This window comes from Polyodon spathula, chromosome 31 (genome assembly GCF_017654505.1).
Source record: "Polyodon spathula isolate WHYD16114869_AA chromosome 31, ASM1765450v1, whole genome shotgun sequence".
Classification (NCBI taxonomy): Eukaryota; Metazoa; Chordata; class Actinopteri; order Acipenseriformes; family Polyodontidae; genus Polyodon; species Polyodon spathula.
Genome location: NC_054564.1, coordinates 7,894,245 through 7,966,053, shown reverse-complemented (window position 1 = coordinate 7,966,053; position 71,809 = coordinate 7,894,245). Strand labels below are relative to the sequence as shown.

The window sequence follows — 71,809 nt, the reverse complement described above, 5'->3', positions numbered from 1 at the left end:
GCGCTTTCATAAGAGAGCCGTGTCGAGATTTACTGCCCTGACGTCGGGGACCCAGCTTTGAGATACCGTGTTTATAAGAATGAACCGGCACAGTGCTTGACATTCATCTCGAGAGCTGTAAATCTGGTTCAATGGGTTTAGACAGCTTAGCTGTTATCTCAATGGGCTTCTGCTTGTGCGAGTCTGGAAGGGGTGGGGAATACCTCATGCCGCGTGACAGCTTAGCTAAAGATGTTATCTAATATAAGTGTTGCTAAGCACTCGTTAGATTAGCAGGAGGGTTGTTTTAATGTTATTTGTTTTACATTCGTGGGAAAGAGAAAAATGGCAATGGATGTGAACTTTGACTTGCAAGACTGGGATATTTCAAGAAATCACTACAACGGAAATGAAGAGAGAATCACGACATCAGACAATACTCTTCCCCCTTTAACCATGTCGATCAATGAGAACCCGGGTCAAAGCGGGGCCCGAACTGGTGCAAACGAGCACCTCAACCACTGTGCAAACGAGCACCTCAACCACTGTGCAAACGAGCACCTCAACCACTGTGCAAACGAGCACCTCAACCACTGTGCAATAGATCCGGGCTCCTTCTGTGAAACTATTTTTTGTATTTGTTTCTTCCTCAACTTCACCTCATCAGTGAAATCTCTCGGTGGTTGCTAGGCTACAGTTAATCACAACGACTGCAAAATATATTAAAACATTTTTTATATCTATAAATTGCAGTATAAATAGGGTCGCTAATTGCAGGGTAAAAGGTACAATACTTATCCAATTCGTTCCTTCATTAGTGGATATCCACGCTTCATGCTGTGCTTGTCCTAAGGATTCTGCACTAATGTCTCTTATTAGAGACCAATCTAATAGCCAGGAATCAGCTATCCTTTATATGCAAGACAAACAGACAAGAAATGCAATGCCATTGCTAGCTCTCAGCTTTTTGGTTTTTTACTTTCTAGTTTTTTGTAGTTTTACCTAAAATAAGAGAGAAAACCTGTTTAAAAAAAGCCGGTATTTAATCTGAATTCAATTGTTTTATTTGTTCATTGGCCAATAATAACCACGCTGTTACCTGACAGCAAACGTCCTTCGTGTTGTTATGTTATTTATTTATTTAATTGCTCACAACGCAATCCTTTGAGAAGCTTTCAGCTGAGAAGCAGCGCTGTTAATCATTGTTCACAGAGTAGGCAGTAATGAAATCATCATTAACATCGCCCTAGCTAACATTATAATTGCATGAATCTTACCTGCTGTGCACATGGACTCTTTATATGGTGCTGCGTGATATCTGGTAAGTGTAAACAGGGTAATAGTGTGATCACAGGACTGGCATTCACCCTGTTTCCACTGTCTGGCTGCATTAGCCACGATAGTCATTTTTTTCCTAAACGCCAGTAGCATTACTGCGTGGAATGGAATCATCTATCTGTTGATGGAGAACAGTACAGGGGGTGTGCGTTATACAAGGGCTGCATGTTACACTCTGATCATGAATGGGAGCTAAACAGTGTCGCACTTGGATCAAGCAGAGTGCAAAGCAGCCTACAGCAGAATATAGCAAAGAGGCATCAATGAAGTATATCCAGTAGAGTATGTATTGGAATGCTCCTGTAGTCAAACTGAATGGGATTGTGAGAAGCTTTAAGAAGGGATGCCTGTGGGAATGGCTGAGGCCTGGGATTGTGGTCCCTAGAGGTGTCTAGTACAATTCCCCCCCCCTAGCTGGATTGATCAGGTGTCCCACTTAGGACTAAAAGCTCACTTATCTTCTCTTGTAACATGTAACACAGGAGGCTAACTTTTCTTCTGCGGTTAGGTTAACTGGGGCCGTACAGAACTGCAGAAAGAAAGTGTTGCCACTGCTTCAGCACCATTTCTTCTTTTCCAGAACTGTTACCTTCAGACGCACTGAATGCAGTTTATTAAGCTGAGCAACAAACAGATTAGAAGAGTCTTTCTCTGCGTCTTCAAGAGAGCTCCACTGAGAATGACTTCTTGTCAAAAACGTTCGCATCGAACTTAGAAACTGACTCGATACTTGAGCCGGATTGATTAGCGCCCCTCTCCCTGCCATCGATAAGTTGCGGGAGGTTCTCATGAAAGTAACCTGGCAGGGGTCAGGGCTCTTTGAAGTTATTGATCGCTTACCATGGGAATTCCTCGCAAGTTGACGAGGCAGTTCTCCAGACCCCCTTGATTATCAATGCGGTTCTCCGTAACATTTCCCAACTTATTAAGAAGGATCCTATTACGATGCACATTTGCAAGCTAGTTCGCCTTTTTCTTCAAATAAAAATGCAAAGCTATTGTTGGCCCCTCCTGGTAAAAGCACGGCTGTGTGGTGTTCTGGGTGAGTCACACAGCCAGGGGAGCGCAGGTCCACACCCTGGCTGTGCGAAGGCCCTGTGGCTTTGTCTCCCATTCGCCTTCGTCGAGGGAAGGGTCCAACACATCTGCCGTGAGCCGATACACGTTGTCTATGGGATTGCTGACGGGTTGGTTTCAAGAGTTGCTTTTCGTGAAACATATTTAAAAACAGCACCATGAAATGATCCACTGCTCCAGACTGCAATCACAACAGCCTGCTGGAATCTCACGCTTACTTGACACTCGCCAAAGACTGGCAAGAAAAAAGTAGACAGGACCCTTGACAACGGGTCTGGAAAAAAGGAAGTGATGACACACTAGCCCTCACGTTACTTCCTGTCATGGTCAAGGCGGCTCTCATCAGTCAAAATAGCATGCATTTAAAACATTAATTCATGAAGCGTTTCATTATTTAATCATAAAAATACAAAACTGAAGCATGTTCTCCTATTAAGACTACAAGCAGGATATGAGAAACTGTAGCCTCTAAACAGTTTTCTGTCTCCCTCATATCTTTGCTCACAAGCGTTTGCCTGGCTATACAGCAAAACAAATAAACACGATTATATAAATTAGCAAAGCAAAAAAAAAAAAAAAATATAATATATATATATATATATATATATATATATATATATATAGAGAGAGAGAGAGAGAGAGAGAGAGAGAGAGAGAGAGAGAGAGAGAGAGAGAGAGAGAGAGAGAGAGAGGAGAGAGAGAGAGCCGGTCCCTGGAGCCTGTCTGCAGTGCACGGATGATGTTGGTTGTAATTACTGTGCGCTGTGACAGATGGCCATTGGAAGAGCGGCTGTGTGAGAGAATGTGTGAAGAGGAGCTCTCCGTCTTCGCTGTGGAGAGACTCACCAGCTGGGATGCCAGCACGGAACAGGCAGGAGCGATGCACAGCTGTCAATCAGAACTCCTGCAAACTAATCAGCTGAATTCCTGAGCGTTGGGAAGTTGGCTCTTTTGAGCAAAAACTATATCTATCTATCTATCTATCTATCTATCTATCTATCTATCTATCTATCTATCTATCTATCTATCTATCTATCTATCTAGCTATCTATCTATCTGTCTGTCTGTCTATCTATAGCTATCTATTCATCTACGTATCTATCTATATTTACAGTATCCATCTATCTATTTATGATATCTATCTATCTATCTATCTATCTATCTATCTATCTATCTATCTATCTATATAGTTAGATAGTTAGATAGACAGACAGCAGTCCGTCTGACAGTCAGCATGTCTGTCTGTCTGTCTGTCTGTCTGTCTATCTATAGCTATCTATTCATCTACGTATCTATCTATATTTACAGTACCTATCTATCTATCTATTTATCTATCTTTCTGTTTATCTATCCATCTATCTATCCATCTATCTATCTATAGTATTGAAGATGATAAATACATTTTACACATGGCTTGGAAAATAATCATTCGAAAAATCTAGTCTTGAGAGAGGAAATTGTTTTGTACAAAACTATCAATATAAAAAACTAGGCTACAGTTTTTTATACTTAGGGAGATCGATTTTGTTTATAGTGCAGTTCCCGTCATACAGCACCCATACATGCTTCTGGTTCTCATCTGCTTGTGGGTCTCACGTCTTGTCATGTCCGTGGCTACATTCTAAGCTTTGCCTGGCCGTGTTTTTACAGTTCTTACTCATAGACTTTGCATCTTTAAATCGTTACAGTACACTTTTGTCATTAAATTCATGGAATAAGAAACTGTTTTTTTCTTTAATTGTACATGTTATGTATTGAGTTCATTTCCAATGCTGTATAATTCCCACCTCAGAGAAAACGGTCCCGGATCTGGGTCTGGGTCAAAACTTGTTACTGGCTGAAAGCATGTCAGTCAATAGGGGAAGCAGCTGATTGGTTACTGACAGGAAAGGGGTTGTGACAATTTCGTCCCGCAGGTGAAACGACCCAGCAAGGTTAAATGCGGTCTAAACGCATGGCTCTTTAACCTGGTCTAGTACAAAGGTTTAAAATGAAAGACATCTTTTCAAAACGGCTCATCTGAGACTTGCATATGGAATGGGTGTGCATGGATATAGTTTGTTAGGGTTGAGCAGTGATTAACTCAGATGCTCCAGTGCTCTTGGCCCCTCACGCCATCCTGTTGAATCCTCAGTGTTGTGGACACACCAGCCCTCCAGTACAGGCTGTACACATCTCACATAAAGACTCCACACAAAGGCTGACCACGCCAAGTCTGCCCTGCATGGCTGTGTGCGTGATGTCCCTGTGCCTTCGCTTCACTGGGAATGTGTAAAATAAGAAAGGCATCATATGGTCTGGCAGATTTCAGGCAGCGCGCCAGCGACAGGGGAGAGAATCTACACTCACACTGCTTCAATCTGCTCATGTAATATTGCAGACTGGGAGAAATGTATTCCCATCTGTCAAAGTGCCAATTATTGTGCCAGCAAGGACTGCGCTCTTGTGTGCTTCCCAGGCGCAGGGCTGCTTTCTTTACCTGTATATACCGCCACACCACCCTTATAAAAGTTGAGCACAATAAAAGCCCAGCAAAGTGTAATAAAGCACGGTGAAAGAAAGCATAAGCAAGCAATGTATGGTACAGCATATTCAATACTGAGTTCTCTACACTAGACTGTATTGAATTAGCTGCTCTCAGATCCCCAGTACAGCACTGAGTTCTCTACACTAGACTGTATTGAATTAGCTGCTCTCAGCTCCCCAGTACAGCGCTGAGTTCTCTATACTAGACTGTATTGAATTAGCTGCTCTCAGATCCCCAGTACAGCACTGAGTTCTCTATACTAGACTGTATTGAATTAGCTGCTCTCAGATCCCCAGTACAGCGCTGAGTTCTCTACACTAGACTGTATTGAATTAGCTGCTCTCAGATCCCCAGTACAGCACTGAGTTCTCTACACTAGACTGTATTGAATTAGCTGCTCTCAGATCCCCAGTACAGCGCTGAGTTCTCTATACTAGACTGTATTGAATTAGCTGCTCTCAGATCCCCAGTACAGCACTGAGTTCTCTATACTAGACTGTATTGAATTAGCTGCTCTCAGATCCCCAGTACTGAGTTCTCTATACTAGACTGTATTGAATTAGCTGCTCTCAGATCCCCAGTACAGCTGAGTTCTCTACACTAGACTGTATTGAATTAGCTGCTCTCAGATCCCCATTGAGTTCTCTATACTAGACTGTATTGAATTAGCTGCTCTCAGATCCCCAGTACAGCGCTGAGTTCTCTATACTAGACTGTATTGAATAGCTGCTCTCAATCCCCAGTAGCTGAGCTAGACTAGCTGCTCTCAGATCCCCAGTACAGCACTGAGTTCTCTACACTAGACTGTATTGAATTAGCTGCTCTCAGATCCCCAGTACAGCACTGAGTTCTCTATACTAGACTGTATTGAATTAGCTGCTCTCAGATCCCCAGTACAGCACTGAGTTCTCTATACTAGACTGTATTGAATTAGCTGCTCTCAGATCCCCAGTACAGCACTGAGTTCTCTATACTAGACTGTATTGAATTAGCTGCTCTCAGATCCCCAGTACAGCACTGAGTTCTCTATACTAGACTGTATTGAATTAGCTGCTCTCAGATCCCCAGTACAGCACTGAGTTCTCTACACTAGACTGTATTGAATTAGCTGGCTCTCAGATCAACAGAACAGAAGAGTTTCCTGTCTGAAAGTTGCATAGCTTCACATTCCAGTGGCAAAGAAGAACTCATCTGAAATAGTTACAGCAATGTATAGAGACAGGGTTAATAGCATGAAGGATGCACAGGGGCTGTGTCTGGCTAGAGAAGGAATTGCCTCTATCCCAGCAGCACTGCGTGCTTTCACACATTCACACGCAGATCAGTTAGCTGTTGAGCAGCATATTTGTTCTGCAAAGTGATGCAGGGTTTTGATTGGCTGACTGCAACGGTTTCCATGACAAAATGGACTCTGATAGCAGAGACGGTTGGAACATGGAACGGGGCCTGGAAATGTACTAATTAATGCATTCCAAACAGTTCAAAAATAACATTCGAATTACTGACTGATTTTGGGGGAGTAATTTGACTTGATGGCTGCATAAACGTTATGGAGTTACTGTCATTTTGTAACATCTGTAGGGAATCATGTAGGGAAAAAAAATCATAACGCATAGCAAACCTGGCAAAGGGTTTTGAAATATTTCTTAATCAGCTTCTATAATTCTGTATCCCCAGTTTGGGATGTATTGCTAAGCTCCGTAAAGCCCAGAGAGGAATGATAAAGCATATTAAAAACATAGCAAGCTAAGGTAAATGCATAGGACAGCTTTTATATCATGTAATGCTTAGAGATTTACATTTCCACATTAAGCACATTGTAACTATGCACAACCACATTGTAATGATCTGTAAACCCACATGCATTTACTAAGTAACTACTCTGTAAACACACAGTTATTAGAGACTATTCGTGGAAAGGGTTACCTAGTTTCCTTTCAGAAACACCAACAGGTTTAGCTGCGATGAAGTCTTGCCGTTGATAAATAAAAAAGTCTTGCCGTTCTACTGGAACAGGAAGGGCTGCTGATGAGACAGCTGAAGCAAAAATGATTGTTTTATCACACAGCTTCTTCACAAACGACGAGGACCGCTTGTGCGAAGAGCTGCTTTTTTTTTATCTCAGACTTTTCTGCTGTTCCCACTGTCTCTATAAAGACGTTTATTCAGGGTTATTAATTGTGGATCTGTATTAGGGGGAGCTACAGGGCTGCAGTTCTATCATTGTGGATCTGTATTAGGGGGAGCTACAGGGCTGCAGTTCTATCATTGTGGATCTGTATTAGGGGGAGCTACAGGGCTGCAGTTCTATCATTGTGGATCTGTATTAGGGGGAGCTACAGGGATGCAGAACTTTTGGCCGTAGTTATCAGTAAGACTGATCACTTGTTAAATATTCCCTCTCTGTGTGGGCATTCCTGATAAAGGAGATGTAGCGTCTGAGCTCTGATTGGCTGCGTTTGGGGCGTCTGAGGTAGCTGGTTGGTGATAGAGGTTAATGATGGTTCTGAATGATAGCTAGGTGCAGTGGGAGGTGTTTAATGGCTGGGTTTGTTTCAGCTACCTTCTGTGACCCATCTAGGCACTGGATCTGCGTGTGAAAATGAACTAGGCTTTGAATTATTCCTTATTTCCTCAGGGAATTTGTATTCCTTGATTTTTTTTTTTTTTAACTCTTTAACAAATGTTAGATTTTCGGGGTTTTTTTTCTCTGTGCTCAAGCTTTCATTTTCTCATCTGTTGTTGAGTCCTTTTGTCCCAGCCTTCACTTGAAAGCTGCAGATCCTTACAGAATTTCCTTAATTGTCACGGGGAGCTGAAATTGAATATACAAAAGCCTTTTCCACTGGGAACATTATGAAGGTCGTTTTTGCAACCATTGAACACTGCAAAACTCGAGTTTGTGTGAGGCTTTTGAAATCTTAACAGAACACACCACTTTTATGAATACTAGGAAACTAAAATTCAATGGCAAACGTTTCAACTTCAAAACTGGAAAAGGACTTCTAGTCGTTTGTTTAGTTTTGTGTGTTTCTTTTATCAGCATGCCGCATAATTCAGCAGGCCGTGTACTTAAAAAAAAAAAAACCTAACCCTAACCCTAACCCTAACCCTAACGCTAACCCTAACCCTAACCCTAACCCTAACCCTAACCCTAACCCTAACCCTAACCCTAACCCTAACCCTAACCCTAACCCTAACCCTAACCCTAACCCTAACCCTAACCCTAACCCTAACCCTAACCCTAACCCTAACCCTAACCCTAACCCTAACCCTAACCCTAACCCTAACCCTAACCCTAACCCTAACCCTAACCCTAACCCTAACCCTAACCCTAACCCTAACCCTAAACTAACCCTAACCCTAACCCTAACCCTAACCCTAACCCTAACCCTAACCCTAACCCTAACCCTAAACCCTAACCCTAACCCTAACCCTAACCCTAACCCTAACCCTAACCCTAACCCTAACCCTAACCCTAACCCAAACCCTAACCCTAACCCTAACCCTAACCCTAACCCTAACCCTAACCCTAACCCTAACCCTAACCCTAACCCTAACCCTAACCCTAACCCTATACATTAAGGGTATGATGTAAGGATAGGCGCAGTGCAAACAACTGCGGCTGCAAAACCCAAATTGCGTAGCGGCCAGGCAATCATTTTACACTGCGGCCTGTGTAATCTTAAGAGCAATGCCAATCACCAAAGTCCTCTTGGCGCTAGAAAGTAAAGTTTTCTGAGGAGGAGCGGACAGCCCTTACTGCTGAGGTTATATGATAATGCCACCACATCCTCCAGCATCCCAAACAAAGTGGCCCTGGGTTTGAACATGCACGGTCTTCTGCGTCTTGCCCTTCACCTCCAAAAGTTGGACTACAGCAGCCACCTTGAGCCCAGTGACAGGCCTCTGCAGGTGTTGCTTTCACACAGTTCTTTATTACTCACTTCTGTAATGGTTTGCACCTTGCAAGAGCAGGTGCAATGTTTTTGGAAGGGTCAGCAATCGTTCAAGTGCAAGAGTATTGTTTTGTTCGCTGCAATCGCTTCACGCTCATTCCCAGGGCTTTGATTTCGACAGCTAGGGATTGACTGTATCCCTCCTCCCTCTCTCCACCCCTCCTCCCTCTCTCCACCTCGGCAGTTGAGGCAATTAGTGAAATAAACTGATCAGCTTGTGCTGCCGGTGCTAAATGGAGCCCCCGGACCGGCCCTGCTTTTTCTTTTCTTCCTCTTTAGAGATGCAGATGTTCCTGTTTGCAATCCATGGTGATAATTAACCGGCAAACAGCAAGATTTTAACAAGAGCAGCCTGCTAATGTAAATAACCTGCCAGGTAAACAAATCTGCAGCCTGCAGCCCCTTCCAGCATGCAGCGCTGGGGATTAACCCTTTCTCTGGGCTGCATTACACTGGCAGCTGGAATGGTTTTAACCATCGAAGGACAGGTTATATATATATATATAATCTATATATAATATAAATATATATATATATATATATTATATGATATATATATATATGGGTTGGCTGGGTGGCCTTTGTGCTGGAATTTGCATATATCCCAATTACCCATGATTCTAAAGCTACTGAAGTTCTTCCCTTCACTCAAAAGCATTTATACAGTACTATCTCCTGGAGAGGAGGCTCCTAACGGGAAACTATATCCCCCCCGAGGGAGCAACCTGTGTGTGTGATTGTGTGCGTGTGTGTGTGTGTGTGTGAGTGTGTGTGTGTGTGTCAGTGTGTGTGTGTGTGTGTGTGTGTGTGTGTGTGTGTGTGTGTGTGTGTGTGTGTGTGTGTGTGTGTGTGTGTGTGTGTGTGTGTGTGTGTGTGTGTGTGTGTGTGTGTGTGTGTGTGTGTGTGTGTGTGTGTGTGTGTGTGTGTGTGTGTGTGTGTGTGTGTGTGTGTGTGTGTGTGTGTGTGTGTGTGTGTGTGTGTGTGTGTGTGTGTGTGTGTGTGTGTGTGTGTCAGTGTGTGTGTGTGTGTCAGTGTGTGTGTGTGTGTGCGTGACAGAGTGTGGGTCTTTCCTCTGTGCTGTTGCTCATATTCCCTTCAGCTGCTGCTAGGCAGGCAGTAAGCAGATTACAATGCATGTGAGCAGCTAGGCCTTATTGTCACCTCAGTTCCCAGCAGAGTCTCACAGTGTGGGTTGCTGTTTCACCTGAAGGGAGAATCACACAAGCAGGGGTGTTGAGGCCAGATAGTGGCCCCCATACTGCTCCTCGTACAGCTGCCATTACCCATGCTGCATCTTTCACAGCCATCGCCATAACAACCACACTGAAAAGATGCGTATCTCACTGCTACTTCGTTAACACGTTTCATTGCTCATTAAGGTAGAGCATGAAGCAAAGCAGTGGTTCAGGAAGGGAACTCACTTCAACCTCAGATCAAATCATCGACACATCAAGCAGATTTTAGCTGCTTCCAGATCAAATCATCAGCTGAACAGCTAATATCCTATTTGTCCGTAGATAAACGATACAGCCAGTGATCAGCAAGGAAGGGATTTCTAAGTTAGCTCAACCCATCATGCCCCCGCTGCTCCACAGCCTGCACCTGTTTTTTTTTTGGCTTTGTCTAACAGGGGAGGGCAGCTATCCTGCCCCCTGCCCAGGGCTTCCTTACCATCAGCCTCTCCACTTATCTATGAGCTCATTTAGCCCAAAGAACGCAGCGTAAAATCTGTGCAACGCAGTAAAGCTGTCTCTTCTGTTTCATACATCATCTGTTGCATGAGTTAGACTGAATTGCTGTCCAGCATCTTTGGGGTTCATTCTAGGAAAGCTGGTTATAGCAATGGGGGATCATTGTGCCTGCGAAGAGAGTGAATTGCGCACCAGCGTGTCTATACTTGAGGGGTTTGTATGAGTCTGGGGGGATCTCTCGTTGGGCTAGGCGGCTGGACTAGGGATTTAAACAGTGAGCTGCCTGAAGATTTGAAAAGGGGGCATGTGCTGCTCACGTCCCCTGAACCACACAGTGGGGACACCCACATACACCCCTGGAAAATGACGCCAACACGACAGTGATGTAAACAGCGATACTGTGACAGTGTTGACAACAGACATTGACAGAGTCTGTTGTTTTTTTAATACATGAACACCTCTGGTGTTTAATAAGAGAGTGCCTCGTTCATGCACAACTTGCTAGTTTCCAAACTCGCTGCTTCACAATTAGGCCAGGTTGACAGAAACCTGTATACATACATATGTACTGTAATAAACTGGACTGTGTAAGAGCCTTACTAATGCATTGTCCTCAACTCAGATAAACCAGATAGTGAAGGAGGCCGATAGACAGACAGACAGACAGACAGACAGATAGATAGATAGATACTGTAAATATAGATAGATATAGATAGATAGATAGATAGATAGATAGATAGATAGATAGATAGATAGATAGATAGATAGATAGATAGAGACAGAGATACAGTGTGTTTTGTTTTATAAATGTGTTTATTTTACTGAATTGTATTTATTCTTCTCCTCTTCTTTTAAAGTTAGGTATTTTTAGTTTATCACTGAAAAAAAAAAAAAAAAACTGTTTATGTGAACTCCACAGAGTAGAAGTTGCCCAGCCAAGATTTACTATATATAAATATATCCGGTATAACGCGCACACACACACACACACATATATATATATATATGTGTGTGTGTGTGTGTGTGTGTGTGTGTGTGTGTGTGTGTGTGTGTGTGTGTGTGTGTGTGTGTGTGTGCTGTGCTGCCGGCCGTTTCTTTCAGAAAAGCGCTCGGCTGAATCACAGGCAAAAAAAAAAAATAGAATATATATTAAAAACAAAACAAAATCAGGCTAGTGTGTAACTAACTGCCTTTTATTCCAAACCTTTGGCTCTTTCAGAAGAGCTCTGTCTCTCTGTCAAACGCACGGCTTCACTACAGTTAAAAAAAATAGATTCGGTGACAGACTATATAGTCTTTTAAAATGTCGTGACAGGGTTAAAGAATACGAGTCTGGGACTATCCTAATAAACAAAGGCAGGCCATGATAAACTATATCACGCTGAATGCGCATTATAACCATGGCGACGATGCCGGGGGAAAGTTTAAGAGCAGTGATGGTTTTTGTCAGTTTAATTCTTTCAGCATACCGATGAAAACAAACATCTAATAACGCTGTTAGCCAAAAAAAAACCCTTAAATTAGCCATTAGCACCTAGCTAGTAAGTCTGAAGAGGCAGCTGGACAGTTTGAGGTTTCATCCCTGGGCGCGCAGGTCCTGAAGCAGGGGAGGGAAGCAGCCACCCACCCTCGCCTCTCTCCATCTCCCCTCGGGCTCTCACCAGCATTGACTGACCTTGCGCTTTAAATAAATGCAGTGGGCACTTTAATTAACAGCCTTTTAATTAGAGCTCTTTTCAAACAGGCAGTGTGGGCTGTGTTTGGGGAGTCCCCTGGCCTCCTTCTCCCTCTCTCCCATCGTCAGGCTGACACTGTTGTTTTCAGAATCAATGCAACGGCCTCTATCAGAGCTTTAAAGTCTGCACTATTCCTCCCTCGTTTTCCGTGCTAAAAAAAAAAGCCTGCTCTTTGTAGACTCTGCTATATTTTGTCTGACGTCAATGCCCCCAAGTTTCACCACAATTTATTAAGCAGATTTCCAACTGCTTGGCCAACAGCTTCCAGCATGAAGAATATGTAATGTGTGGAGAATGTTGTATATGCATTGCGAAGAGGTCCAGCAGGCTTTAGAACGAAGGTTGAGAAACTGCTTCCCGCAATCTGAGTGTGATTTTGCGAGAGTGAGCTGTGTGCGTTGTGACACCAGACAGAGCCCCCTGGTTTGGAGTTCATTGCTTAGACCCCCAGATTACACCCCTTTGCTTTGGGAACCCCGGCTTGGGGCTTTCCTCTCAGACTAACACACTTTGATGATAGAAAATCTTTAAAATAAACAGTCTCATTAGTAAACAGGGGGATGCCTGCGAAATAAAATTGCCATTATTGATTTCTTATGCAACTTCATCCCCGTGTGAGAACATGCAACGCTCCTGGAATATTTTGGGCTTCATTTAAGGAGCTGACCTGCTGTTCCAGACTGGAGCTTTTCTGAAGTATCTGTCATGTAATATCTAGAGTTATGACCAAAGGGTTTGCATCACCCGATAGAATTAACTCATGTTGCTTCATGAAGTCCAATGAAACCTGCCCAATAATGTTAAGGTAACATATTGAATTACACACTGCTTTGTAGTTTTCCCAGATACTTAACAAAAAACTGACAAATGTGACATTTCAAAATCAAACTATTATGGCTTCCGGACTTTCACAATCTCATTTTGTAGTTTCTTTCACTGCATGAATGATGTTTATACAACACATGGTGACTGAGTGGGATGGAGATGCTTTTAAAGAGTCAGGGATGACTGATCCCGTCTCGTTTGGATATCTACTCCCCGGCTATGTCTGGCTCAGAAACAAAGAAAAGAAGAACAAAAGTGGCAAAGCCCCTGCCCCTACAACTAGAAGGCGTCTCAAAACAAAAACAAACATGCAACTCTTTTTGTGCAATATATGCAGGTGCACAGTTGCATCAGAAAAGGGTTAGGGTTAGAGTTTGGGGCTATAGCGTGCAAAAAAGATGTACACATTAAATAACTATGCATCATAACAATGTGATAATGTGTAAGCACACCTGTATTTATTAAGTAACTACTATGTAAATCCACAGGGATTAGAAACACAATGGAAAGTGTTACCAAAAAATTTGCAATCGTCCTGGGTAATATATACTAGGTGATATTATATACTGCTAGAACGCTGGTAGCATACACTGCCCTGACACTTCATTAGCACATGTCCGGTTGGGCAGAGGATTGGGAAGCCAGCCATGTTGTTCAAGTTCATCCCACACACACTCTGTTGGATTGAAGTCCGAGGATTGGGGTGGCCTCGGGGGGGTGCCTGAAGAGTTTCTTTAGTCTTAGTTTGTGACAGAGCGTTTTAAACACGCAGCGCATAGAAACTGTAACAAATCTGGAAAGCCGTCCACCGTTGCATATCAAAGGCTTTCAGTGCTAGTAAACACATTTCATAATGTCCTATCTCTCACAAAAATAATTCCGTGGGTGGATTCGCTCTTACATGAACACACGAGAGAGGGAGGGAAATCTTTGGGAACAAATTTGTTTTTTATTTGAAATCCTTTCTGAACGGAAAGCAAGGAGGAGGCTTGATTTGGCTGGGTCATATTCCCTCAGTCAGCAGAACACAGACCACTGGGGCTGGGCAGGGAAACTCCTAAACTCTCCCTCAGAGCAGAGGCGTGACGGGACCTCCACAGACTCACCCAGACAGAGCTGCCTGGAGCATGCAAGGAGTCTTCTTGTAACCAGCACTTCAGTCGGGAAACTCACGTCACAGATCGTCTCTTAAAAACAGTGGGTGAAATTAGCAGCTTGTCTCGATAGTGAGGCAGAAGCTTTGCTGTCTCGACAGCGTCCGCTTTTTGCAAAGACTTGCAGATGATCACAGTGTGTTTGTGTCTCAAGGTTACAGTGCTTTTTAAAAAGCAGTCCTGAAACGGCACTGAAGTGAGTAAGGAAAATGAAAAAGAAACCCCTGGCAATTCAATCAAAGCTGCTGCTTGTAGCGATGGTTTGATTTGAATTCAGGCTGCCGTGGTATAGAGAGTCCAGGCACGGATTGTGGGAGCAATCGCAGAACATGGTTATCCTATTGGTCAAATGCTTTGGAGCAAACATAGCTCAGTTCCACAGGTAACCAACTGGTAAATGATCATTACATTCTGCAGGAAACCCAACATCTAATATAACTGAAAAAGTGACTGATCCCTGCAAAAAAAAAAAAAAAAAAAAAAAAACCTGTCCACAATAACTGTGCAGTTCTCCCATGGATATGATTTACCAGAGCTAGCTTTAGCAGCCCTCTCTGGGCTTCACAATGCTTAGCCATGCTTTGCCATGTTTTCACTGCGCTGTATTACACTTTCCTGAAACTTCTATAAAGCTCTGCTTATGCAGTAGAACTGCCATTGCTTTGAGTGGATGAAAGGAGCAGTTCGGCTGACTAAGGCGTCAGAAAGAGGCAGAGCTGGGGCCATTTTTTTGGCCGCTGTTGTGCACGATCTCAGCTGTATCTGAACGGAGGTTTCCTTTCTCTTTCCTTTCTCTTCCCTCCCTCTCTCTTCCCCTTTCATTTAAACAGCGAGAGAAGCCCTGGTCTCTTTCTTAAAGAGGTGGGCTGCTAATTGATGTAGGTGTCTGGAGAGCGAGAACGAGAGAGAGAGAGAGAGAGAGAGAGAGAGAGAGAGAGAGAGAGTGCTGGTATTTAGTGAGTAAGCCCTGCTGCAGAAGGGAATCACTCTCCCACACACACACAGGCAGGGAGGCAGGGAGAGTGGGTGGAGGGAGGGAGGGAGGGAGGCAGGCAGGGTGGCCGGTGAAAGGGTGGGATGACAGCTTGGCTTTTCTCACACCCACAAGGTGAATCCTTGTCGTGCAGGATTTACAGAGGTGAGGAAATGAAGATGAAGAGAGATCAAGAAAGTTTTATCTGTATTATATCTCGAAGTTGTCCTTTGTGACAGGGGCTACGGTCAGAGGTTGGGTGAGACACAGGAAGCTTGTCAGTGTTTATTTACAAACAACCATGGGACACTGCGAGCGATGGTAGAGCACGGGCGGGCGTACAACAGAATTCCCAAAACCCTGAGGCTAATCCTGGCTCCGGATAACAACGAAAACCCAGACCCCGGCTCCACACACTGTGGCTGGAGGTTTCGCTTTCTTTGGTTTTGTCGTAACAGGTTTGCGGTAATGTGGCCCGCCCTGTCCCTGACCTTTCAACTGCTTTTGGCATCCAATCAAAAATCGAAGTGCATTTGTGCAGCCAAGGGAACGGGACAATATTACACATGTCTGTCACAACTGTGACAAATAAGCTCCATACAGCGTCCCCAAGCTCAGGTCCTCCGACTCTGGCCTGCTTGTTATCCCCAAGCGAAAGAGCGCCACGCTTGGAGAGAGCGCTCATTTAGCTTCGTGGCCCCGTCTCTTTGGAACTCTCTCCCTGCTTTGGTGCGTGATGCTCCCACCGTCACTTGCTTTAAATCAACTCTCAAGACCCGCCTGTTCTCTCTTGCTAATTATAATACTTATTTTAATAAAAAAAATAAATAATTGAAGACACTGTATATATTGAAAATTATTACTTGTGTAACATCTAACAATACTTAAAGAAAAAAAAAACATAAATTCATTTTCGCAGAATGGAGAAATCCATAATAATTTCAAACAATTAAAAGTAATTTATTGGAAAATTAAAATATAAATCCTTTTTTGTTGTCTAGATCCCTTTGCCAGTGTAATTCGGAGGCAGTTGGATATGATTAGTGTCTTCGTGCCGGTAATGCCTGCTAATTGCTTGATATTAATAACAAATTTCAAGCTAATAAATGAAAAAGTAATTTTCAGTAGTTCCATGCAATTCATAGTAATTTACTCATTTATAAAAACAATATCTAAGTGTGAGAGTCGCCTCAGTAAAGATAACGATCTTGTTCCTGATCCGAGAAGAAGCTAAGAGATCTGAGAGACAGCGATCGACACATATTCAGGAATGTTTAATGAGAATGAACAGCATGAACAAAGTTCACTGGGTGAGTGATAATGCTTCCCCAAGCGAAGTGGCAGTCTGTTAATTTGGCATGCGAGACACAACGAAGTGCGAAATTCGGGGACGCTCTCATGATCCAAATGAGCTTTCAGGAGATGCTGCAGAACCAGCCAGACAGAAACAGAAACCAGGACGAGAGGCCCAGAGCTAGCGCGGTTTCCTCCCTCCGAGATGGCTTAATTGGTCTGCCTGTCACCTTATCCTGCTCAGAGTGACAGCAGGGCGCCGCTGATCTGGCCTCCAATTCCATTCCCTCTTCGCAACTCCCACGTTGAGCCGTGCCGCTGGGATTCGCTCTCATTTCTGTGGGGTGAAAATTCCATGTAAATAGGTGTTAGGCTTCAGTCTCCCTGGGAGGTCTTCAAGCCACTGGCCAGCCCCCTCACACTGGTCAGTTGAAAGTTCTATCAAGGCAACGCTGAAAGCAGGTGTGGTGTTGAAACTTTGTGCCTCTTCCAAGGGTTGAGGTGAAACAGAAGTGACTGCAATGTGAGGCAAGCTCCTCGGTATGCCATCCTCATCCCTGTAATGGCCCTGCGCTCAGCTTCTTTATGAGAGTGCCATTGAGCATCGCATGGCTTGAGATGGCTTCAGGAACTGGTCGCGCACTCCACTGGTCTCCAGCAGGCGCGCTTGTGTGACATCACAAACCTTTTCATTTTCAAACCTCTGCTAATGCACGAGGTGAAAGAAAGTGCACGGTTTGATTGCCTTCCCTTCCAGGATATCTATTACACTTTCCGGGCTATTTTACTTCAGCAGTGCCTTTGAGGTGAAAGCATCTTACTGGCTGCAAAATTTCATGATGCGTTAAGAACATTGCAACTGTGCAGAATAACATTGTAACGATGTGTCAGCACACGTGCGTTTTACTAAGTAATTGCAATGCAGAGGCACAGTGGGACTCTTTAGACATGCCTTTGCTTACCGGGGGTTTCTGGTTCCCAATGTGTATCTCCTCTATACTCTTGAGTCTCAGGACTGCAAAGCCAAGGCAAGGATCTTCATAATAAGCGAATCAGGAGGGCATTACATAAACACACAACCTAGCATGTAAAATCGTATCACCCTGCCTTTGCAGAATTATTTGTTCTGGTATGCATGGAGAATGCCCAGCCCCCCCCCCCCCCCCCCCCCCCCCCCCCACACATCCAAGTCAGACAGCCTATTAACCCCGGGACCCCGCTACACGGCTCCTTCAGAAGGTGATAGCGCTGACATGATCGGCAAAGCACACCCTCAATTCCCTTTGCAGCGATGTGAATGAAGGGAGTGAATATTAAAACTACTTCAAAACACGCTCCATTGTGCACTAATTACACACTTCCCTGGAAAGAGAAAGCAGTGAAACTGGCAGTGGAGTCTCAGCTTTACATAGTGCTGCCGACACAGACTGGGAAGCAGCTGATTAACCCCTACAGCAACACAGCCAGCTTGCAAGGGCTTGACGTCTCAGCCCATTGAAGTTCATGGAGAAGCACTGGACACAAACCGCTAACCTCATGGGTCCAAGGTCAAATGTCTCACCATGCAACTCTACCCAGCAGGAGATGAGAGGTAAGTTTATGCCTTATGCTGATGTCAGTAGCAATGCAGTACAAAATACAGTTTGTGATGCTGCAAAACAGACTTCCAGTATAGACTATCCACGGCTTTAAAAAGTGTGACTACATAAGACGCCCCAGACTTGTTTTCTCTGTTTGCAGCAAGAGTGTTTTTTTAACTACCTTGATTCATGGCTGCATTGCAATGTGCCTTTGAAGGCGTGTCGTATTTTCCGGTCTGCTTGACTCTACACACACACGCACGCACGCACGCACGCACACTTCCCAGCCTGGGTGTGATAGCACTCCCTGTTCAATGCTGCTACTCTCTCCTAAGACGTGGACAAGATAATATTAGGCACCATGAAGCTCACACTGTTTCTGCTTTTTGGATTGGTACAGTGGTCTAGAAATTTGATTTGCTGGTTGAAAAGATGGTGGCTTCAGAATTAGAGCTGCTTTAATGCAAAAATGTCCGTTTTAAATCTTGCTTTTGCTGCATGTCAGGGGGTGAGGTTGAAACTGTACATTCACTGCAGTTCTCTCGCCTGCCTGCAGGGGTAGCTGTGTACAGTGAGCGAGCGAGGCTGGTACTGTACAGAAGGCGCAGTTCTCTCGCCTCCCTGCAGGGGTAGCTGAGTACAGTGAGGGAACAAGACTGGTACTGTACATTCACTGCAGTTCTCTCGCCTGCCTGCAGGGGTAGCTGTGTACAGTGAGCGAGCGAGGCTGGTACTGTACAGAAGGCGCAGTTCTCTCGCCTCCCTGCAGGGGTAGCTGAGTACAGTGAGCGAATAAGACTGGTACTGTACATTCACAGCAGTTCTCTCGCCTGCCTGCAGGGGTAGCTGTGTACAGTGAGCAAGAGCGAGACCGGTGCTGTACAGAAGATGCAGTTCCCTGGCCTGCCTGCGGGGGCTGCTGAGTGTGCTGTGAGCAGCTCTGATACAGTAATGGAGAGACCTGGGGACTTCCAGTCTGGTCACAACAGTGGGAGCAGGGCACTTTCGAGGTGAGCTCACACGGAGAGAGATTTCCACATTCGGAAAAAAGTAGCTGAGAAGTTTGGCTGAGTATGTTACTAACTATACAAGAAATAACGAATGTGGACGCGTGTAGAAAGCAGATAATAAGGGAGTGGTTTTTATCAAGGGGTTCTGATGCATTGATAAACCACAAGAGCCTTACTTATGTGTCTTTCGTCAGACTTTTGATTTTTCAGTGTAGCTGCATAATCTGGGGGTAGACGGATGCTGTTTGAATGTCTTTCCAATGAGCTGTCTGTCCATCACTGTTCAATTAGGATGATTACGGCAGAACCTGGGGGTTTTGCGGAGAGCATTTGCTTGCTTGCCTCTCCTTCACGCTGCGTTTTCTACAGAGATCATGAAAAGCACCTATTCACATTTGTTCAGGACGCGATTTGAGCTACAGAGAGAATTACGATCTTGTGTGTCAGAACAGCACCGGGCTACCCCTTTTCAGGCATTCCACGCTTCAAACACACATTTCCAAATTCTACAATGACATCAGAAGTTGCAAAAAACACAAACATGGCTTGAGTGTGCAATGCACATTGCTGGAACATTTCAACGATAACATGCAGCCCCTTCTCACTTTCCTCACTTCTCAGAAACAGTGGTTCGTTAGCATGGCAAGCATGATCGCTGCTCGAAAGAGCCAGCTTCCCAGACGTTTCAGTGTGTTCAAGGGAAAGTGTGTTCGGAAATAAAATACTAGAGGTACTTAGAGGCATTTGATGCCATGGGTTGTACTTGTTTTCCTGTTGAAATGAATTTGTGTGATAGTGGTTTACTTAAACACACTATCACCAAATATGTGTCAATTTACTACATCACTAATGATAAGGAAAGGTGCTCCAGACAAATAGGTAAATATCACAGAATTAAGAAGACGTCCCGTGCAGGCACATTTTAAAAATAAATATATATATATATATATATATATATATATATATATATATATAAATATATAATGGTGCTTATGAATATATTTGAAAAAACTTAGACAGTCCAGTCCTTAAGAACTCTTTTTTGAATCGGTAAGGTTTGACAGCTGTTTCACACTACACTGCCTATCTTCAACCTTTTAAAGATGACGTCTTCATCTCTCTCTCTCTCTCTCTCTGGGACAGTGCAATCTTTTTTAGGTTCATGAGAATTCCCCCTCCTGTTTCTGCAGGAAGTGAAAACTTGTATTTCTTGCAGAAAGATAGCTGTGGCTCTCTTATTGCTGCAGGAATTGCAAACCCGAAGAGACTGAGTCACACATTCACACCTCCCTCGCGCTCAGCTAGACGCTGACCTTCTCGCGCAATAAATTCCCCCAATTTCAATTCTGAAACCAATGAAAATAGCAACAAAAACAAAAAAGCTGTCAGCTGAATTCAAAACCCAACGCCCTAGAATCCAAAAACCCAAGTGAGGTGCCCAGGGGTGGCAACTGAGACAGTTTGGGGCATTTTTCGTTTGGGTGTGGATTCCAAAGGCCTGCATTGAGTCAAACATATGACAAAACTTTCAACCATTTTCCCTCCCGGATGCGGAGATGCTTTGTCGTGCATTTGTCTCCTCCCGACTCGACTACTGCAACTCTCTATATGGTGCTCTCCCATGGCTCCGACTCTGAAACTCTCTCCCAGCCTTGGTGCGTGACGCTCCCACCGTCGCTCGCTTTAAATCAACTCTCATCGCTGCCCTCGTCTCAGGCTCCCATGCCTCCTCTCACCCACACATCATTTGCCTCAATCGGCTGGTTCGTGTGACTGCGTCCAAGCCATCCTTAATGGGCTGTGAGTGTGGGGAGGGGGTTGATGTAGCGAGGAAACCAGTGTCGTTTGTCACCCTGCAGGAGGAGGACACATTATTCTTATTAAAATGTTGACATTTAATCCGTTTTTTAAAATGTCTAACATGTTTTGATATAAGTGGATCAGTGTCCAATGGTCATAATGCACATGGAGGGGTCGGACCACAAAAGCACACAGTTCTGCGCAGCACAGCTGTGATTTCTCATGCAGGCAGTGCCTTCTACTGCCCGCCGTCTGCTTTTCTAGAGGGTAGGGTTAGGGTGGATCCAGGAAGTGTAACAGATTACCTGTGAGTAAGAGAAGCAAATTGAGTTTTCATTAACCAGACAGGACCAGATGTGATGTTTCTGAATGAAAATTGTGATCTCTTAGGCCACATTTTCAGCATCGCTTAATCACTTTTCTCGAATAGGGGCTGAGATCCAATCACAGCATTCATCCTTATGTTAATAATTAAAAGGGGCGTTATCCTCGACATCATCCATCGTAACACACTTGCACTGCACTACACTTACACTCTTTGTACCCGGTGCGTGGCTCACACGTGATATAGTCACGATAAATCCCTGTGGAGTCATTCTTATTTTACCTAACTATTATCAAAGAGAGCCCCCTCAATTTAAACACCCCTGACCTCACTAGAGTACCTTAATATTGCACTTCACCTCAGCTAAGAGCCCTGTAAAGCGTTGTAATGTTTGGAATTGGTTTGGGGTTGGCGCTGGGAGTGGTTTGGGTGGTGTGCAGCTCTCTGCTTGGGTAGACCGCATGCCCCAGTCTGTGCAGAGCCACTTGGGTGCAGGCACTGGTGCTTGTGTATAAATATTAAGAGGAGGCGTAAAACACGCGCGCCGAAGACAGAGCATCTTCCCTGTCGTTCAGGGGGACTTCCCTCCTGCCGTCATCTGCACTGTCATGAAACTGAGTGTCCTGTACGGCACCCAGCCTGGGACAGTCCCGCTGCTGCAAGGAGGGACAGGCAGCCCTCCCTTTTAAATAACTCAAGGCAGCATTAAATAACGTCCCATCGCCAGCTCAAACCAGCCCAAGAGCGGCTAAACTTTTACTTCAGTACATTTGAAATGAACTCCACACAATTTCAAATGCTAGCAGTAATGTGCAGTTATGGCCAGGTGTTTTGCGTCCCCCGATAGGATGAACTCATTCTGCTTCATAAAGTCGAAAGCAACCTGCTGAATGATGCTAACATATTGAGCTCCACACCACTTTGTAGTTTTCCATGGGCTGACAAAGAAACCGGCAAATTGAAACATGGGACATTTCGAAATCTAGCATTTGATGTCATTTTGGAGTTTCTTTGATTACACAGTGTTAAATAAAAGATCTAAATTATGTTCATATAGTTTTTAATTAAATGTCCCAATCCAAAAATTCTAGGTGACGCAAAACTTTTGTCCAGAGCTGTAGAGCGCAGGACAGATAGAAGAGACTGAGAGGGATAATAAATAACGGACACTCGCGGGTAGTTTAACTGAGCTCTCTCTCGCCAGTATATAAGATTTGAAAAGGGATATTGTACAATGTGACGGGCATTAGACCATTAAACTGTGAACAATCTGTTTGAGACCCTGCTAACAGCGGACCTGCCAGAGAGTGACGGTTTCACTCTGCTTCGCTGCCTTGGCTTTGCACTTGCAGGTCTTGTGATGCTTCTCAGAAGTAGGGGATCAACAAGTTGTAGGCTGGCATAGGGGCATGACATTGTGCACAAACCAGATGGCAGATTCACTGATAAGGCAGCAGCTGTGTCCTGCTACTTGATTCAGATGACGGGTGAAAGTAGAAAGAACTGATTGCAATCTAAGGATTGTCTGAGTCACAGTTCAGATTTTAACACATACACAGGAATTTACTCCTTCTGTTATTTGTAAAAAACCGAACTTAAAAACACACAGCTATGGCCAAAAGTTTTGCATCTCCGAGAATATTAGGACTGAGGCTTTCCATGCTGAGGAAAATCTAATGAAACGGGTGTCAGTCACACCTGACGCTTTCCTGTAGTTGACTTTGGATAGCAGTATGTCCGACCCACTTGATCACAGCTCAGCTCGTCAGAAACGCGACTCCCACGCTGTAATTAACAGGCTTCATGTGTTCCAATGAAGAACCGCAGTCAAACGCGTACTCTAAAAGATGAGTGCTATGCTACAGCAGTTTGCTACCCTCCTGAAAAACAAATGCTGCTTAGGAGGAAGGCTACATCGCTGCGCCCTTGAGTTCAACTTTTCATTCCAGGTTCAGCTGCCGAACCGTCTCTGGTGGAGTGATCCTGTTGAGCAATATAAAAAAAAAACTTTCTCTAAATTATATACAGGACAGGCAGACGTCCAGATTCTGCTTATTAATATTACAGGAAGGCCTTTGCAAGCTTCATCACAATTGGTTCTCTGAAAGAAAAAAAAAGGGTGCTATACAGACAGACACCACCGAATCCTGCTTAATATCTTGTTTAAATAACTTGTGGTTCTCTAGATGTCTGCAAAATTCCTATGTGTGACCGACATACGCCCGCCTTCACTGTACCCCCATCGCGTCAACCATGTCAGAGCTCAATCAAGTCAAAGACTGCGCTGATAAACCCTTAGCTGCTGGAAGCGGTCCACTGCGCTCGTAGCTAAAGCACATACCCTCCACCCCCGCTCCCCAGCTCAGCTCCGCAGCATCTTGGCATGGTCTGTAATCTTTGATTTAGAGAGATCCTGAGCCAGGAAGGTAACTTGGCACTTAAAATGATTACTGAACATTAATAGGCTTATAAAAACACGGGTATTACTGAAAGGTTAAAAAAAAAAAAAAAAAAAAGGTTTTAAAATTCTCTAATCTCTCATTAACATTTCCACAGAAAAAAAAAAACTCCTTGTTTTTGATAGACAAACCCATTGGAAGAGTCTAAACTGCCCTATTGATTTCCTGTGTTACGGGCAATAGGACCCCACCTGATCCAGTTTTTAACAGCAGTCTCACTTTTCTGTTCCACCCCTTATCCATTTAAGAACAATGCACACAATCCCAGTGCAAGCCCCCCGTCCTAAATCAAGGTCTTCTTCTTGGTTTGAAATTGAGTATGGATAAGAGCAAAGCAGCACAGATTGGGAAGCGTACTGGTTTGGACAAAGCTATCGTTTGGTACCTCGGCATGTCACAAATGCTTTTCATTGACAAATGATCTGAAATGATCTGAATAAGGGAAACCATCTCCCCCCGTCGGAGATCCTAACTGGGACTGATCAAGTCTCAATTCGGGCAGATCTCGGTCAGCAGTCAATGGAAACAAACGGGACTGGTTTCAAACTCTTTCACCCAACGTGGCATTACTAATAATAATAATAATAATAATAATAATAATAATAATAATAATAATAATAATAATGTAGAGCCTGGGATTAGCACAATCCTTAAATCCTGGAGCCGCTGGGATGGGATTACAAACCCTAGCTCACCCTATTTACCACCTTCCAAAATATACGCGAGATGATCACTCAGAGTTTTCTCTGGTTTGATTTCCCGTGTCTCAGCAGAGCGGGCGGCCCGTGCTAATTGAAGCCATTTGGAATGTCACTGTATCCGCGGCCGTGCTGTAATGACCAGAGACGAGGCTCTCACCTCCCCAGGGCCTCCTCATTAATCACCACACTCGCGGCTCTGGAGCCAAAGTGCTGCCTTAGCATTGCATCAGGGGCTGCTGTGGGGAGAGTGGGAGTCATTGTACAGGCAGCGCTGGGCAAGAGCTTTGAGCTTCAGAAGTTATCACTGCATTGCTATGTCTTTAACCCCAGGGCGGTTATCCTAAAAGGCTCTGCCACCATCTACTTTTTGATTGTCTTGGAATGTTTTTTTCATTATAGGTGCCGGATTGCGTGTTAAAAACTTCGGACGAGAAAAGACCTCAAAGTAATTGCACCTGACGAAACAGGTCCATAAGTCTTCCCCGTTCTGCCCTTATCCAAATAGGTCTGAAATCATGCTACTGGCTGACAGCGTATCAGTCAATAGGGGAGAGCAACCACATTGATCACAGTGCTTATAGGAATGAGCTGTAAAGATGAACGTAGAGCAAATATAATTAGGGGAGTGGAGGGGGGGGGGGGGGCCGGACTGAAGTCTTCAAAATCTTAAAGGAGTGGACACACAGCAAGACTTGAACAGAAAGCAGGACCAGAGGACACACTGTTGGAAAATAAGTGACGATAGTGCAGCACTTAGCACAGGCGAGCCACACTCTGCAAGAACAGCAGAGCTGAACGGAATCCGTTTAATAGAATGGATTATTTTCTTGCCCACGTTCTTGTAAACCCTTTCCATTCTACCTGTTAAGGCTTTGTAATTAAGTGCAAAGGTCATGCGAGGCTTGCAGGGGGCTAGCGGTACAGCCCGAGAGAGAAGCCAACAAGGAGCACCAGATATGGGAAATGCAAACACCCTGCCTGTCCTGCCATCTTCCCAGCTTTAGTGATCAAAAAATGGGGCAAGTCTCCCCCGATTCAGGGCCGTGCTGGGAAGCAGCGTTGGTTCTTTGCATGATTAACAGCTGGCCTATAAATAGCAGAGAGGGGCCGCAGTCAGTGTGTTGTTCAGAGTTATTTTAAAACAAGCATTTCCATTTTCCCATTCTGCCCTCTCACGGAAAGTGCAGTGTGTGTGTGTGTGTGTGTGTGTGTGTGTGTGTGTGTGTGTGTGTGTGTGTGTGTGTGTGTGTGCGTGTGTGTGTGTGTGTGTGTGTGTGTGTGTGTGTGTGTGTGTGTGTGTGTGTGTGTGTGTGTGTGTGTGTGTGTGTGTGTGTGTGTGTGTGTGTGTGTGTGTGTGTGTGTGTGTGTGTGTGTGTGCGTGTGTGCGTGCACGTGTGCGTGTGCGTGTGCGTGTGTTTAATACAGCAGGTATTTTCATCTGCAGTGCTGGAAAGTGCTGATGCCTTTCAGATAGTGACTCATGGTTTATGACAGGTCATGTGCCAGAGCGAGTTCAGATCACTTCCCTATGAGACAGGAAGGAAGGGCCGGGCTTCAGAGACTGTTTCATTGATGGTCTGGAACCCTCTGAGAATTGCATCACAGGAACACATTGACAAAACCTGTGTCAGTTTACAGCTTTTAAAACTTACCTTGATTACCTTGCCTTTTTCTGAGTGGCACTGTTTACACAGCGTTCAGATTGAATCATTTTCCTGAAGCTGAGTTACTGCCCACTATGCCTTTAGCATGGTTTGCCATGCATTTAAATGTGCTTTACATACCTGTCCAGCGCTCAGCGCCCATGCATTCTTGCACTTCACTTTGTTATAGTTTGCAAGGCTTTAAGGAATCTTTCTTAGGGTGAGGGCGAGGTTAAGCACTGTCCTGACAGTGACCCCGGTTCTGTTTGCAGGGGCGGTGTGACCTTTAATAGATGAATCACTCACTTTCATATCACTCATCACAACAGCACACACGCAGCACAGCAGCCTCTAACGCTGAGGGAACACAGAGACACTTCGTGGTTGGAAACTTGGTTTCAGGAGATTAGATTTCAGGCCACTGCGCAGCACACCAGGGGAGACTTGGGGGTTTGATACAGCAAACCTCAAACTAGGTCTCCTGGAACCAGGTTTCAAGCCGTGGTTCCTGAAAAAGTGGCTTCGCGTTACCTCAGCTTTAAAGGGAAGACAGTCCCATTCCAGCCGTGACTCTCCGATCTCTGTATTTCTGACAATCACAGATTGATATACCAAAGATGTGTCAATAGCACAGTCTGCTTTTAAAACTATCTTTCTGGTTACTAAGCTAATACTGACAGGGCTACATATGGGTTTCTTTTCTAGAGATCATTTTAAAAGCCTTTCACCCGAAATAACTGCTTTCACAGACCCTGATCAGCACCCATCTTTGACTGCCCAGTGTTATTTAGAATGAGCGCTAATTGGGATCTGTTCAGCCAGCTGAAATCTAAGTGACTCATTTCTATCAAAAGGAGAAAAATAAAAAGCTTGCTGGTGTTTTATTTGAGGCAGGGGTAAAGTAAGGATTTCTTATTTCTCATTTGTAATACAAAAGGTTGTTTTTTTTTTACTTTTTTTAAAAAAAAAAGAGTGATTTACCCCTTGATATACAACCTCTTTATTTCAACTTTCAGGGGAAGATAACAATTTTCTGCCACTGCACTAAAGATCCACTTCCTGTGCTACAGTTAATAGGGCCTCCACTTCAAGCTTTGATTGCTCCTTTAATGGTTCAGATTATGGTGGCCTCTGACACAGGTCGGGGTGGCAGGGTGAGGGGGAGGACACTGACAGCACCGCGGCTCCTCCACCTGACCCTGTGGTCAGGGAGTCACTGATATCCTGCGGAGGTCAACGAGCCTCGGGCCGGCGCAGATTACCTCTCGCTGTCCGCCTGACAGCCCTCGCTCACCTCGTAATGAAAGGGCGGCCAGGTCAGTCCATTCACTCCACTTTGAGATCCTGCTTCTATCCTTGGATACAGAATGCAATCCTACAAACACTCAGGAGACACAAACAGGGGAACGCTGCTTAAACCAGCTGCCTTCTTACCTGATTGACATGTCCAAGCTGAGCACAGAGCAGAGGGAGGCAGTGCAGAGAGTAGAAGAGCCGCCCTTTCTCTTTCTCTGCTCCGCCAGCACAGAGCAGAGGGAGGCTGTGCAGAGAGTAGAAGAGCCGCCCTTTCTCTTTCTCTGTTCCGCCAGCACAGAGCAGAGGGAGGCTGTGCAGAGAGTAGAAGAGCCGCCCTTTCTCTTTCTCTGCTCCGCCAGCACAGAGCAGAGGGAGGCTGTGCAGAGAGTAGAAGAGCCGCCCTTTCTCTTTCTCTGCTCCGCCAGCACAGAGCAGAGGGAGGCTGTGCAGAGAGTAGAAGAGCCGCCCTTTCTCTTTCTCTGCTCCGCCAGCACAGAGCAGAGGGAGGCAGTGCAGAGAGTATAAGAGCCTCTCTTCTCTGCTCCAGCAGCACTAAGAAGACCCAAACTGTGGAGGAACGGTAGGTTTTGTTACGGGAACAACAATTTTTTTTTCACTGTATGACTGTTTAAATTGTCACCACTCAAAATAGCAAGTACAATATTAAAACCAAATGATTCACAGGGAGTAACATTAAAATTGATTCATAGATTCAGCCACCAAAAATATATTAAATTCCTTTTTCATAAACTGTGATGCACTGAGATATTGTTTTACCCCAACTAAGCCCATGTTAAATATAGGATGGGATCCCTACAGATATAGCTGCATAAAGGTTTATAATCAATCCTATTCCTTCACCCCCTCAGCACTGCTTCCAGGGCTTGGAGCTATGGATTAGCACGCTGGATTGAATCCACAGCACAGAGGGATGTTTCAGAGTGCAGGCTGTACTGCTGGACATCAGGAACGTAACGCTGACTGTTTGTAATACAGTGGAAGCTAGCGTAGACCGGCAGACCCACAGAAACCCAGGTGAAGCGAGCTACATTCAAACTGCTCTGATCTCCTCTTATTCAACTGTGACAAAATGTTCTTCAGCACGTGTGAGTGGGAGTCTAGCAGTACAACGAGGCTCCTGTCAGTCTGTCTTTAGGTACATACACAGGCCACAGTCACATCTGAACTGTTTAAGCAAAATCGAAATTGTAACCAAGGTAATGTGCAATTAAAAAAAAAAAAAATTGCAAAAGAAAATAATTTAGTTTTACAAGTCCTAACAGGCGTTATTAATTTGCGTTGAAGAGCCTGTTGAAACACTGAAAGGATGCAGTGATATTTTGGGAGCAGCCAGCCTCACCTCCTGCTGTTTGAAAGGTGAAAGCGATGCGGGAAAGCGGGTCTCTGCTTGGGTTCAGCAACACGTCTCATTTACAGCGAGTCGGCTCAGAATGCAGTGAGAGCCGGCAGGTTTCACACTGCGAGTCGGCTCAGAATGCAGTGAGAGCCGGCAGGTTTCACACAGCGAGTCGGCTCAGAATGCAGTGAGAGCCGGCAGGTTTCACACAGCGAGTCGGCTCAGAATGCAGTGAGAGCCGGCAGGTTTCACACAGCGAGTCGGCTCAGAATGCAGTGAGAGCCGGCAGGTTTCACACAGCGAGTCGGCTCAGAATGCAGTGAGAGCCGGCAGGTTTCACACAGCGAGTCGGCTCAGAATGCAGTGAGAGCCGGCAGGTTTCACACAGCGAGTCGGCTCAGAATGCAGTGAGAGCCGGCAGGTTTCACACAGCGAGTCGGCTCAGAATGCAGTGAGAGCCGGCAGGTTTCACACAGCGAGTCGGCTCAGAATGCAGTGAGAGCCGGCAGGTTTCACACAGCGAGTCGGCTCAGAATGCAGTGAGAGCCGGCAGGTTTCACACAGCGAGTCGGCTCAGAATGCAGTGAGAGCCGGCAGGTTTCACACAGCGAGTCGGCTCAGAATGCAGTGAGAGCCGGCAGGTTTCACACAGCGAGTCGGCTCAGAATGCAGTGAGAGCCGGCAGGTTTCACACAGCGAGTCGGCTCAGAATGCAGTGAGAGCCGGCAGGTTTCACACAGCGAGTCGGCTCAGAATGCAGTGAGAGCCGGCAGGTTTCACACAGCGAGTCGGCTCAGAATGCAGTGAGAGCCGGCAGGTTTCACACAGCGAGTCGGCTCAGAATGCAGTGAGAGCCGGCAGGTTTCACACAGCGAGTCGGCTCAGAATGCAGTGAGAGCCGGCAGGTTTCACACAGCGAGTCGGCTCAGAATGCAGTGAGAGCCGGCAGGTTTCACACAGCGAGTCGGCTCAGAATGCAGTGAGAGCCGGCAGGTTTCACACAGCGAGTCGGCTCAGAATGCAGTGAGAGCCGGCAGGTTTCACACAGCGAGTCGGCTCAGAATGCAGTGAGAGCCGGCAGGTTTCACACAGCGAGTCGGCTCAGAATGCAGTGAGAGCCGGCAGGTTTCACACAGCGAGTCGGCTCAGAATGCAGTGAGAGCCGGCAGGTTTCACACAGCGAGTCGGCTCAGAATGCAGTGAGAGCCGGCAGGTTTCACACAGCGAGTCGGCTCAGAATGCAGTGAGAGCCGGCAGGTTTCACACAGCGAGTCGGCTCAGAATGCAGTGAGAGCCGGCAGGTTTCACACAGCGAGTCGGCTCAGAATGCAGTGAGAGCCGGCAGGTTTCACACAGCGAGTCGGCTCAGAATGCAGTGAGAGCCGGCAGGTTTCACACAGCGAGTCGGCTCAGAATGCAGTGAGAGCCGGCAGGTTTCACACAGCGAGTCGGCTCAGAATGCAGTGAGAGCCGGCAGGTTTCACACAGCGAGTCGGCTCAGAATGCAGTGAGAGCCGGCAGGTTTCACACAGCGAGTCGGCTCAGAATGCAGTGAGAGCCGGCAGGTTTCACACAGCGAGTCGGCTCAGAATGCAGTGAGAGCCGGCAGGTTTCACACAGCGAGTCGGCTCAGAATGCAGTGAGAGCCGGCAGGTTTCACACAGCGAGTCGGCTCAGAATGCAGTGAGAGCCGGCAGGTTTCACACAGCGAGTCGGCTCAGAATGCAGTGAGAGCCGGCAGGTTTCACACAGCGAGTCGGCCACCACTGCATAAAGCTTGCATCAACTTTCCACCATCCCTTCATTTACAGCAGAAACACACCTGAATCATTTACTGAATCTACCGCTTAGTGTTAGAAGACTAGCAGATTTCAATTCTCCCACTTGCACCTACAAACTGCCCTGCTGTCTTTCACACTAATGTTGTTTTTGTGCCCTGTGCCATTGGCTGGAAAGGGGTTTGGCTAGAATCCAGTGTTGTCAAGCTCTGGTCACCCCAGTCTACCACAGCCAGATTTTTATGACTGTTTCAACCTGTTTGCGATGCTTCTCTGACTCACAGCAGTAGAAGACTCTTGCGCAGTGGCCGTAGAGATAGTTCAGAAAAGGGTAAGAAGCGAGACAGGGCGTGAGAGCCAGACAGTGGGTGAAGGGAAGCTGGGTGGAGCGCAGCTCACAGCACTAGAAACATATTCATGAAACTGCACCCACCCAGATAGAAGCATTCTCTTAAAATCGCTGTTAAACCATTTTGCAAGAATATATATAAAATATTAACTGCTGTGTACATTATTTATTTATTTGACAGAGTTGCAGGTGTTACAGGGCAGTACAGGGTTGCAATGCAAGCTTAATCTATGACACAGTATAATTTACAGCAAGTGCAAATAATACTACCAAAACCCAATATGAACTAGGATGCAACAAATTATATCTACAACATAGTGCATGCTGAAAATCTCCTAGTAAATGCAGTTCCAATATACGTATTTCTACACTTACATTGTTGATATTTTTATATTTACAAATAAATTGTAAATCTGCTGCAGCATATCACAGTACATCTGCGAGGAACACAGTGCATGTTTGCAACCCTAGATCTGCTCTCCCTTGACACTGAAAGCTCTTTAAAAAAGAGAGGATGCAACCCCGAGCAGGCCTGGTCGAGACTAACCCGAGACGAAGTGTTGGTTCCTGGGGGTGCTGGAGAATCTGAGTCAAATAATAATAACAATAATAATAATAATAATAATAATAATAATAATAATAATAATAATAATAATAATAATAATAATACACCCTTTGCACTCAGTGGAAAGTGCAGTGTGTCTGGCTTGTCTCGACTGCGTCTGGCTCCTGTTGAACTGCTTTGACTTCTAGTTTTTGATTTTTCACATTGGTTTCCTAGAACTAAACATGCGAGAGGGAAGAGGGCAGAAGATCACGGGGCTAAACGTGGAAAGAGTTGCAGATAATTCTGCTCTCCAGTGGAGGAAATAAGTCAAGGCCTGGAGAGGAAGTGGGCGTCCCTGAGCGAGACCACAACACAGCAGGAAGCCACACGTCACTCTGCAATGGAACACGCCGAGACCAAAACGCTCCGCTGTGATGTCTGCAGGGGGGGGGGGGAAGGGGGGGGGGGGTTAATTGAGGGGAAAATTCTATTTTTATTTGTGTGTTTCTGGTTTTATTTCCATTGTAAGCTGTTTACTGATTTGAGGTATTTCTGTAAACCAATTCTGCGCTCTAGTAAAAGGTAAAATGCTAACTTAGTTTGACTTTCAGGGATGTCTGAATCACTGAGAGAAAAAGAAGAAAGGCTTCCTGGATCCCTGAAGGGATGACAGACAGCGGTGTTGTGGGATGTCTGGGAATTGCAGAACGATAACTGTCCTCCCTGTGAAGGTGGTAGTGTCTACCTGTGATTCCAAAGTTTTTCCATCTTCTTTCTCATCACACTGACAGCTCTAATTCTGACCTGACAGCACGGATGTTACCAATATACTTGCTTTAAAGTGCATTGAGACATTGCTGGCGTCCCCTTCCTGTCCTTCATGTCAGTACTCTACCCCCCCCCCCCCCCCCCCCACAACATAGCTGTGAATTCCAGCTTGGAAGCAGCAGTGTGATGAGGCTGACCACCAACACTTATCAACAGACATTGTACAGAATAAGGACTAGCAATACAATGTTTAATGATTCAACAGATAAACGCCCCACGCGTGCCATGCAGTCGGGTGGGTGAACGGACAGACCGACACCTCCACGCATGCCCACGATCCTGCATTCTAATCCTCAGAGCCAAAACAATACACTAAACTATATCTGAATTGGTATGTTCGTTATATAAAATCTGGAGCAGAATACAGTCTTTCAGCGGCCGGCACGCAGCTGGGCAAATGATGACACGCGTTTTGTTTGCCTGCCTGTGTGGGAGCTTTGCAAATACTCACCGCTTGTCACTGGATGTGCCCTGTCTTGTCTGAATTATGCAAATTACGCAGCTACGCATCGCAAGCTCAGCTGGCCGTGGACACTCTCTATCCAGGAAGCGTTCCACGGAATCCCCGTGACGTCATCGCCCGGCCAGGCGAGGCGATCTTGGAACGCGAAGGGCATTCCCTCTAACAATGAAACAAAAGACACTCGTTATCGGCTATTTATAGCCATTATTTATTTGGGATCCTTCATTGAATGTCCAATAGCTTTCCGTTATACTAACACAAGACCAGGTTCTGCTTCAGAGCTTACAGAACGAACATATTCAAAAAAAGGACCGTATCCTGAAACAGCCCACGCGTGCTGCTGAGTCAACTTCATAGGGTTCCGTCATTTATAGTTTCTGGCTGTGCGGATCTATGGAGCTGTCTGTCTTTTGCTTTCTCCCGTCGCGCTGCATGTCACACGTGTGCATTGATCTGGCGACCCGCTTATCGGATCACGATTAAACATTCCACCCCTAGTTCTTATTCTAGAACGCTCCAGTGAAAGCAGGCGTGTGCTGGGATCAAAAGCGGAGTGCATATCTAACAGGTTCATCAGAGACTTGTGGGCGAGGGAGGTTTCGGTGCGGGGCGAGCGATCCCGACTCTTCCCACCTACCTGTCTGGTGCAGTGGGGATTCTTCCGTCTCGCTCCCTCTCCCTCTCCCCTCTCCCTCTCCCTCCCCCTCCCCTCTCCCTCTCCGTCTCCCTCCCCTCTCCCCTCTCTCCTCTCCCTCTCCTCTCCTCTCCCTCTCCCCCCTCCTCTCTCCCTCCCCCTCCCCTCTCCCTCTCCCCCTCTCCCTCCCTCCTCTCTCCCCTCTCCTCTCTCTCCCCCCTCCCTCCTCCCCTCCCCTCTCCCCCTCTCCCCCTCCCCTCTCCCCTCTCCCCTCTCCCTCTCCCCTCTCCCTCCCTCCCCCCCCCTCTCCCCCCCCCCCTCCCTTCTCTCCCCTCTCCCCTCTCTCCCTCTCCCTCTCCCCTCTCCTCTCCCTCTCCCTCTCCCTCTCCCTCTCCCTCTCTCTCCCTCCCTCTCCCTCTCTCTCCCCTCTCCTCTCCCCCCCTCTCCCTCTCTCTCCTCTCCCTCTCCCCCTTTCTCTCTCCTCTCCTCTCCCCTCTCCCCTCTCCCTCTCCCCTCTCCCTCTCCCTCTCCCTCTCCCTCTCCCTCTCCCCTCTCTCCCTCTCCCTCTCCCCTCCCTCTCCCTTTCTCCCTCTCCCTCTCTCTCCCTCTCTCCCCTCCCCCTCTCCCTCTCCCTCTCCCTCTCCCTCTCCCTCTCCCTCTCCCTCTCTCCCTCTCCCTCTCCCCTCTCCCTCTCCCTCTCCCCTCCCTCCTCTCTCTCTCTCCCCTCCCCTCTCCCTCTCCTCTCTCTCTCTCTCTCTCTCCCTCTCCTCTCTCCCCCTCCCTCTCCCTCTCCCTCTCCCTCTCTCTCTCTCTCTCTCTCCCCTCTCTCTCCTCTCCCTCTCCTCTCCCTCTCCCTCTCTCTCTCTCTCTCTCTCTCTCTCTCTCTCTCCCTCTCCCTCCCCTCTCCCTCTCCCTCTCCCTCTCCCTCTCCTCTCTCTCCTCTCCTCTCCCTCTCCCCTCCCCTCTCCTCTCTCTCCCCTCTCTCTCTCCTCTCCCTCTTTCTGTGTTTCTCACTGTGTTCTGTGTGTGCTGCCCTCTAGAGGCGTTTCAACCAAATGTAAACGTGTGCCATCGGTTGTTAGATACTCTGTAGACTTCGGCGATTTTTGTCACAGAGCCGTTTCAACTGAAAAATACATTTGTTTCGATTGTCTCTTAGATGGGTATGCACACAAACGCGCTAACTGGAGCATGCTGTATTGAAAAGCGGGGGTCGGAGCGTATAGCGTCACTGTAAAAAACCTTGACAGACATAATCTACAATATTGCTTTCCCAGTATATATATATGTGTGTGTGTGTGTGTGTGTGTGTGTGTGTGTGTGTGTGTGTGTGTGTGTGTGTGTGTGTGTGTGTGTGTGTGTGTTTGTTTATGTATTTCATTGGTATCGGGTATAATAAATAATCAAACTATGTGGTAAGGTTTTTTTTTTTTTAAAGATATTATAATAAGGAGCGGAAGGGCTGCTGTGTGAAAGGAAACACTGTAGCTTTTGTTTGTGGAATAAAAACGCCACAGCCAGTTTCTCTTTATTTAGAAAAGAATATTGAAATAGTGTAACGCCGGCTTTCCAGAGTTACAGGAGTCACCATGGCTAATACTTTCCCTCTTAATATTCAATAGTTTAGGGAGCCGAGTCAAAGGATAGAGGACGATATTAAAGGTTTAAACATTTAAACATCGTTACTTCTTGAATAAAGTTATCCTGTTGGAAATATCAGCCCCGCGGCTGTTTCCTGTACAAGGTTATCAATATTGCGAAACCGATAGGAAAGCGCAATATGAAATAAACAAACTGGGCTTCCAACAACGCCTGCACGTCGACAGTATTTAGAAAAGGCTTTCTGACGTTTTCGCCGCAGTGTTTTCGGGCCCTGTTGTGGGGTGAGCTGGCGTTAAGGTCGGGGAGATGAGGCGAGGTTGAATGCTTGACCGGGAGCGCAGGCGAGCCCGGCTCTTTTGCACGGCTGACCTCGTTCACGCCGATAGCCTCCGCGCTGCTACAGCGTTGGTTATTTACAGAATGGGTGGCACAGTTAGACAGTGAACTGGAAAAGGAAGTGTGACTCTTCACTCCAACTTTGAGTCGGTGCAAATCAACTCGTAGCTCACACAGACTCTGCAAAGACTTTGCTTCTCCAATATAGGGTCTAGTGCTGTATAATATTTCAGACTTAAATAAGAATGATTAGAACAGTCTCATCAATATCACTAGATATTATAAAGACATTTCAGAGCTGTATCTCATCAATATCAGGGTCTAGTGCGTATATTATAAAGACATTTCAGAGGGCTGTGTCTCATCAATATCAGGGTCTAGTGCTGTATATTATAAAGACATTTCAGAGGGCTGTGTCTCATCAATATCAGGGTCTAGTGCTGTATATTATAAAGACATTTCAGAGGGCTGTGTCTCATCAATATCAGGGTCTAGTGCTGTATATTATAAAGACATTTCAGAGGGCTGTGTCTCATCAATATCAGGGTCTAGTGCTGTATATTATAAAGACATTTCAGAGGGCTGGGTCTCATCAATATCAGGGTCTAGTGCTGTATATTATAAAGACATTTCAGAGGGCTGGATCTCATCAATATCAGGGTCTAGTGCTGTATATTATAAAGACATTTCAGAGGGCTGTGTCTCATCAATATCAGGGTCTAGTGCTGTATATTATAAAGACATTTCAGAGGGCTGGATCTCATCAATATCAGGGTCTAGTGCTGTATATTATAAAGACATTTCAGAGGGCTGTGTCTCATCAATATCAGGGTCTAGTGCTGTATATTATAAAGACATTTCAGAGGGCTGGGTCTCATCAATATCAGGGTCTAGTGCTGTATATTATAAAGACATTTCAGAGGGCTGTGTCTCATCAATATCAGGGTCTAGTGCTGTATATTATAAAGACATTTCAGAGGGCTGGATCTCATCAATATCAGGGTCTAGTGCTGTATATTATAAAGACATTTCAGAGGGCTGGGTCTCATCAATATCAGGGTCTAGCGCTGTATATTATAAAGACATTTCAGAGGGCTGTGTCTCATCAATATCAGGGTCTAGTGCTGTATATTATAAAGACATTTCAGAGGGCTGTGTCTCATCAATATCAGGGTCTAGTGCTGTATATTATAAAGACATTTCAGAGGGCTGGATCTCATCAATATCAGGGTCTAGTGCTGTATATTATAAAGACATTTCAGAGGGCTGTGTCTCATCAATATCAGGGTCTAGTGCTGTATATTATAAAGACATTTCAGAGGGCTGTGTCTCATCAGTATCAGGGTCTAGCGCTGTGTATTATAAAGACATTTCAGAGGGCTGGATCTCATCAATATCAGGGTCTAGTGCTGTGTATTATAAAGACATTTCAGAGGGCTGTGTCTCATCAATATCAGGGTCTAGTGCTGTATATTATAAAGACATTTCAGAGGGCTGGATCTCATCAATATCAGGGTCTAGTGCTGTATATTATAAAGACATTTCAGAGGGCTGTGTCTCATCAATATCAGGGTCTAGTGCTGTATATTATAAAGACATTTCAGAGGGCTGGATCTCATCAATATCAGGGTCTGCTGTATATTATAAAGACATTTCAGAGGGCTGGTCTCAGGGTGCTGTATATTATAAAGACATTTCAGAGGGCTGGATCTCATCAATATCAGGGTCTAGTGCTGTATATTATAAAGACATTTCAGAGGGCTGGATCTCATCAATATCAGGGTCTAGTGCTGTATATTATAAAGACATTTCAGAGGGCTGGATCTCATCAATATCAGGGTCTAGTGCTGTATATTATAAAGACATTTCAGAGGGCTGGATCTCATCAATATCAGGGTCTAGTGCTGTATATTATAAAGACATTTCAGAGGGCTGTGTCTCATCAATATCAGGGTCTAGTGCTGTATATTATAAAGACATTTCAGAGGGCTGGATCTCATCAATATCAGGGTCTAGTGCTGTATATTATAAAGACATTTCAGAGGGCTGGATCTCATCAATATCAGGGTCTAGTGCTGTATATTATAAAGACATTTCAGAGGGCTGGATCTCATCAATATCAGGGTCTAGTGCTGTATATTATAAAGACATTTCAGAGGGCTGGATCTCATCAATATCAGGGTCTAGTGCTGTATATTATAAAGACATTTCAGAGGGCTGGATCTCATCAATATCAGGGTCTAGTGCTGTATATTATAAAGACATTTCAGAGGGCTGGATCTCATCAATATCAGGGTCTAGTGCTGTATATTATAAAGACATTTCAGAGGGCTGGATCTCATCAATATCAGGGTCTAGTGCTGTATATTATAAAGACATTTCAGAGGGCTGGATCACATCAATATCAGGGTCTAGCGCTGTATATTATAAAGACATTTCAGAGGGCTGGATCTCATCAATATCAGGGTCTAGTGCTGTATATTATAAAGACATTTCAGAGGGCTGGATCTCATCAATATCAGGGTCTAGTGCTGTATATTATAAAGACATTTCAGAGGGCTGGATCGCATCAATATCAGGGTCTAGTGCTGTATATTATAAAGACAGTTAAGCTGCTGTGTATTATAATTTGGTATGGTATTAATACATGTATACAGAGACAGTGTTGTCTATTTGTATGTCTACAAACACACACACACACACACACACACACACACACACACACACACACACACACACACACACACACTAGTGTCAAACAGAAAGCATTGCGAGCAATATTAGCTGTGCGCTTTACTACAGACTCTGTCCTCGGACTTTCCCTTCCTTCTCACAATAGAGACCAATGCAGCTGAAAAACAACAAACAGGAGACGTCGCTTCCTCTTTAAAATGAATATTTTTGGAACAGCGGATAAAGATGATTCTTTTTGTGCTGGTTTCTAGATTTCTGAAATCCGACCCATGACGTTTTGCGCTCTGCGGTTCCTTTAATGGATGTGGGTTCCGATCTCTTTCCACTTTGTCTGTTTGTTAAACCGGAACTTTTCTAACCAAATTGAGAAAGGGGCAGAGCCCTCGCCGGATCAGGACCTTATTTGGCGTTTCCAGTTGAGCGGCATGGCTGCTCTGCGTTTGTGGAGAGCTTGCGATATTTCGCCTTGCAGTTAAACATGTGCATTCAGAAGCCTGCCTTGTTTTTGTGTGTGTTTTTTTTTTGGTTTCAACTCTATTTTGTGCAAGCACCTGTACGCAATTAAGTCATGATACAGTCAGTGAAGTGACACCTGGGGTGCAGTATACGCTAGGGATGCGCATTCTCTAGTGACTGTACCAGCTAGCGGTAACTGTACCTTAGTTGAGTGTTACTAGTGATTTCTAAACATAGACTGCGCTAATACCGTCATTTAAAACGTTGGCAACCATATTAAATTAGACCCCCCCCCCCCCCCCCCCCCCCCCCCCGTCAAACAAAGACCACCTGTCTGCACCGAACAACTGAGCTACGGACAGACTGGCAATGCCACCAACTCACTAAACCGTATCATTGCCAATGGCGTATAAGCGTATCCTCACTTTCATTGCATAATGCTGGTTTAAAGTGTGTTTGTGTGTGTGTGTTTAGTGTGTGTGTGTGTGTGTGTGTGTGTGTGTGTGTGTGTGTGTGTGTGTGTGTACTCTACGCGTGTGTGTGGGTTAGCCGGTTCCAGTTAAATTATTCATTTTTGTTGTTGTTAAAACATTTAAACAGAAAGCATTTGGGCGCGTATAACCCTTTCCAGCACCGCGTTCAGCACAGCACGCAGTGCCCGCGTTTGTCTAAAGCAATGCGGATAATCAGCGCACTGACTGCGCGCTACCTCAGAGCCCGATTGCAGCCCTAAACTACAACCGTAGAAGCAGAGCCATCAAACAAACCAGAAACAATGCAGCCAGAGGAGAAGAAGGCAACACAGTTACAGTAAACCCATCACCTGTATTCGCAGTTGCGTGTTTTGTTCTAAAGAACACAATTCTTTAGTTGGCTGTATTATTCAGTGGTATCATTGCTTTTTTGCTTTCGTTGCTAAACCGTTGCATTGCACTGCCCCTGCGGTGACAAACCTTAACGCCGAAGGAGCTGTTTCAACGTATAAAATAAATCCATGCTTTTTTTTATTTGTAAGTGTCTTGCGTGGAACTTGGAAGCCCTCGTCTCTTTCAGCAAGGAGAGATCGATTCTGTCTCGGTGCAAGCCACTCTCCTCCAGTCCCCGGAGCTGCGCTTGTCTTGCAAAGCGCCTTCCTGCCCGTTCTCTACTAATGTTCCACTATGAGGAGCTTCCATTGTGACGTCGCGGAGCTGGCAAGCTTTGTGTATCCTTAAATGGTCATCTACGTCACAGCGTTGTTCCGTCCCCCTATTTAATAGAAGCAGCGTTGGAGTTCCCTCAGTATCAACATTGAGCCGCGCTCGCAGCAGCGCAGCTGACAACACCTCCGCTGAACACTGATTAAGAGACTTTTTCTTTTTTTTTTTTACACACAGTAAAGAAAACAACAACCGCATTCTCCGAGTGAATTGGACCTACAATTTACCTGAGATTTTTTTGTTTGTTTGTTTTTGTTAATTCTCCCCACGATCATTCGCATTATTTGGTGGTCATTCTTCCCGGCAGATCTGGCGTATCTGTCGCTCCTTACACATCTGCTGCTATCTATGCTTGCCTGGATATAAGTGCTATGACAGGGAAACTCGTGGACAGGCTCCCTATTACTAACATGAGCAGTTTAATGAGCCCGGTTCCTGACCATCTCTACCAAGAAGAAGACATCCCCACGTCTATGAATATTTTCTCCGGCACGGATTCCATGTCCCACTATTCACAGATGTCCTCAGGTAAGGCGGGTCTCCTTGTCATGTAATGTTGGAAATTCTGTTGGATTTTACAAAGATATTGAACTGCGATGTGGACAGAGTAGCTCTCTACGAGCTCGCCGTACGAGAGGCAACAGCTGACCGAAGCGGAGCTATCCTGGATAGCGTGGTGCTTGCATGCGGGGCTTTGCCACCTGTCGCATACTGTATACTGTATATCTCCATTCCGCGAGGCACTGTGCTGTATGTGCGTACAGAATATGCTTCACAGTCCCCCGGGCTCAGCACATACACAGTCGACAGTAGGTTTGTACAGTATTGTGTTTAACCTATAAATCTGCTGTTATATTATTGCAATGGTTTATTTTAACATAGGGTATATTCATATATTGAAACATGCTTGTGTGTGTGTGTGTGTGTGTGTGTGTACACACACAGACACACAGACACACACACACACACACACACACACACACACACACACACACACACACACACACACACACACACTCACACATCAATGTGTGCATCTATATCAATATAATGTATGACCCTGTATGCATGTACATGCGTATGGCTACACAGCAATAACCAAATGTTTATATATTCGATGTGTGCTTTCATATCGTAAAAGGGTGAATACAAAGCGCAGACTGGACCTAGACTCACCAAACACTATATATATATATATATATATATATATATATATAGAGAGAGAGAGAGAGAGAGAGAGAGAGAGAGAGAGAGAGAGAGAGAGAGAGAAAGAGCTCATGAATGTATCTAGATTAAAACAGCTTAGATTGACATTTGTCGATATCTAACTGTGAAATTGTCTCTGAACGCCCAGAAAAAAAAAAAATGTATTAGCCTTCATTTTAGAGAAAACAGAAAAGGGGTACACCGTGAAATGCGTTTTAAACAGGTTTTTTTTTTTTTTTTTTTTTTTTTTTTTTTAAATAAGGATCCGAGTTCTAATAAAAACACACCCGGGTCCGAATCGGCGCCTGGTCCCTGTTTCAGTCAAAGACACGCAGTTGTTAATATACCAAGACATCGAGGTTCACTAAAAAGCCAGTTTTGTAACTTTAGCACATGAAATACTCTGTGGTTGGTCTTGAATACGCCCGGGTGACTGGAGCCCCTCTTTACAGGATAGGGAATCGGTGTAACCCTTTCTGTTCAGAGAGTGTGACATTGTCATGTGTATTAGCTGAGTGACACTTTCACATTGCTGTGTGCATCTCTAAACCGACACGTCGTTCCTTCACGCGTACCGTTTAGAAGTGCATCGCAAACACTACATAGGCGACTTGAATATCTATCACTTGAATATTACAATTAAACAGTGTGTGCGTGTGTGTGTGTGTGTGTGTGTGTGTGTGTGTGTGTGTGTGTGTGTGTGTGTGTGTGTGTGTGTGTGTGTGTGTGTGTGTGTGTGTGTGTGTGTGTGTGTGTGTGTGTGTGTGTGTGTGTGTGTGTGTGTGTGTGTGTGTGTGTGTGTGCGTGTGTGTGTGTGTGTGTGTGTGTGTGTGTGTGTGTGTGTGTGTGTGTGTGTGTGTGTGTGCATTGCAAACAACAATAGCTGGGCTATGTTTCCAGTACTAATGTTTTTGGCTGTAACGCTGTTTCTGCATTACTGTTATATTCAGCATACACACTTAAAATCAACAGAGAATGTGATTATTATTGTTATAAATCAAACCCTGTCTATCAATCTATCTATTTAAATTATATAAAAATGTGTGTATGTATACATTGGTCAGAGCAATTTATATATATATATATATATATATATATATATATATATATATATATATATATATATGTGTGTGTGTGTGTGTGTGTGTGTGTGTGTGTGTGTGTGTGTGTGTGTGTGTGTGTGTGTGTGTGTATATATATATATATATATATATATATATATATATATATATTTCTGTTTAGTTCTGTAATTTAAAATAAGTCAAAATGTAAAACAAAAAATAAAAAGGTATTTTTTATATGGATATGGTATATCAATTACATTCCAATAAGTATACGCATTGAGGCTGATGAGTAAACGCAGAATAACTGTTCACCGTTGTACCCCACCCTTGCTTGCAAAATGCCTTGGTAATCCTGAACAGATAGTTACCAATGCTTCAAATATATGATTTGAAGGAGCATTTCACAAGTACAGTGGGTACCCCCAAAATGTTATCCATTTGCCTTGAAAGGTGAAGGACTGACTGGGACGTTTGTTTTTCATTTCACCCCAACAATGTGATTCTGGACAAAGGCGATTTCAGACGAATCCAACTCTGGCAATGTTCCAGGTGGATCCCCGCTTTTCTTTTCTTCCACCTTTGCTTCATGTTGGGAACCCTAATTAAAAGAATCATACGCACAGATTTGTGTGGAATTTGTTTTAAGAAAGAAAGAAAAAAAAAAGATTTTTGAAGTAAAAATTTAGGAGCGTTTCAGATTTTTCAGATGAGTAATGTTCTTAAAAACTATAGCTCCAAACTACAATCTAGACAACGTATAGGGCATGGGAATAGATTTAAATTGACATGCAGAAGAGCTAGATTGAGGTTTTGTAAAAATGCTGCTGTTCACAATTACACCTTACGCACACTAGTTTTTGGCTATATCTCGTGAACAAAAAGGAGGCTGTGTGGTCCAGTGCTTAAAGAAACGGGCTTGTAACCAGGAGATCCCCGGTTCAAATCCCAACTCAGCCACCGACTCACTGTGTGTGACCCTGAGCAAGTCACTGAACCTCCTTGTGCTGCGTCTTTGGGGTGAGACGTTGTTGTAAGAGACTCTGCAGCTGATGCATAGTTCACACGCCCTAGTCTCGTATCTTGTAAAGCACCTTGTGATGGTGGTCCACTATGAAAGGCGCTATATAAAAATAAAGATGAGTATTTAAGAGAGTAACAATGTGTATTACATTGTTGCTGGAGGGGGATTATAGAGTAGTTCTATACTGAATCTAAACTCAGCACAAGTTCAGAAGGAAGACCAGAGCACCCTCTTCCTCAATGCTCTTTGAAGGGATATTGTGTTAGCAAAGGTGCTGATGCCATTGCAGAGATGTAAGAAGTTACTGGACGTTTCATGGACAGAATTCAGCGGCAGTTTCAATGCAAAATTCTCCTTGTCGCGTCGGTGAGGTGTGGGTAAAATCTGCTTTTTAAAACATTCATGTGAAAAAGTAAGAAACGAAAAGCCTTTCTTTTTAAAAAAAAAAAAAAAAAAAAAATTGTTTTATAAACACGCAATGGAATCAACCGTGTTATAAGCATTGTTATTCCCATTTTCTTGTTTGTTGTTGACGTGTTGAGCTTCATAATTTCAAACTCATGTTTTCCTCAGAGTGAATCAACAAATGTCCTAACATCCACAAATCAATATGAATTAGAGCCGTCTGCAGCACTGAAATGGAAGGTGGTCTCTCAATAATTCTGGGCAGCGCTGTGTCTATCGTCAGTATACAGTATCCCAGTCAAGCAATATTGGAAATACACAGTAACCAAAATAATAACACAACCTCAAAACTTACTTTATTATCAGCAATCCAGGGTAAAACAATAAGAAAAACCAAGTGGAGCAACACTGTAGCCAGTGCCTTGTTCAGTGTGCTGGTAAAACTACAAGAAACTCTGTCAAGCAGACCAGCCTTCACTGTACACTTACAGCTCTGGCCAAGAGTTTTGCGTCACCCTATAGAATGAACTCACCTTGCTTTATAAAGTCGAATGAAACCTGCTGAATTATGTTAGCATGTTGAATAATATAACGCTTTGCAGTTTTCAAGATACTTTACAAAAAACAGTAAATCTGACTGAAGGGTTTTTGAATCTATGGCGCTGATTGATTTTTTCTTCCCCTCCCCACAGATAACATGATGGAGCTGGGAATGGGCAGCGAAAAGGCAGCCCAGGATCTGCAGTACAGCGGCTCCTTTCAGCCCAACCGCAGCGGCCAGACAGTCACCTACCTGGGCAAGTTTGCCTTTGACACCCCCCCTACGAGTGGGCTAGGGGGCTCGGGCTGGGGCTCGGACAACAATATCATCAGCCTGGTGAGCGCGGGGATCCTGGGGGTGTCTCCCTCCCCAGGAGCGCTCAGCACACACACCTCCTCCCCTGCGGGCCAGGCCTCGGAGCTGGAGCAGGTGTACGGCACTCCGCTGCCTCCTTACTCCAGCTGCAGCGACATGTACCAGGATCAGGTGTCCTTCCACAGCCCCGCGACCACGAGCGCGCTGCCTTACTCCAGCGCAGACTACCACCCGGCCAAGCCTGCCATGGAAAGCAACCTGTTCTCCATGATCCCGGACTACAACCTCTTCCACCACCAGGGGGAGGTGAGCGTCATGGAGCACAAACCCTTCCAGAGTATGGATCCCATCAGAATTAACCCGCCCCCCATCACCCCGCTGGAGACACTCCGAGCTTTCAAAGACAAGCAGCAAGTCCATCCGGGATATGCAGGTGGGCAGCACCATCAGCACCACCATCCTTCCCAGCACCACCAACCTCCACCCGCACTCACCCTGAAGCCCATCCGCCTCCGGAAATACCCAAATCGGCCCAGCAAGACCCCCGTCCACGAGCGTCCCCACGCCTGCCCAGCCGAAGGGTGTGACAGGCGCTTCTCCCGCTCCGATGAGCTGACCCGCCACCTGCGCATCCACACGGGGCACAAGCCGTTCCAGTGTCGCATCTGCATGCGTTCTTTCAGCCGCAGCGACCACCTGACCACTCACATCCGCACCCACACCGGTGAGAAGCCCTTCGCCTGCGAGTTTTGCGGCCGCAAGTTCGCCCGGAGCGACGAGCGCAAGCGGCACGCCAAGGTGCACCTCAAGCAGAAAGACAAAAAGCTGGCGGAGAAAACGGCTGCCGCAGGCGGCCACGGCTCCCCTCCTGTCTCCTGCAGCAGCGCCTGCGGAGCCAGCTCTTTGACGGTGACCACATGTGCGTAAAACTGGACTGAAGCGGGAACTGACGCTGCACAACACTGCAAAAGGGTCCCCCGTTGCACCACCGTACCTGGAATTTTCTCTTTGAAGAAACAAAACCAAAAAAAAAAAAAAAAAAAAAAACGGGAAGAGCGTGCTTTTTTTTTTTTTTTTTTTCTAGTTGTTTGTTTATTTTGAAGCTGGACTGTTTTGTGTTTGTGGCGTTTATTCCACATGACGTGGATCTTGCTGACCTGACCCGTCGCGGGCAGGAGAGAGAGAGTGTGCTGGGCTCGTGGGACGCTGCAGTGCGAACGTGCCGTCATTGGCGTTCCTTAAAGGGTGCATATTGCGCGTGGAATTTTAAAAAACAGTCTGATTGCAGACGGACTTTTGAGGGGAATCGGGATTGAAAAAAAAATGCACTTATAGAAACCAGAATGGTATGGGCGACTTTTGGTGGCCCTTCAATATTGCGTTTTTACTTTGCAAAGCTGTCTTTAAAAAACAACAACAACAACGATCTGCTTGTAGGCGCTAAAGATTGGGTCTTTGCTGTCGGGACGTTTGCCTTTGATGGCTGCTTGAGTCAGTTCAACCAGTTTTGTATCTGGTTCCACTACAGCTTATATATAGCAATTGTGCCAAAAAAAGAATGTGACTTTAGCAAGTGTTCAGTGGTAATGGCAAAGGGCCCTTTTCAATGCAGCCCAGTTTTCGCGAGGTTTTTGATTATGATCTTTGATTTCTTTTAGTTTGTCTCTGGCTGATTTCTGAAGAATTCTAAAGTCGTCAAAACCTCAAAAGGAGTGGTAATCTTGGAACGTGATCGGGGGTGACCACGCCTAACATAGCCGATCCAAAAAGTACAAGAAACAGCTTTAGAATTTAGACAGATTCTTGAATTTATCAGGAAAATCAGGAAAAGAAACGGCCATTCTTAGTTTTTCTCCATGTGCAATATTAAGCACTATTTTTCTTTTACTGAACGGTACAGTAAATTTGCCCACATTAACAGCTCTTTGTAATGCTTGGGTTAATTGAATAATTAACTAATTGGTGCACGTCATCCAAGTTCTGAAACATTCCTTCAGTTCCAAACGTTACAGAACTATATCATTCTGTTATACGGTATTCAAGTCAACGTTCTTTACAAAATACTGTGCAGAATGAATTGAGTTTTTGAAAATAACGCAGGGGTGTAAGACTCTGGTTTGAGGGTGTCTTGTCACATCGCTAAAGTTTCAACACCATAGAGAGTGGAACACCCATGTAAACTTTAACAAACAGAATGTAAAGCTGCAGCTGTCCATTTCCAGTGTTAAGTTTTGTTTTTACAGTGACTGAATGTACATAAACCGTCGATTTTGTTAAAAGAGTGAACACTTTTTGTAAATATAAGAGAATGTAGTGCAGTTCAGTAGTCCAGTTTGCACAGAGAGATATTTTCTTCTGCCTGTTGCCCGGTTTACACACGCTGGGTACCGATCGATGCGACTCTAGGTCGTGATTAGAAGTCTTTTTTTAGGGTTGTGGAGTTTTGAGACAGTGACACAATGACAGCATCGCATCCGGAATCCTGCAGTAGAATCTTGTAATGTCGACTTACCGCATGCGCTTCAGTGGCAAGGCAGACAGTGGCACAGCAACGTCACTTTATAGATGCAGTGGTAACGTTTTATATGGCGATCCATTGCAGTATCTTATCAGAAGCAGTGTGCTACCGTATCAGGGCCACTGGGCAATATTTGATCTTGATTTTCTAAACGTTTTCCCGGGGCTTCAAGTCACACTTACAACCAGCTCCTTAGATACCCTATAAGGTTTGACTCATCCTTTCAGTATTTAACTGCTGGAAATACGAACTGCGTCTTTTTTTTATTAGTCAATAATCTGCACCCAAACAATGTGCTTTTACTGGGCATTCATACCAACAACAGCACCATCCAATGCAACACGATAATAAGCAAACACGCAGCTGTGCATACACACACACAAAACAACACGTTCAATGTGCAAACAACACTGGCCAGATTGGTCTGCTAAACCTAAGAAAATGAAATAAAACTAATAACGATTTAAGGCTTTTTTTTTTTTTTTTTTTTTTTTTTTTTTAAACGGAATCTGATGGAGTAAACCCGCTCCTAGTGTTTGGAAGCTGGCTGTTAAGAGTACATTGCTGGAAGGCATTGACTGAGGCTCTGCATAGCTGGGCGACCGAACCCTGCAGTAAAGGTAGAGGCTCCCGTGTCTGTTTAGCCACTGTTAGTCTAAAAAGCTCCAGCTCTTGCACAGTGACATAATTTGGAAAGTTTTAGTTGATTGGTAACCTGGTATCTTCTTCATTGCATTAAAACGTGTTACAATATTATACTGATGCAATATTTTTGGCAATGCAGCCTACATATATGTATATTAGGGTTAAAGTCAGCAGGTTATCCAGTCCAAATTGGACTAATGCTAATGCTTGAATTAAATGGATAATCCTACTTCTAATTTAACGTGCAGTTATATATATATATATATATATATATATATATATATATATATATATATATATATATATATATATACACACACACACACACACACACAGATATTATCTTTTGGTATTGAAGCAGGGAAAGCATATATATATTCATGGAGATTTTTTTTCCTTTAGTTTTGCTTGCTGGAGTTGAGGAGAGCCTGGGGACAATTTTACGAAGCACAGCTTTAAAGCCAAAACGCAAGAGCAGCTGCTAGAGTTAGCAGCAAGGCACGCAGCACTCGAATCCAGTCGCATGCGCAACACGGTACTCCATCACTCCAAAAGGTTTCGTTTAGAGTCTCTGCAATTCTCTGGAAAGCACGCTCCCATTGGCTAAACAGGCAGATACAAATAACTTCCCTTCCCCGCCCACCCCTGACCCAGCTGCCCTTTATACACACGCCCTGCAGCAGATACAACGGCACCAGAGAACTGGATGGTGGGAAGTTCAGCTCTAACGTCTCATAGGATTTCCTTGTGTTTCGTGTTCTGGGATGCTGGCCTCGCAGTAGTTTTGGCAAGCGTCCATTCCTTCTCCAATTAGCGCGGAACTGGAGATTTGCAGCAGACCTTTTCAAGCCCCCGGCAGATGCCACCGATGCAGGTTACATTCAAAACAAGGGAAGATGTTTTTATCCAATTCAAATGTAATGCGATTCCAACGCCGGTTTCCACAGACTCTACATCATTAACATTGACCGTAAACATCACGTTTGATGAAGGAGCAAGCCGACAACTCAGTGAAGTCCACAACATGCTGTAGTTTTCGTTCAAACTCAAACTGTATTGTCATTTAGCATCTTAAAATTCAGAGGGGCGTTTTTCATCAAATCAAATCAAATTAAACCCTTTACTCGCTTATCTCATTGTTAAAAGTTGAAATGTGCTTTCTAGGTGTATTTCAGCTTCAGTTATGTTCTTTTTCTGCTCTGTTTAGTTACGTTGTATTATAATTGTTGTGTGCGCAAGAGGGGAATTTGCCAAGTTTGAGAACTTCATTAAACTCAACAGCTACCCAGCTTTGAAAATAACCCCACAGTGTACAGAAATATTCAATAAAATGAACGGCTACAGAGAAAAAAAAAAGTGTGTCCTTAATCCAACTTAATTCACATGTGTTTATTTTAAAAGATGTTAGATGGATCAGGGAATATATAGGAATTGCATACCGGGTGCTGTACGATTCAATTTGCTGTCCGCTCCTCGGGAGGTAAGAGAGGCGTTGCCACCTGCAGTGGGTTTAAATGATCTTAAATCTTACTCATCACCATCAACTGTATTATTTTTTATAACATTTAATTAAAACAACAATAATTAAATAATCCGATCGTTAACATCTGATGCAAACTCTCATACAAGCCACCTGATACACATCTTTCGCCACTTCGATCTATTTGAAATATATTCCAAACAGGACCCAGCTGTCGCGGTGTTAGGCATATATTTGAGCCCAATTCGTGTTTAAAATGATTACCCATGATCGGATAGGACTGGACTGTGCACTACAGAATTTATTGAATGATGGTGAGTCATTGCCTTCTGTGTTCTCCACAACCCCTGGTTCTGGTTCTTCTGGGCCGGGTTTATCTTGTTCATACACACGAGGATTTGATTTCAACTTTATAGGCGTCCTCATCGTGTACTGTAGAGTTGCATGTCACTGCACGAAAACTGTCACATTTCTAAAAAAAAAAAAAAAATAATAATAATAATAATAATAATAATAATAATAATAATAATAATAATAATAATAATAAAACTGGGCTTTAAACTTTTGACTTCGAAAGACAAAAGGTTTGTACCGTTTTTTCTGCATAATTTATGGTACGTGAGTAATATATAATGTATAATATATAATGTATGTGCAGGCTGTAACAAACCTTGAGGGAACGATATTTTTTAGAAAAAAAAGTTTTTTGAATAAAGACTTTGAAGAGAAAAAAAGAGAAATGTAATATATTTTGTGGATGTTTTTATTTTATTGATTTTGTTCTATTACCTTATACTAAGGTATACTGTGCTATTCCAATGAATATTATTATTATTATTATTATTATTATTATTATTATTATTATTATTATTTTGTGGAGGTGAGTTTTTCGCCCATGTTTCCTGGGATCATTTTGTTTGTTGCAATGCAAATGTTTTTGGTATTAATGCAGAACGCATTTGAATGACAATATGTATTGTTCTACCATTTGCACTGTGAGCAAAAACCAGAAATCCGAGACAGTAAATGTATTGTGTTGCTGACAATCACTTGGCTGTCTGTGTCTCGTTTGTTAGGCTTTCCTCCCTATAGGACCCTGTGCTCTCCAATGCAGGGTTTACTCCGAGCTTCAATAACGCCTGTGTATTTGAAAGAGGAGGATGACACGTTAATGTGTTACAACGTTGAGAAACGAACAGCCGGAGAGTGCTTAAGAAGCCTTGAACGATATCCCTTCATAACATCACGATATCCCTTCATAACATCGCACCCTGCTGAACATGAAAGCCAGCTACTGAAAAAGTGTGCTGCTGCAGTCCATTAACATAGAATTGACATGTTAGAACATTTATAAATAGTAATAATAAATAAATAAACAAATAAATAAATAAATACCCATGCAGTGTTAAAACAAAGTGCTCAAACATGAAATCTATACAAAACAGCATGTTGACCAGCAGAGGCTCCATTCATTATGAAATGCATCAATAGGAGACCAGTCGTACTACTGACTAGTTTTACCAAACAATCCAGGGGCAACACCAACCTAAAATGACTGTATTCACACTGATAGAATATGAATCACTAGATGGGTTTATACCTCTGTTGAGAGACATGCGTTTGGTTCACTGCTACTGAAGTTAATGCTGAGACTGGTGACACTGTTGCTACAGCTGGAACTGGTAAGACTGGTGCTGACATTGCTGGAACTGGTAAGACTGGTGCTGACACTGAAGGGGCTGGTAAGGCTGTTGATGCTAGTGCTAAGACTGATCAGACTGCTGACACGATATGATGCCACGATTAAAAAAAACACTGATTTAGAAGGCTTTACTTCAAATAGAGTTTGCCAATCTTCCTATGGTCTGATCTATGGAAACGCTGCAACACTTCCTCTTGGGACATGTCTCTGTGGATATACAGCAGGACAAGACCATACGATCTATTTCCACTCACGCTGCTGCGAGAGCAATCACACACATCGAAAGGATAGTCTCAGTGAAACCCCTTCTCGTCACGAACAGGGACCCTAGGAATCCGTCTGCTGCGGAAAACCCGGATTGTCTCGATGCTGTCGGAGAATTCCTAGTTTTACACTTGGGATGGAAAAAACAAAAACAAACAACATGAAGGCTTTTTTCTTTGTTTGATAACCAGACCAACACACTTACCATACTCATAAACAGACAGTGCTGCTTTAAATTGACCTAAATATACTTTGCTTCTGCTACACGGAGGTCAAGGCTGAAGGAGGAGCCGCGCTGTCCTTTCATACCGTATCCTATCTGTGGCTTACTTCAGTATCCAGTGCGTTGTTACCAGTGACAAGCTGTTTAGAGATGCCGAAAACGGTTTAAAATAATAATAATAAATAATAATAATAATAATAGTAATAGTAATAATAATAATCACCGGTATTAAACAGCTTGATAATAACCGAAGTTATAATATTATCAAGCGCTTGTCTCAATTGACTTCTTACTCATGTTATTTTGCACTATATTGTAATGTTTCAATGCGGTATGGATACAGAATTCAAATACATTACACACATGTGATGACCACATTGTGTTTGCCTATATGGGTCTCAATCAATGTGATATTTCATTTCTGCTTCAACAACAATAACTACTTACCGGCAATTCCCAAAGTATGAAACTATGGGCACGCTCGAGTCAATTCCTGCAGCCTTAAACAAAATATTTTAAAAATAATAATAATAATAATAGCAATCTCATTAAGAAAAAAAAGAGTCGCAGTCACTCACGTGTTTAAATTTGCCGGGCTCTGACTGCCTTCCATCGTCACCGATTACGTCAGACGCACCGTGACGCCGCCCCAGACTCCGCCCCCTTCAGTTGCAGGATGCAGGAAACGAGCGAGCGAGAGAGAGGAAAAACAACCAAAACAAACCCCTAAAATCTGTAATTCAGAAACCTGCTGGACTGAAACTGGAGCAAACCCCCCGGAACAATGAGCTGGTAAGTGTCAGGCTTTGCAGCTTGCAGGTCGAGGATCGCTTGTGCTTGTCAGCGTGTGAACAGACTCGAAAGGGCAGAGACTGTGGCTGTGCGGTCGCCATCAATGAAGGCACAGCACCGTCTCGCTGCTTTGCAGAACTGGTTCGCACTTTTCATCCCGTGGTTTGGCTTCATATTATTAGGGTAAGGTCCACTTTTCAGACCAAACCAGAACCGGGTCACGCTGCTCCACCTGATTTTGAGTCCCCGGTATACCGAACGAGTTGTTTCAACGCCGTTCACAGCCACATGCCGGTGATGTGTGCTTTTAACCAAAGAGAGAAACGATCGATGGGAAGCAATATGTAAGCATGTATTCAGGACCGTCTTTATTATTATTGCAGGCTTTGAGGATATGGAGGAAAGAACAGCGCTGTGGTTTTTGCAATTACATTAAAACAAAAACAAACCAAAAATACTATATATTTCACTGTCATCTTGTTTTAAGCACTGGCTTTATCGATGCCACGGACCACACATTGAGAGACCCCCGAGTCTGACTGTGCTAGGATTCTCAATTACTCAGACACACACACACACACACAGTGTGTGTGTGTATATATATATATATATATATATATATATATATATATATATATAATGTAAAGGAATAGTAGATTGTTACATTATTTCCTATGTAGTAAATTATAGCACAAACACAGATCCCTGGTTCAAATCCCAGCTCAGCCACTGACTCACTGTGTGACCCTGAGCGAGTCTCTGAACCTCCTTGTGCTCCGTCTTTGGGGTGAGACGTTGTTGTAAGAGACTCTGCAGCTGATGCATAGCTCACAGACCCTAGTCTCTTATCTTGTAACATGCTTTATAATTATTATTATGTAAGCAGACTGTAGTTGCCATGAGATCAAAAGCTGCTTGGTGCATGAAGAGAGCAAGCAACTCGGCTCAGAGCAGCTCAGTGAAAGAACCCAGTGAACGGCACGCTCAGCTCCGCTCCCCCTGAGCAGCTCGGTGAAAGAACCCAGGGAACGACACGCTCAGCTCCGCTCCCCCTGAGCAGCTCAGTGAAAGAACCCAGGGAACGACACGCTCAGCTCCGCTCCCCCTGAGCAGCTCAGTGAAAGAACCCAGGGAACGACACGCTCAGCTCCGCTCCCCCTGAGCAGCTCGGTGAAAGAACCCAGGGAACGACACGCTCAGCTCCGCTCCCCCTGAGCAGCTCGGTGAAAGAACCCAGGGAACGACACGCTCAGCTCCGCTCCCCCTGAGCAGCTCGGTGAAAGAACCCACTGAACGGCATGTTCATTTCCACTGCCCCTGAGCAGCTCGGTGAAAGAACCCAGGGAACGACACGCTCAGCTCCGCTCCCCCTGAGCAGCTCGGTGAAAGAACCCAGGGAACGACACGCTCAGCTCCGCTCCCCCTGAGCAGCTCGGTGAAAGAACCCACTGAACGGCATGTTCATTTCCACTCCCCCTGAGCAGCTCGGTGAAAGAACCCAGTGAACGACACGCTCAGCTCCACTCCCCCTGAGCAGCTCAGAGCTGCAGAGCAGGTTTCGCGAGTGATCATAGTGAGTGGTCCTCTCAGTTACTTCACCCTGCAAGTACCCTTCACTCTTTGATTAGCTGTGGGTTTCCATTCTTTATCTGGAAGAAGACGCAGTTTGTAGAAGGACACATTCAGCACGGTAACAGTTTCCCTGGAGTGCGCTGCAAGAACTGTGCATTCAGCAATCGCTAGGATCTAGGCTACATAACGTCCATTGTGTGTATGTGACATACCATACGCCCACAGACTCCACTAGTGTGCGCCATAGCATGTCAAGACCAAAGTTTCATCTCAGTCGAATAATTACTTATATATCTATCTAAACACTTAGTGTGACGTGCAGTCTGAGACAGGCAGACAGACAGACAGACAGGATTCCTGTGTATAAACCCAGCTACTAAATATCTATGGTTGCTGCTAATAGGTTTCAGTGGGCATTATAATAAACAGTTAGAGGTATACGTAAAGACAGACAGACAGACAGACAGGAATATGCTCAAAAACTTAGCAGGTCAATGTTAGGAGTTTTCTTTCACTTTGAACTGGGTGAAGTCACAGAGTCATTAGGCTCCCCAGTGGTGATAGGTTGGATCGGGATACCTATCGCACAGGGTACAAACCTCCAGTGTCATGCAGGATTAATGGGCTTGATTCAAAGTGGAGATACAGCCTAGAAAACTAGAAGAGTAGACTTGCAAGAAAATGATTTCCCTCTGAGCTCAGGCAACCTGTTAAATAAAGCAGCGTCCCTTTAAGTCTTGTGCTGCTGCTGGGAGAGCCACACATTCAGTCTTCGTAATGTGTGTCTGTTGCCTTATTCTGCCCAGTGACTTTGAAACAGAGACGGACAATCGCGGCAGAACAAAGAGCCTTACAGTAAGCGTGCAGTGTGCTGCTCAACAGTGTGTAAGCGACCCTGCTGCCATATCAAGCAGGACAGCGTTTCCCTTTATTTATTTTTTTTTATCAGATTTATCCCCGTCGTGGCCTTTCGAAGACGGCCAACACAAGGGGCCCAATTCATGCTGATTGTGTGACGAACGGCACGAGGACCATCGCTTTTTTTTTGAGTCACTGCACACGTATTGTATACGACCACGTCAGAGGCAGCCAGCAGCACGGCGGCTGCATTCTGCCCAGTTTTTGTAGCTTGCCGTTTTCACATTGTCGGCACTTGCGTCTTTAGCTGACCTCCATTTGCATGTGAAGACCGAATGGGAGTGCCGCGCCAGGCCTGGTTCCTCTCCTAACCCCCTCAGCGCACAATCGCCCCCCAGTCCAGGGATCAATAGCTGGCAGGCAATGCCGTTGCTAATTCATGCAAACGGCCTCAGTCTTCAGGGCTGGGCAAGTTGCTCTGTCAAAGACCTCTTTATTCGCTGGAAGGAGCTGGGAATTTTAGGTATGCCTTGACATGTGCTCTGATGACGTGGGAGCTGTTGTCCTGCGACTTGGAGGGTCAGCTTATAAAACAGTCAAAGACGCATCGTTTGAACCAGGCTGCAGTGCCTCACGGAAGTGCCTGCTGCGTTAGTAACATTCCATGGCTAACATTGCTCAGATTTCGGCACACGTTTCTTCTTTGCCCCCTCTCACAAAAATGCTGGTGAAAAATATGTTGGGCATTCATTGTGTTTTATTTTTTTTCTTCTGAAAAATAAAGGTATTGTTTGAGATTTGAAACCCAAGGTTTTAGTTATTTGTGCTTGCCGAGCTGTGCCTGTTGGTTTAGTTTAAGAGCTGTGGCGATGAACAGGGGTGGTCTTTGTCCATGCTGTGTGCTGTGACGCTTGTGGTGGATCGTTGGATACTGTCAACAGGTCCAGAGTTCAGAACATGAGCCCCAAGGTCACTGCAGCGTGTGCCATAGACAGTGAATCGGATACAGTCACGAGAACGAGGACAAAGAATCGAAATCTGGGTTGAATTGGCAAGTCAGACAAAGCATTAAAAAAAAAAAAAGCAACACATTATATATAGATATAGGTTACAGTGACCGTCATTCACTGCAGGTTTCGTCAAATGTAGACGAGAAGTATAACTATATGACCACTATTTAACATCATCAAAGAAACTACAACATGACATCGCAAAAGTCTACCGGAAGCCATAATAGTAACACGGTATTTCATGTTAGATTTCACGTCTTTCAATGTTTGTCAGTTTTTCATTAAGTATGCTGAAAACAGTACAAAGCGGCATGCCATTCATTGTGTTAAGGTAACATTATTCAGCGGGTTTCATTCGACTTGATGATGTAAAGTTAGTTAATTCTACAGGCAGATGCAGAAGTATGTGAGTCTCCACTCTGAGATGTTCTACAGCTATGCAGGCTCGCCTCGTCCAGGTGCCCCCACATCGGGGGGGGGGGGGTTAAGATCTAGTTGAGGATTCATTAACTGCTGCTGTAACCCTTTGACTTGCCGGTCAGGCAGGCATGGTAGAATCGATGTTCACAGATTGGTTCACAGATAGCCATTGTGATCTGCTTTAGGCTTCTTGTGCAAGGCGCGGTGCAGATAGCGCACTGCATCACACAAGAGTAGATATCTGTGTGTGTACAGAGAGTAATAAACCCATCCGAGGCATGTCCGTACACACGTATATATGTTAAATCTCTCCTTAAGTTATTTAAACACCCCGAGTTTGTTTTGCAGTGGACCCTGGCGAGCGGACAGGTTTAGTGTTCGTTACACTGTTTTTACAGTTACAGAAGAATGAAGGAAAGCATATATAAGACTTGAAGCACGCTTGAGTTCAGCAGTGGGCGAGGGGTGGCTATTCTGAGCCACTGTTATTGTGGTATAAACCCTGATTAATTCCAGGTTACAGGTACCCGACATTGTGTAAGTATGGGTAATGGAGAGCAAATGATAGTAAATACCATAATGTGCTTTTGGCTTTCCGCATATTATAGTAAATAATGTGAGAAACAGGCTGTGGTTTACTGTTGTTACAGAAACCTGCCAGGTTTCTGTTTTTTAGTTTTCAGTGTTGCATAAACATTGTGTAATATTTCAATACTTGTTGTTAACCCCATTTTAAAATTAGATTTTTCATTAGACCTCATATCCTGTTTACCTGGCCAGCCCGAGGGTGGCGTCATCATTTTAAAAAGTAGCATTTAAAGAGACAGTGTCTGTCTAATAATACCCTCCTGGTTACAGCATCTGTGCCACTAATAGGACTGAATTACAATATTGTTTGCTAATAGTTCATTGCTCTGAAGAAATCAACAGGGGAATTTTGTCACTTTTCAAAAATAAGAGCTTGCATCAGCATTAAGAATACAGTACTTTGTTTGGGCACCCGGTTCAGTGTTTCGGAAAGAAACATTAAAGTTACAAAGCCTTACACCATGAAATAGCAAGGGGGAAAAAAAAAAAAAAATTGCACTAGCCCTGCAGAGACTGCATTGGGCACTGGATGGGTCTTGATTACTCCTACTCTTTTGTATAGAATAAAACAGCAGAATGACAGCTTTGTGCCGTAGCTGTGCTGTATGTGGTCCGGAGCTTCTCAATCAAGCACAGTTGATGGCTCCGGTCTGCGGTACGGCATTCCATGGAACCCTGCGGAGCGGGCTGCCCCTTTAATTGGTGACATCCTATAAAATGAGACCCAGATGTGAGGGGTGATGCCCGGGCTGCCAGGAGCAGCAGTGTGGTCTGAGTTGAGGGTTAGGGTTACCTAGGGGGGGGGCTTCCAGTTATAGGAGATGACATGGTGCGTCTAGTATAGGGAGGCTATAACTGCTTTGTTTTGGACAATCCAGAAATCATGAGATATATAAGTGCTCTGTTATTGTTTAGGGTCTATTACGTACAGGATACTTAAATGTATTTTTGAATTTAAAAACAAAAAGTTATTTCTATTTTTTTTTTTTTTTCTTTTTTTAACTTGCAACTGAGTCTGGCCTGCCCTGCTAAGCACTGAGTTTACGGTTTAATCACATAGTAATGAAACTGATCAGCTGTACTGTACAGCAGCATGTGGAACTGGCACATGCCAGAGGTCCATCAGTTAATAGAGGGTGTCCTGTCTTACAGGGTCGGATATGAAATGTTCTGCTGTAGTACATTTATAAGCCTGTTAGCAATACAAAAATGAGACTGCGGCAGTAAACGACACGTTTTCTCAGCTGTCTGTATTTTTGCTTGGTTGCAGGATTCCCTTCAAGATTGGCCAGCCCAAGAAACAGATTGTTTCGAAGACGGTAAGCGCAGTTCCGTGTTCTCTCTTTGCCTTCGGTGTGCAGAAGTATTGTCCTCGTGATGCCATTGGGGTAGTTCCCGTTTTCTCATCGTCTGTGTGCTGAAATGAAAGCATCCAGTTTAAGGTGAATTACACCTCGCCGGACTGTGAATACTTCTGTATTGTTATCGTCCAGATTGCCCACCGGTGACCTGAAGAACACATTTTTAAATGTCAGAAAAACCTTGTTGTTTTTTTGCTGTTAACTGAAGCCTAGCTGCGGCAGACCATTTCAAATAGCCTGCTATCCCTTTTTCCGTCTACAGTGTGAGATTGAGGGCACACAAAGAGCGTTTGGTTTCAGGCCACTGCATGGCAGACCAGAGGAGACTTGGATGCAGCAACTTTGCCTCAAACTGAGGTCTGGAATCAGGTTTGAAACCACTGTTCCTGAAAAAGTGGCTTTGTGTTCCCCTTTGAAAGCTATAAAGTGAGACCTGATTTTTTTCTGTTCATCTACTAAGTCACCTGGAAGTTTTTTTTTTATTTTTGTGAACTCCCAGGATATTTACAGTTGCTATATATAGTTTTATATATATACATGACCATACTGAGCTTGCCTGATTGCTAACAGCAGGGTTCCGCAGTTAGCAACGGCTGTGAATCCAAGACGAATGCTTCTCCTCTGAAATAAATAAACAGAAATATAAAACGGTTTGCAGAGTGGGTGAAGAGCGAGCGTCAGGTTCCATGAAGAGATGCCCGTACCTCTGCACACCCCCTCCTCAATCGCTCTGGTGTCACAGGAAGCAGGAAAACCGTCCAGCATGTCTCCCGAGCCACAGGCAGAGAGGATTACAGGGGAAGTGGTTTCTCCACATTGCACCCACTCTTGGGTACCGTCACGCTATCCCACACACCCAGCCTGCTTGCTCGGGAAGCCTAACAGACACTCAAACTGTGATCCGCTGGCAGCTTTTGGAATAAGCCTACTCGCGCAGGAAGGCTCTTTATTTGTTTATTTATTTTAAAAAAAGAAAGTTATTTCCGTGCTGTTGTTTGGATCTTTAACGTTCTCAGAATGCCTCGGCACGTCAAAACTCCACAAGCTCTTTGGTGGCATTTAAAAAAATAAATAAATGTTCAGGGTTCACAATTCGTTCCTAGGCAGATGAGTTGGACAGCTTGTTAATTCAACGCCTCTGGCTAGTATGATGTATTTAAAATATATATATGCACATAGAGTTCTCCTTTGTTATAAGTTGGGTCTCAGGGACACACAATATGAACATTGTAACTGAAGAGCACTATAAACAGGGGAGGGGGCGCGGGGCGGCGCGGGACTCATAAAAACACACATCTGACTAAAATACAAAATAAAATAACTACCTCTCTACAATGCACGTACAGTGAAGCAAAAATGTAACTTTCCCTGAATTTACCCTGCATGAAGCACCGTGTAATCAACGCTATATTTATTACAAAAGGTAACGTTCCCACTTGTGGATCATTTTAATGAGCAGTTTTTAAACTTTTGGCTAAACGACGATCAGGAGTTTAGTTCAAAGCGACGGACAAGCAAACCAAGTGCGAGAAGGAGAACTGGTGGGGAGAGGGAATGGGCTCACCCCCGGGTTCGGCTGCCGGAGCGGGGCTGAATCGTCTCGTCTCCCGGAGGTGTATAGGTGTAATATTTATTTAGTTATAAATCGAATGCTGAATAAAATATCTGTGTTATAAAGTGCCAGGGCAGCTTTTCTTCAGTTCAAATACTGTATCAAAAGGGAGAGACAGAAACGGAAGCTAGACTGATAAGTTGTTTCCAGTTTGCACTGCAGTTACTGTAGAAATATTGCATGAGTCACTAGTATAGGGAATTGGTGGACAGGCTGTAGTTGCGTTATAGCCGAGATGTGTTATAACAGAGAGCTTTCTAGCGAGGGAGCACTGTGTAGATATATATATTTTAAAACACATGCAGCTAAGTTCAGTATTTCATGTTAGATTTTTCTGTTTGAGTATATGCAAAACTACGAAGCGGTGTGTAATTCAATATGTTAACGTCACATTATTCAGCAGCTTTCATTCGACTTTATGAAGCAAAGTTGGTTAATTCTATAGGGAGGTGATGCTAAATATTTGTCCATAGCTGTAGGATACTGGGTTGCAGAGATGTGGATCTCGGCCTCTCTCCCAGGGAATTGATTTGCGTGCCCCCACCACCCTTTAAAATCTGCTGGCCCCAATGCTATGACACTTTGGAGCCAGAGTGGCACGTGTCTGTTTCTGCTGGCAACAGGAAGAGATTATAAATGACAAAGCTCTGGTACAGTCCAGGAAGACAGAATCTTTCCTAAGGACACTGGACAGGAAGTGCCTGTAATTGGTATTTTCAACCTTGTGAAAAGACGTAAGAGATAAAGGCTAGCATTGCACTGAGCATGTAACCGTCAGGGAGTCTGAGGGCTGCCTATGCTGGCCTTTACAGTGACCAGGGTGAAAACACCAGCCAGTACGAATAGGCAGAAAAGCCTTCTTAGGAATTAAAAAAGGTCACTCGTTTTCAAGGGCCTGCCCTATTTCCTGTGCTTCTTAGTAAAAACATGTTCAAGTGGGGTGAGTCAGAGCCAACCATTAGGAGCTGGCGTCCGCATGGCAGGCACGATAGCTTCGGCACTGACTGGACAGCAGGTTGGTACTAAAAATAATAATGCAAACAAAAACACCATCCAGTGTACTGGTGTAGGAGAGTGGCAGCTGATTGAATCTTTCTTCTAGTTTTTTAATTGATTTTAATCATTGTGTTCTTCATCTGTTATTTTGCGTAGATTACTTCCTTTGATAAGTCTGTCACAAAAACGAAACCATTACAATCAAGATGTAATATACAGTGGTAGAGACTGCAGTTCGAGTAAATCCATTGCTGTATGAACCACACGAAAAAATAGCATTTGATCACAGCTGACTGGTGCAGATCGATAACACCTTGTAACAATTTTTTTTTTTCTTTTTGTTCCTGGGTAGTAAGTGTTATTTCCTAATTGCTTATGCCTCAAAAGTATAGAAAATGGCTATTATTCCCCACAAACTTTACAATATTTACAGTATAATTGTAAATCTCGAAAAACTACTCACTTCTAAATCTTTTGTAGTCATTTTTGTATTACTTTAGTACAAATACATGTTAATTTGGATTCATATGTTGTTTTTTTCTGACTATGTGAACGAAAAGACACACATTTGCCCGTTTTCCCATTGGAAACAGTGATATTTTTAAATATCACTGTCCTGGTCACAAAAGCAAAGTTTGTGGGGAATAATAGCCATTTTCTATACTTTTGAGGCATAAGCAATTAGGAAAGAACACTTACTACCCAGGAACAAAAAATTGTGTTACACAGTGTTACTCTAATCGGTTTTTGGTTTTTGTATTTGTGTGATTTTTTTTTTTTTTAAATGCATTTATCCTCCCTTTACTGGTACAGTTGAATCGGGAGATACCATTGCCTTCTTACTGGTAAAGCAAGGCGCTTGTATCGCTGGGTTTGCATCCAGTTACTCGGCACGAAGACGTTGCATGCGGTGCCCGTCGCTGGAGCCAGTTACTTTATTTCAAACCCTCTCTTTTTTTTAAATCTCAGTCCTCTTTTTATCTTGGCAGGTGGAGAGAGATTTTGAAAGAGAATATAAGAAACTTCAGAAGTAAGTGATATTATTTCATTCGTTCGTTTATTTATTTTTTTGGTAACCGTAGGCTTTTGCTTTAACCCTGATCTGTATCGTTTTTTTTTTTTTTTTTTTTTTTTTTTTAAAACCACAGATTGGAAGATCAAACCAAGAAGCTTCACAAAGACATGAAGAAAAGCACAGAGGCGGATACAGGTGGGTGTGGCTTCTGTTCTTGGTTCGAATGCCTCGTATTCGCTTGGTTATATTTGCAGTAGTTTTAAAAACTAGTATTCGCCTCTGCATTGTTTCTAGGTAAAATAATACACTGCAACAACAACAAAAAAAGCTTGCCAGAGAGATCTGTGTGTGTGTTATTCACGGATTATTCAATCAGTCATGCAGCTGTGCCAAGTGGCGTACTGATTTTAAACTGTCCTCTGCATGCATCCAGCTCTTGGCTGACTGCAGTGTGGTTTCAGTCGGCAAAGCCCAGACTGCAGGCACAGGGAAAGCAAGCCAGTTCAGAACACTAGAAACAGGACGGGAATGCTCCTGGTGCTCGGCAGCTGTCTGCCCAGAGAAGACGGCAGCCGTTAACGCAGCACATCTGCTGAGCAGGGCTTCCGGTCCTGGGAGTGCAGCTCCTAACTGTGAAAACCATTTCTTATTTCATTCACTGTGCCCACAGCCGAGCCCTGCGAAACACACTGCTGAAATCGTGGAAGTGAGGAATGAGTGAGGAGAGTGAGCTGGGGAGGCAGTGGAGGAGACTGAGGGCACCTGCTTTTCATCTCTGTTTTTAATAGGAACTCTAAAATCATTGATTAGTGTTATTTGTTTTTCTGCTGTTGCTGGGTAAAATGTATTGGCAGCCAGTATTCCTCCCTGTAGTGGCGCTCCTACAGCAGCACCTGTACTGGAGGAGAGACCCCCAAACACTGTTGTTGGAACGCTGGTGTTTCGTCTGTAGCCATTCAAACACAGTTCCTATGTTTACATTACAAGCTGTCCACAGCTTTCCTCTAGTTCAAGCTGCTATACCCAGTCTTTTGTTTGAGGAGGGGGGGGGTGGGGGGTGGTCTAATTTCCTTAAACTGTAATATGAAAAGCCCCATCAAAGGAAATGTCAGGTTTTTTTTAAACCCAATTAACAAATTAAACAAATACCATCTGCTGAGCAGCCCTGTAGCGTAATGTGTGGCACACGCTGACTGCAGTCTGCCCGTCGCTGATTGATCCAGACCAGCCCAGGATGTGTGTGTGTGTGTGTGTGTGTGAGTGTGTGTGTTTTGTACTGGGGATTCTCTTGAAGGTTACCCTGCGCAGTAAACACATCGCTCAGCAGCTCTGGAACTCGCTGGGCTTTCAATGAGTTGGTTAGCAGCAGGATTTTAGAACTTATTTTTTTTCCTCTCTCTGTTTGCTGGAGTTCAGCGAAACCTTTTTCAAGAGAGTCGTTGCATATTTGCCGCTTCTCTATTTAGGTTTAAAAAAAAAAAAGTAGTAGATCCTGTTTCTTTGTTTAGGCTACTTTAAAACTGAACTGACCCGTTTGTGGATCTTCCCCTGAAGTTCTCGGTTACGAGTTTGCTCTGGAGAATGGAAAAGTGCCTGACAAGGAAGATCGATGGAGTTGTTTTGTTGCCGATGACCTCTTAAAGGTTCAAGGGCCACACGTGATGATGTTGCTCATTGCTTTACCCTTGATCGGGACGGGGGACGGGGGACGAGACGACTGATTATGAGTTATGGATGTCATCCAGCAGTCTGTCAAAACCATTCTTTGGTAAAGCTGTTTGGGGTTATTTCAATATTCATATTTTATCTCAAACATATGGGGAGTCACTGTATATATATATATATATATATATTATATATATATATATATATATATATATATATATATATATATATATATATGTAAATAAATATGGCATGTAACATCAGGCTACTATGAAAATATAATAATGTAAGAACATTTACGAACTAGAAGCAGCTTTCAGACTATCAATGCTCGTCCAGTTCCTAGTAGTAATTTATTTCAACTTTCAAATCCGGTCCTAAAGGATCCTAGTGATTTATCAGCAACAACATGACTAGGTAACCCATTCCATCCCCTCACCACTGTGTCTGTGTGAAGAAGAGTCTCCTTCAGACAACATGACTAGGTAACCCATTCCATCCCCTCACCACTCTCTGTGTGAAGAAGAGTCTCCTTCAGCAACATGACTGTAACCCATTCCATCCCCTCAAGAAGAAGAGTCTCCTTCAGCAACATGACTAGGTAACCCATTCCATCCCCTCACCACTGTCTGTGTGAAGAAGAGTCTCCTTCAGCAACATGACTAGGTAACCCATTCCATCCCCTCACCACTGTCTGTGTGAAGAAGAGTCTCCTTCAGCAACATGACTAGGTAACCCATTCCACCCCCTCACCACTGTCTGTGTGTGAAGAAGTGATTCCTGTTCTCTGTCCTCAGCCTGTCTTCCTTATTTCTGTGTGGATCGAATGAACGTTGTGTACTGTATGTTTTGAGCTGTGTCACTGACATGTCCGAATGGACTGGGTTGTGAAATGCGTCAGCATGGTGTCCGTGAGTGCAGTGCTATTGAAACCTGTTCAGGGGTAACCGTGATTTTGGGTAGGTGGTGCCGGGAGTGCCCTAGTGATGCCCGTGCAGTAAAACAACACAAGACAAAAAAAACACCAGGGCCTTTGACACATGTTTGATTTACAGTAGATATTCAAATGAGACGAACACGCCTGCAAGAATCATTTCAAACTCATTTTTACCCCTGATTATTTTAAACGTTTTGTAAAGTTTATTTGATTTTTTTAAATTCCCACTAAGCGTTTTTTTTTTTTTTTTTACAAAGCCTCGGCCTCTCTCCTTTAGTAAACGCGACGTTGACGGTTGCTGTCCGTTTCTCCCGCTCACAGCCATGTCCAGGTCGGCGGTGAAGATCTCATCAGACCTGCTGTCCAACCCCTTGTGTGAGCAGGACCAGGCGTTCCTGGAGTCCATGACTGCGGTGGACACAGCCATGCGCAGGATGGATGCCTTCAACCATGAGAAGGTGAGCAAGGAGACAGACAGAGACAGGCAGGCAGGCTCTCGACTCCTCTATCTCTCTACCTCTACTAGGGTTTTAATTGTATTGCTGTTTCGTTTTATTCAAGCGTTAGTGTTTTGTTCAAGTAGAGCCAGAACAGGGCAGTAAATCTGTCCCTGGGTTGCTGATGTACAAACAAGGTCGCCACCTGTTAGGCGAGACAAACCGGCCAACGTTTTTAAAAGCCAAGCAACAAACAGACCGATAAATTAATAAATAAAAATGTCACAAGAAGGTATTGTGGATTGTTTGGCAGGATTGTGAGCTGAGTCAGACCCCTCTCATTCGGGGGAGTGTGGCAGGAAGGTAGGCCCTGAGTGTGCTGGAAAGAGGAACAATAGGGTATTTAATACACAGTGATGAATGCAGAGTACGTCAGGCTCCACAGCACTTAGCTGCATTATCCAGAGTACAGTTCATTTGCACACCGCCTTGCTGTGTGTTTAATCCTGCAGATGAGCCATATGGATCGCAGCCCTCGGGCAGGCTAACAGATTGTGTGGATCTTCTCTCTCTGGGAGAATCCTCACAGCAAGACCAGCACCACATCCTGCCCCTCTCCCTTCCCCCCCAGTGTGAGTGTCTGCTTGGGGCTCTGAGGAGATGTTTTCCGCAGCACTCTGTAAGCAGTAGTTCAGATACAAAAGCTGCGATACTACTGCAGAGGACGGTGCTTCTGTGCTTTCTTTATAATAGGTTGGTTGAATCAATCAAAAAACATGCTACTTTAACGATGTGCAAATGTGTACTTTTGTTTTCCAGCTAATTCAGAGTGAAACAGTACTTGAATAGCGGTATTCATTGAATGTCCATGTTTGCTTTGTAAGCAGTGTATCCGAGTTATGTCGTAAAGCCTATTGGAGCAAGGCGTGTACGACCGAGTCCCGGCGCACACCTGGATTCAAGTCAAGGCTCCTCCGACTCCTCCAGTGTGTGTAAAGTTCCTTGGCAAGCATAGCGAAAGTTGCAATCCTAGATGTGACGTAAGTGAATCAAACCGGAACTACGCATTCAATCGCACATAAATCACTGATAAAGTCTGTTGAAACGCGTGCCAATAATGTGTGTGCGTGAGAGAGAGAGAGAGACAATCAATAGCTATTAAAAAAATAACTACTATTCCTTTATATATATATATTTTTTTTTTGGTGAAAACAATACAATATTATTATTCGGGAGAAGAGAAAAAAAGGTTCGACTTGTAGCTTCCTTAATTTGAGTATGAAATACTTACTTGTGATTGAAATACTCCACCAAGTCTGTGTGCAGCTTAGCTGTTCGGTTATCGGCTTCTGTTTCCTCAGTCTTGCTGAAATGCAGAGCAGCGAGGAAACATTTCAGCCACAAGTGTGCTGCTTCCATCACACGCTCTCACAGCGCTTTCTGAGAAAGAGAGAGCTGTCAGGCCTCCCTCCGAAGCACAGGCAAACTCATTGCGCACATGTCTTTTATCTGCCTCTGGATCTGCTTGCATGGATGCTAACGAGGGGGGTTTCATTGATAAATCCCACGCGCTATTTTTTTTTTTCCTGTGTGAGATTAAAAGGACATCTTTTTATAACCCTTGCTGGCTTTCAATTTACTATAAGTCATACGGAGATGAAAAAAGCAGGAAATATATATTTAAAAAAACAAAACAGACTCCAGTGTTTTTGTATTCTGCTTGCTGCAGTATCGCTGTGGAACAAAAGCCGAGTCTTTGTGTCCCTGTGAGTCAGAAAGCGTTGGGTTTGAACCCCAGCTTGACCCGCTGACTCACAGCAGGACTTGTGTGAGTCTCTCAAGCCAGCTGGGATACTGGGCTGGAGGCAGCAAACCTCTCAGCTTCATGGGATCTTGGGCAGGGCACACTGTGCTTTGACTCCGGAGCACGGAACACTCCACGTTTCTGAAAGTGGAATTAAAAAAAAAAAACTATCCACTTTTTGAAAACTAAAACTACGAAATCTCACTATGCCTTTTAGCATCGGAGAGTTTTTATTCCACTTAGAAAAAGTCGAGCACTGGATCTTGGCTGTGCGAGTCTCAGTTGTCGGACTGCCCTTTGGAATTCACTCCTGGGATTGGGGTACAGTGCTCTCTCTTTATAAGACAGCTCTTATTTAGAGGGGGGTGCCAGTTATAAGGTGGCACGGGCATGGCTCCCGTTTCCCCTGTAATGCAAATCGACCGGCACTTTCGTTCTCGTTGTAAGGCTGAACACAAAGAGAGCACGGTCCTGTAACTGGGGCTCCTGACCCTACAGCATTACAAAGAGGGAGCACTGTAGTAATAGCGTGCAAGTAAGCAGAGGTATGGTTTCCGTTCGTAGGATAAGATAACCCAAGTGTGGACACAGAAGCCTAAATCTCTTCTTTACACCCCCACAGGTCAACCAGATCCAGAAGACTGTCATTGATCCACTGAAAAAGTAAGTGCCTGTAGAAGTGAGATTTAAAGGGTTTGGCTGTGCTTGGCTACTTGGTTTGGGTGTGGTTTGAGTTATTGATGGATTTGATCAATTTTAAACACATTTCATTCAAAAATACACAAAAACATGAAATGAACGACGGATACTCTCCGCCCAGTGCTAACACACTGCTATGGAGCTCTGTAACGTAATGCACATTTTGAGTCGTAGTTCAGCATACATGTCAAGCTGACGTGTGCAACACACAAGGCAGATAAGGCAGGATACAGAGCCTGCAGTAATACAGTTTCAAGACAAGTTACTGACAGTATCGTTTCAGCAGTTCGCAGAGAGGTTGCAGTTTGACGGAAGGGTTAACGCAAGGCGAGCGCAGTGTGCGTCTGGAATAAAGTTTGCCTTGCTGCTGTGTTTCACTCGCTGTGAAAGCTGAGTTTCCAGAGTGTAACCTCAGGGGAGGGGTCAGGAAGAGGAAGCAGCGTCTTAACGAGCCCTTGGAAGACAGTCACTATTATAACCAAAGGGTCCGTCCCAGCGCCCTCTGCATCGGCAGTGCAGTGCGTTCTCTCTCTCTCTCTCTCTCTCTCTCTCTTCCCTTGTTTTCTGGTCGCTCTGCTGCTCCGACAGGATGGAATGGTTCTAATTTCCTCATCCTGGTGGGCGACGGGCGGACGTGTGGGCAGGTTCTTGATATGACAGCATTCCTAGGAGCCGGGCCAGGAGTTTGGGATTGGCTAGACAGGGGGGGCTAATCCAGAGCTGAACATGGAGAAACGCAGTGACACAGACAGATAGACACACAGGGACGCAGATACAAATACACGAAATAGATCTTAGCAGCGTCATACACCAAAGCACGTTTTTAGTTTTTTCTTCAAGTCTTTATTAAGTTCCAGTGGATTAGTTTAGTTCACATGATTTGAGAGTGTACAGTGACACACCCCCCCCAACATACCCACGCTCAGAAAGATATGACATGCTGTACACTCCCCAGCACAGCTCTGCACTCTTGCAGCCTTGCACTGGGCTGGGTGGAGAGTGACGTAGTTGTGTTTACACAGAGAGGGAAGGAGGGAGGGAGGCGCGTGGGCACACAGCTGCTCATTAACTCAGGCTGTGCATGTTAACCGTTTAATCACCACACTCTGTCCCTGCAAGCCAAATACTAAACTTGCTCATTGCTAGCTTTTCTGGTGCATCTCAAAAATGAACCAATCGTTTTTGCATGCCTGAAAATACCCATAAGCCAGCCTGTAATAGTTTTGAATAGGACTCATTTCAAAAGATTTGGATTCTAGACAAAAAGCAGCAAGCTTTTTGATCGAATTTATTGTGCATTAGGTCCAACTTCTTTATCCTGAGCTGGGCAAAGCTGTGTAAAAATACTTTAATACTGTCTGCTTAAAACCAAACAAATAATTGGTGAATGGCTTTATTGCTGCTGGATCAGGACATTACACAGTCTAGGAATAGTACAGAAGCAATCTGTGCAAAGAAAAACTGAATACAAAGACCTGTCTTCATAAACATGACCATGCCTTATCCTATGCTGGTTTAACCATTTGCTTACCACCATAGGAACTTTCTGTCATAATATAGTTAATAAAGGACTAGCGAAGCTCCCTTCTGCAAACAAAGGGTTAAAGTTATGAAGGGTGTGTGATGCTATTAGAACATAAGAAAGTTTACAAACGAGAGGAGGCCATTCGGCCCATCTTGCTCGTTTGGTTGTTAGTAGCTTATTGATCCCAAAATCTCATCAAGCAGCTTCTTGAAGGATCCCAGGGTGTCAGCTTCAACAACATTACTGGGGAGTTGATTCCAGACCCTCACAATTCTCTGTGTAAAAAAGTGTCTCCTATTTTCTGTTCTGAATGCCCCTTTTTCTAAACTCCATTTGTGGCCCCTGGTCCTTGTTTCTTTTTTCAGGCTGAAAAAGTCCCTTGGGTCGACACTGTCAATACCTTTTAGAAAAAATATTGATCAGCTATGTAGGAGAGAACATTGCCTCCTGCTGATCAGCTACGAACAGAAACGTAGCGCACTGTAAAACGATACCATGGAGGTCTTGCACCCCTGTGACCTGAAGCTGCTTCCGAGGGAATAGTAAACTAACTAGAATACCTTCTGTTGAAGTTGAGCGTGTGTCAGAATATGATCATTTTGCAGCCTTTAAATTGAACTGGTTGACCCAGGCGATTGGTTCGTTGGCTGTCCGGTGCCAGGTTTGCGATGAAGGTTTAAATGCCTGCTGCTATTTCCAGCCTGCCTCCCTCCCGCCCCACCCAGGCTGAGCCTCTGAGTGTCAGCGCCGCCGCTGTCCAGCTCCTTCTGGGCATTTTAATTAAAAAGGATTTCAATGCAAACGCTGTAAATATAGAACAGGGAAGATTGGCAGCCCACAAAAGCAAAGAAAAAAACAACCAAACCCAAAACAACATACTGCTTGCAAAGTTAAAAAGGGGAAGCCTATATATATATAATATATATATATATAAATAAACACACACATTGCTTTTTTATATAAGTTATGCCATGTTTGATCACAAGATGCATCTTGTAGCCTCAGAAAGAGGTCCTTTTGCACAGGCTTTATTTTCTTGTGACGTGAAAGTGCTGCAAACTCCATTCGTGAATGGCTCTGCGTGTATATCTTGTTACATTTCCGGACCTACTGAATGCAGTAGTAGTTCTGGCATGTTGAATCCGCTGTAGCCAGTATGAATTCTTTCAGGAGGGTGATTGCACAGGCATGGAGAGAGGGGAGTAGGTAGTGGGTGGTGCAGAGAAGGGGCGGAAGAATCTTCTTTTCACAAGGTGGGTGGGGTGGATAGCTGCTTAATTACAGAGTAAATGCTAAAAGCCGAGACTTAGAATGAGGTGTGCGAGAGTTTTTTTTTTAAATTTATAATAAGCTTATTGCAGAACGCTTTAGAACGAGCAATGGTTATTTTTTTTCTTGGTGTCTCTTTGCCACGTTCTTCCATTGTTTGGCCACCTTTGCAACATTTCTTTGTCGGAAAAGCAGACCGCGTTTGCTTTCCAGTTGGTGTACATTCCGCAGACGGCAGTTTAAGCTTGTGTTATCAAACGGTGACGCTGCAGCAGTAGGTAGTTATGAATGACCGCTGTCGCCCCTAACGGAAGAATTAAAAATGAAGAGACAAGGTGGGCTTCGCTTGAAGCTTGGTGTTGTTCATTTGCATAACACTGGCAGTAAGGCTTTCTGCTTCACCTACAGATAAACCTTCTACAACTTTGTAGAATGACTATAGAATGAACTAAATATGCTTGATAATGTTGAATGAAACCTGCTGAATAATGTCACGTTAACTAGCTTTGCAGTTTTCCATGTACTGACAAAAATGGAAAAAATGGGTCATTTGGAAATCTAACATGAAATACTGTACTGCTATCATGGCTTGCGGTAGATTTTTTTTATTTCATTTTGTAGTTTGATTTGATGTTAAATAAAAGATTTAAATTTTAGTAGATTATTTATTTTTTTTAAGTCTCAATCCTTAAAATTCTAGGTGATGCAAAACTTTTGGCCCTAGCTGAATATTACATAATATTTCCATTAGTTTTTGCAGCCGTAGGGCTAGTTCTAGTGTTTGCATGTCATGTAGAAGCTTAGGATAATCCTTAAATTAAGGTAGAATGTTGACTGTATTCAAGCCATAGTTACCTGGAACAAACAGGTGGAATGTGAGTAGCATCCAGGGGCTTATCACATTCAGCTTGAGATGTGGCTGAGAGTTACACATGCACGAGTTTGAGTTGAGTGGCTCTCGTTAAAAGTGCTTTCACTCCTCTGTCTCTGGAGCTGGACAGCAATGGTTTTGACCTGTAAATACACATTTAAATTAAATCTGCTAACTTACTTATTTTTGTTTACTTAAAAACGGTTGCATTTTTTAACAAAGCTTTATGCATTTGATGTTTTTTTTTTTAAGGGGGTTTCTTGAAATAGAGCGCGCTGTTTACGCTTCCAGTATCTGATGGTAATTTTTGGACGACCTCTAACCCTGAAGCACTTTCAGTTACATAGAGCCCCCCCTTGCATATCGAACTCAGTTATGAAAGACATGCCCTACATATCCGCACGTTATCTCCTTACAGCACACCTTGTCTTCCCCTATCGGAAATGTGGCAGAGCGATTGTATAGAAATGCGCAGAACTTGGGCCTGCCAGCTGTGTGACGTGAGCAGGTGAGGCTGGGCCACTCCCTTCCACTCCCTGTGAGGAACAATCCCTGGCTTGTCTCTGCGGTGGCACACAGCTGGAGCCAAGTCAAGGCTCCCTGGAGCCACTCTTACACTTTTGCAACTTGCCGACCGCTCCGTCTTCATTGCTCCACCTCCCCCACCTTAAAGAGGAATTAACCCTCAGAGTGGGCTCAACTATATCTGGATTCACTTTGAATCTAAACCAGAATCAACTTGCTGCAGTTTGTAAGAACAGTAAACGTATATATAAATCTATATATATATATATTTATGATTGTTATTATTCAGTGTTGTTTTGAAAGTGCTTTAATGAAACGTTGCTTTAGACCCCCTCTTTCTCAGCCACGCCGCCCTGGTTTGGATTACACTCTATCTCATGCTCTCTCCCTCTTTCTCTGGCTCAGGTTCAGCAGCGTGTTCCCCAGCCTCAACATGTGAAGTGAAGCGGAGAGAACAGGCTCTGCAGGATTACAAGCGGCTGCAGTCCAAGGTAGAGAAGTACGAGGAGAAGGAGAAGACCGGGCCCATCATGGTCAAGCTGCACCAGGTACTGCAGTCACTGTACTCACGCACAGGCGCACGCACGCACAGACTCGCATGCACACAGTCACACTCACTCACACATGCGTGAAAATAAAACGATCCCAGAGAGTCCCTCTGCACAACCACACCCACATGCATCTGCCCCAGTGGTGCACAACTCTGGCCTTGTCATCCCTTCCAGTCTGGAGGTTTGTTTTGTTCCTGTGAGGTCCTGAATGAGTTCATTGAGCCTTGGTAGGCTGAAGTAATTAAAGACCCAGCTGGAAAGGAGGTTGTGACTTACAATCGAGTTGAAAGAGAGCCTCGTAGGACGAGC

General features: G+C 44.4%; 2 protein-coding genes across 5 annotated transcripts; both read left to right on the top strand.

Moving 5' to 3' along the window:
- The first annotated feature begins 39,687 nt into the window (after positions 1 to 39,687).
- LOC121303170 (early growth response protein 3-like) lies at positions 39,688 to 45,207 on the top strand. Its single transcript, XM_041233687.1, has 2 exons — positions 39,688 to 40,137; positions 43,998 to 45,207. Exons 1-2 carry the CDS (start codon positions 39,981 to 39,983, stop codon positions 45,086 to 45,088), a joined length of 1,248 nt encoding a protein of 415 aa, XP_041089621.1. The 5' UTR covers positions 39,688 to 39,980; the 3' UTR covers positions 45,089 to 45,207.
- Positions 45,208 to 51,630: 6,423 nt separating this feature from the next.
- Positions 51,631 to 71,432, top strand: LOC121303164 (bridging integrator 3-like). 4 transcript variants are annotated; one of them, XR_005947755.1, is made up of 9 exons: positions 51,632 to 51,785; positions 57,504 to 57,552; positions 61,192 to 61,232; positions 61,351 to 61,412; positions 64,141 to 64,277; positions 64,769 to 65,009; positions 65,141 to 65,296; positions 66,683 to 66,723; positions 71,355 to 71,397. XR_005947755.1 is itself a non-coding variant. In XM_041233678.1 (7 exons), exons 1-7 carry the CDS (start codon positions 51,778 to 51,780, stop codon positions 71,386 to 71,388), a joined length of 372 nt encoding a protein of 123 aa, XP_041089612.1. In that variant the 5' UTR covers positions 51,632 to 51,777; the 3' UTR covers positions 71,389 to 71,432. The 4 variants fall into 4 exon arrangements, 2 of the variants coding, with proteins under 2 accessions (XP_041089612.1, XP_041089613.1); XR_005947756.1 differs by lacking the exon at positions 64,769 to 65,009 and having other exon boundaries at positions 51,631 to 51,785; positions 65,076 to 65,296; XM_041233678.1 differs by lacking the exons at positions 64,769 to 65,009; positions 65,141 to 65,296 and having other exon boundaries at positions 71,355 to 71,432.
- The last annotated feature ends 377 nt before the right edge of the window (positions 71,433 to 71,809 follow it).

Excerpts from the sequence above, each read along its gene's own strand:
- LOC121303170 (XM_041233687.1), top strand. The coding sequence starts at position 39,981 with ATGACAGGGAAACTCGTGGACAGGCTCCCTATTACTAACATGAGCAGT. Across the intron at positions 40,138-43,997 it reads CTATTCACAGATGTCCTCAG|ATAACATGATGGAGCTGGGA; the intron begins GTAAGGCGGGTC and ends CCCTCCCCACAG.
- LOC121303164 (XM_041233678.1), top strand. Across the intron at positions 61,233-61,350 it reads GAATATAAGAAACTTCAGAA|ATTGGAAGATCAAACCAAGA; the intron begins GTAAGTGATATT and ends TTAAAACCACAG. Across the intron at positions 66,724-71,354 it reads GTCATTGATCCACTGAAAAA|GTTCAGCAGCGTGTTCCCCA; the intron begins GTAAGTGCCTGT and ends TCTCTGGCTCAG.